This window comes from Zingiber officinale, chromosome 3B (genome assembly GCF_018446385.1).
Source record: "Zingiber officinale cultivar Zhangliang chromosome 3B, Zo_v1.1, whole genome shotgun sequence".
In the NCBI taxonomy this organism is placed as follows: Eukaryota; Viridiplantae; Streptophyta; class Magnoliopsida; order Zingiberales; family Zingiberaceae; genus Zingiber; species Zingiber officinale.
In genome coordinates, this window is record NC_055991.1 from 15410080 (window position 1) to 15482168 (window position 72089).

A 72089-nucleotide genomic window follows, 5' to 3' on the forward strand; every position below is an offset into this window, starting at 1 on the left:
GCAGGTTATGGATACCTGCTTTTGGTGTTCTGGATTTTTGGATGTCTATTTCGGTTTGTACGGATTTCCGTTATGGTTATGTTTCGGACTTCCGTTTCGGATTTATATGGATTTCCGGCGATTTTCTCGTTCGGAATTTTGAGGTCAGAAGTTGGGGACTGGACAGCGATGGAATATCTCCAGACGGCAAATAGGTATGATGTTTATTTTATGATAGTTAGGACATCTATTAGCACTTTATCTTTATTACCTGTCTGGTTGTTGTAGCCATATTACATGTGATGGGTTAGCCACTGATCTTGGTTGACCCTAATAGAGATCAAGGATTATACTCTCTGGTGATTTTTCATATCATACCATCAGTAGTTTTAGCTTCTGTTACTACTACTAGGAGATGGAGGCACATATCAGCATCTGCTATTATTAGCTGGGTAATGGATGATACCTATATATATTCCTGTGGACTTAGCCAGTAGAGTTTTTATACTCGTATCTTTTGGATATTAGGGTATTCAATACGATGAAAATTGGTCATTGGAGAGTTATCATGTTTGATCATTGTTGAGAATGATTTGAGGTTGAGGGATATTGGGAGATCAGATATTGTGATGTGTTGATTTCTAATGATTTATGAGAGTAAATGTTATGTGGTTGTTTGATGATCTATTAGTGGATAACTATGTTGATGATCTATTATTTGGGTTGTTGTTGAGGGTAGCATAGTGAGTGTCATGTATGATATTCACAGGTTTGATGTTTATAGTTGGTGATCAGATTATAAATTGGGTGCTAGAGAGTTTACGGTTGAATGTGCCTATGAGATTTTAATAAATCTGGTTGGTTATGGATAGTTAACAGGATGATATAAAAAAAAAATTGATATATGCTTCCTCTGATATGGGACTATGTGGATAAATAATGATTGATGTTTTGGAATGCTAACTTGCCCTCATGGGGAGTAGAGATTTATTCATCTGATATAGTGTGGGCTGATGTTTTTGAGGATGAAGATGAGAGTGTCTTGATGTTCTTAAATTCTGATTTTTTTTCTTTTGGGTCGTACACATTTATACATATGATATTATGTGGTTGGATATACCTTAGTTGCTTGTGGAGGATTAAGGTATTCTTGATTAGTTAGTAGATGAATGATTTAGTTTTGTTGGTTGATCAGTAAAGGATTGCCATACTCTATTTTTATAGGTTCGAACCTTTAGGTTATTTGTGCTTAGTTATGTATCTAGAGCACCTTTGAGTACATGTTTTGTACTGACGTGGGAAGGACTGATTTAGTCAGAAATCATTTTCAGCTTGGATAGTTTATAAAGGATCGATGTATCCTATTCCATGAAGACTTTGACCGTGGACTGTATATACCTGGTGGGATAACTTAGAGGGTGCGTTGGGTTATGTGACCCCGCTGGTGTAAGGAAGTGTAGAGCTAATTGCTTAACACTTATGGGATACAATCGCTACTAGTGTAAACTGGGAGAGTACATTTGGATTTATGATGATAAAATTTTCCCCATTAGATATAGTCTTGGTAGTGTATGACATTGACTGGCAATGTTATACCACGGTGTGTATATTTTTCTTGTCCGATACCAGTTCCTTTGAACCTAGAGCAGGGTTGTTACTGGATGATTAGGCTGCTTTATTTTGGGTTGCTTTTGATTAATGTATTCATGCTTGATACATATGCATGAATTTTGTTTAGATATACCGTAACCCATGAGTGTTGGTAGCATAAGGTTGGTCTCTTTGATTGAGCTGGTATGCTGATTTTGCATGTCTATGTTGGATGTATATTATGATTGTTATGTGTTGTAGGAGTCCTGTGGTAGACTGTCCATTTGCAAGTAGTATATGTATCCATGTTCTGATATGGTTTGAAGGTTCCATGTGGATTATAGATATGTAGTTCGGTGTATGTATCTGGATGTATTATTGAAGATATCTTGTTGATTAAAATCGAGATGTAGTATAAGTACATCGGAGGTGTTTTGATGGAGGCATTTTGTCGATTTAATCTGAGTTGGGATATGTACATATGTGTTTGGTGTGGTATCTGAGGTAACTTTTTGATTATGTTTGATTTGTGAGTGCACCTGGGTTTAGGATGCTTTATTGGAAGTATATGTTGGTTATACTCTTGGCATAGGTGAAGATATGTCATGTGAGTGTTTTTTTTAGATGTATTGTTGATTTTACCTACATTGATTTTGCACACGTGTTCGGTATGTATTGTTGGAGGTATCATACTGAATATACCTGAGTTGTGAGTATGCTTGGTGTATAATAATTGGAGGATTTTGTTGATCATACATATGTTGTGTGAGCATGTGTGCTAGGTGTATACATTGGTAGCAGTATGATGATTCTACTTACACTGAATGCAGAATGTGGAGTGACTGCATTATGTCATTTGTTGAATTAACCCATCAACTAATTTTCCTATCAGTGGATGACCCACTAGGATGCTGATAGAGTTGATGATGGATTTGATTAGTTACTAGGTTGTTATATCCTAGGCTAACCACAGCGAATTGTGGTAGAGAGATCTTGTACAGTCTCTAGCTGGATAGTTAGGTGCCTTGGGGTACTTAGGTATTGTTTTGTGGTGGAGCGTTGCTCCCACATGTTTCGGATTGCTTGTAGCGGAGCATTGCTCCCATATCTATTGCAGATACATGTTATGGATTATTTGTAGTGGAGTGTTACTCCTACATATTGAGGATTTCTTGTGGTAGAGCGTTGCTCCCCCATATGTGGTATTTTCTGTGATGGAGCGTTGCTCTCACACTGGAGGATCTATGCTTAGGTGATTTTTATCGTTGGTGATCATATTTCATACTTATTGTCAGAGATCTTATGGATGGGAATATCTGTGATACGGACATTATGTGTCTTGGTTTTTGCCATATAGGCTTACAGTGCCTTAGATGTTTTCAGAGACTGGATGATTTTGGTATTCCCAGGATGTTTGGATCGGTTTCCATTGTCTTTGTTGACGATGTTGTGATTTATTTTGGATCCACGGTGAGTCACGCACATCATCTTTGCATAGTTCTAGAGATGTTTCAATGGAAATGTCTAGATGTGAAGATCAGTAGTGCGTATTTTGATTGTCTTCTGTGAGATGTTTGAGACACACGGTCACTAGTAGGAGTGTACCGTGGTTCCACAGGAGATAGAGGTTGTTACCGTTGGGAGCAGCCGAAATCAGTGTAGGAGATCCGCAGTCTTTTGTGACTCGCAGGATATTACAGACCTTTCGTCGAGGGTTGCTTTCGCATAGCTATACTACTTTCACGCGTAACCATGAAAGGCGTGAAGTTTACTTGGACTGAGGATTGCAAGACCAGCTTCTAGGAGCTAAAGCGGAGACTAGTGTCGGCTTTGATTTTTGGTTTTTACCTTCGGAAGAGGACGAATTTGTCCTCTACACCGACGCGTCTCTGCTGGGTATGGGTGCTGTTCTGGTGCAGCATGTTAGAGTATTCTTATATGCTTCTCGATAGTTGAGGGAGCCTGAGAAGAAAATACTCAGTTCATGATCTGGAGTTGGCCGCTATTATTTTTGCCCTGAAGATTTGGCGGCAGTATCTGTATGATATTACATTGAGATTCTCACTGACCATCGGAGTCTCAAATATCTGTTCACTCAGAAGGAACGTAATCTTCGACCGAGGAGATAGATGGAGTCCTGAAGGATTATGATTGTACCATTAGCTATCACCTGGGAAAAGCTAATGTGGTTACCGATGCACTTAGCTAGAGGTTCAGAGGGACTTTAGCTTGCCACCGAGTTGTGGTCACAAATTTGATTCAGGATTTCTCTGTGTTAGACCTTGAGGAGCAGGGACAGACCGAGCAGGGTAGTCTCATTACCATAATTGCTCAGTCGTCGATCAGGATGAGAATCCGAGAAGCCTAGTTGTTGGGACCTCATAGAGCTTAGCGAGGCAGAGTGGTCCTTACTATCGGACAGAGGATGACAGAGGCATAAGACTGCTGGAAGTGTTATACTGACCGGAGTCGGAGACTCTTAGAGTTCTCCATTTACGACCATGTATTTTTGCGAGTTTCACTCATGAAAGGGGTGAAGAGATTGGCCTCAAAGGTAAGCTAACTCCGCGATATATTGGACTTTTCCAAATCTCGGAAAGGATTAGAGCGATAGCTTACCGGTTGGCACTATCGCCGTTTTTGGCAGGCGTTCACGATGTATTCCACGTATCTATGTTGAGGAGATACGTACCTGACCCGATACATGTGCTGACAGATATCTCAGTTCCCGTTTAGCCTGACGTCACTTGTGAGGTGATTCCGGTATGGATTATAGATCGGAAAGAACGTCAATTGCGGAACAAGACTATCCGGCTGGTTAAAATCGGATGGCAGCATCATTCGGATGAGGAGGTTACTTGGGAGCTCGAGGATACGATCCGAGCTCAATATCCCCATCTTTTCACTTGAGGTATGTGATTTATTTGCCGTTCAGCATATATACTCTATATCTGTTGTTAGTACTTGCTGATGGTAGATAACGAAATTTGGGGACCAAATTTTTATTAGTGGGGGAGAATGTAAAATACCGGAAAATAGGCGAATATTAATAAGGGAATTTTTCGAAATTTTTGGAAATTTTCCGGGAATTTTTCAGAGCTCGTATGGACGAGTTAACGGGGACAAAATGGGGTCCGAAAAAGCCTGTTTTGGCTACCCTATTTAAAAGAGGAAAAGTTGAATTTCTTAATTCCTTTTTCTTTATTTATTTTGTTTCTTCGGTTTTTATTTGTGTCGTCGTTCACCTCTTCTCCCCCGACACCAAGCCTTGCGCCCGACGCCTCCGAGCCCTAACCGCCGGAGCACTAACCGCCGGAGCACTAACCGCCGGAGCACTAACCGCCGGCCGCGACGGTTTCTTCCTCGCCGCCACCCACTTCCTCTTCTTCTCTTCTCTCCCAAGTGCCGGCAACATTTCCGCCCAGCCGTGCCCTAGAACGAGCGCCGGAGCCGATCCTTAGCCGCGTCGCTGCCACTCCTTCCCGATGCCTTCCTCTCCTCTGCCCGACGCCGACGACGCCAGGGAGTAGAGAGTCGACGATTGAGTGTCTTCTCTTCCCCATGTGCTCGCATACCGCCGACCGGCCCATGCCCTAGCTTCACTGCCCGACGCTTACTTCGATCGCCGATGCCCTAGCCGAGCCCTGCTGAAGCTGTGCCCTTGCTTTGCCGCCGGCCACAGGTTCGTTTCATCACAGGTCTTAGACTCTGTGCCCTAACTGTGATTGGAATTAGATTGTGGTTCTGTTCTCAGATTTTGTTGTGGAGGAATTGATAAGTGTTTTGGATTTGGTTTATATGGCAGAATAGGGTTTTTAATCTGCTGCGGCTAAATTGGTTTTCTGATCAGTTGAGCGTCAACAGGAGCTTGGGATTTAGGTATGAAAAGTTGGGCTTCAATTTGATTCATCTTGAAATCTTGAGATGTTTATGCAGTGTATTAGCATAACATGTGTTGTTTGGGCAGTAACTTTGTGATCCCCAGCAGCGGTTCTGATCTTGTTTCGGCAGCCAACATCTTTGATTTTTGGATCAACAATGATACATACGAATTGAGGTATTATGTAGGGCTTTGATTACATGATCATGTGTAGATTTGAATTAGGGTAATGGATCCTTGTTGTAGGTTGGGTTGGTTTAAAATTAATCTAATGGAACGATTAGGGTTAAGACAATTAACCCTAGTTAATTGTTAGATTTAATTTAGGTAGGCAAATGATTATGTGGATTAGGGTTTTCCCTAATTTAGTCTCGTGGATTTTCTTTAGCTATTTAAATTCTTATGAATTTTAGCTAAATAAAAATATATATTGATTGGTACAGGACTTTGATTCGAGACGGTGTCTCGACGAGGGATCTATTCCAGATTAGACTTTTCTTATCGGAGGCGGGTACTTTTGACTTCTGTCATTTGATATACATAGTAGTGAATTTAACAAGTTGCATTAATTATGTCCTTTATTTCTTTCGGTTAGTCACTACCCATTATCTGATATATGATTGATTGATTGCTTGATTTGCATCCCATGTATACTTTATTTGTTTATACATGCTTATAGGGGGTAGTGATATACCATGCTTCACCATGTTCAGGACCTAGGTTTTTATACCTTCTGTGTACCTTTGATTCGATATGGTTCGTTGACCTAGGGTGCACTTTTCTATATATATGGATTAGGTCAGGATGTTTATATGGTTATTGCCATGCATCATTTGCATGATTGCATGCTGTGCGATAGTCCGCTCCATTATTGTTGAGCACATCGCCAGTTACATGGATCTGCACACACCACCACTCATGGGTTAGTCGTCGATTCAGGCAGAGTGTGTTGCAGCAGGGACTCTGTTAGGCACCGTTGGTCCGCTCATGGGTAGTGTGACACAACGAGTTATCCGGCAGGGATTCCTCCCCGTCATCGTGTACCGGGAGTTGAGAGCATTGCGCTCCCCCATCTATGATTTGGGGTAGGAGGATAGGTGTACTCCGACAGCATCCCGTCCACTCGGTCACTCATCAGGAGTAGTGACGACAGAGTGCACGGTTGTCACAGCCCTACCCACTCGGTCTCACTATTCTGTGAGATGATCGACTGGCGTCAGGGGTGACCAAGACGCATCATTGGCATCATATGCATGATGCATTTATTGCTTGTGTTTGCTGCATTTATATGCTGCATATTGTTTGGATACCTATGTTTGACATGCATACAGGATTTCCTTATCTCTCGGACTGTTTGACCTTATACTCAGGACCTGGTTAGTACAGTATTCTCCTGTTTACTTCAGATGCATTTTTATCTTTCTTATCAGGAGACTGTACGCATGATTAGTGCTAGGTGTTGTTTCCCTATTTTGTATATCAATTGTACCTGCTGAGTGTTGGACTCACCCCGCCTCCATTGTTGTTATTTTCAGGTTGATGCTGTCAGGAGGGAGTTCCAGTCGCTAGTCCCCACTGCACGTAGTGCTACTCCTCTGCTGGTTTTTGAGTAGTTGTTTTATTTTAGTTTTTCGTTATCAGACTTTGTTTTAGTTTTGTTTTGGACTTACATATGGATATTGTATGGAATCTTTCCGTTGGATGGACTTTTAGTATGATTTGGATTTACTCTACTACATGCCTGCCTGGACGGCAGAAGAGGTAAGAAAAAATCGGATTTTGGGCTTTACGAGTGTAGTTGAGTAGGGTTGATTTCGAGTCAGAGTATTACTATGTTGTTTATTTTATTTACTGCGTGGTTTTGACAGCCAGAGGCTGAATACATATATATAGAAACTGCGTGGTGATTGATTTTATTTACTGCTATTATTCCAGCCGCCTGTGGCTGAGGTATATGAGATGTAGAAAGGTTTCAGATTGTCCACCATACAGGGGAGATGCTGCCGAAATTTTCTCGGACAGGGAACCTATATAAAATTTTCTCCTCTGGGGGCGTGACAACCTTTGTACAAAATTTTTGTACAGTGGAACCTATAGGTTTTCCGAGTAGCAACCAACAATTGGTATCAGAGCTAGGGTTTTGCCTCTGTGTATTTGGTATTTAGTTTAATTATGCACATGTCATACATAATTTAGGCAGGATAATAGTAGGATGTGCTAACTTTGTGGATGCAGGATCCAACTATTATGGCTTTTAGTTAATTATGTGTGTGATTGGACCCTTGGACATGTCAAGGGCAATTTATATGTGAGTGCATGATTGTATTAAAATACAGCAGGAGCTATATTTAGTTTTATTAGGATTTTATTTTTGATCTAGATACATGTACATTCCTTTTATGGAATATAGGATCAAAAATGTAAAATTCTATTTATGTCGCGGATCGAATCTTGCAAAGCGTGGAACCTTCTAAGGACCAGAGGCGCAGCGGAACTCGGAGCAAGATGGATGCGACAGTTAGACCCGGTGGCGGTGGCCAAATATGGCAGCAGCTTCGGATGACAACACACGGAGGACAATTAAAGATAAAAGCCATAATAGTTGAAAATTAGATTTTCTATTTATTGCTTTTATATTGTCTTATGTGTGCATGTTAGTTTACAAGTTTAGTAGGCTAGCATAGTTAAAATTCCTCATTTATAAATAACTAAGTGGGAGAGGGATTTTAAGTAAATCCCATGGTCTCCATTACTGGTTTGTAAGTGATGCAAACAAGCTTGCGCGTTGGCTCTGAGTGCCTTCCTCCATAACGGATGAGCTTGTTTGCGGATCACTAGAACAGACTTCCAATTTTGGATGATTATAGGAAGTTAATTAAGAGCGTGTGATCTTCCCCAACGGAAGGGGCATAATCTTATTAATGGACTTAGTGTCAAGTAATGGTGTACACTTAGACACATCTAATAGTATCCTCCCCAACGGAGTCACTGCTATTATTTGTGTGACCAAATAATACCAACTATTAATTTTATTTGTCAAAAAGTTAGGTTGACAAGATAATAAAATTAATGGGTTAAAACCTTCCTTTTACAAATGTTGAATTTGTATACGTCCACACTAACGTGGCATACAAAATTCACGGTGTTTTAAGGTGTTGGTTAATTTTAAATAGTATTGTTTGAGGAATCAATATTATTCTAAATTTAGAGTTCTGACCAAAAGTTATTTGTGATTCTTAGGATGTCTTTCAACCCACTGTCCATCATACTTCAACAAAATAGACTTACTGGACCTAACTACATAGATTGGAAAAGAAACCTGGACATTGTTCTTACTGCTGGAAGCTATAAATTTGTACTGACTGAGCATTGCCCTGATGCACCTACTGGTGAATCTACCCAAGAGGAGATTGAATGTCATAGGAAATGGGTAAAAGCAGATGAGATGGCACGGTGTTACATTTTGGCTTCAATGTCAAATGTATTGCAACATCAGCATCAAGATTTACCAACAGCCTATGATATCATGAACAATCTCAAGGAACTCTTTGGTCATCAGGATAGGGCTTCTAGGCAAGAAGCCATGAGAAAGATAATGACAGCCACCATGCAAGAGGGTACTCCTGTAAGGGATCATATCCTAAAGATGATGGCTTATCTGAACGAAATACAGATCCTTGGAGGAGAAATTGATGGGGAAACCCAGATCGATATGATCCTCCAAACCCTACCTAGAAGTTTTGAGCAATTCCGCCTGAACTATAATATGAATAAAAGGATTTATTCATTAGGGGAACTACTGACAGAACTTCAAGCAGCAGAAGGGTTATTTCGTCACAATGCTCAAATTCACTATGCTGAAAATGGTTCTACTTCTAAACCGAAAGGAAAGAAGAAGAAGAAACAAACTGGTTCAGCAAAGAAAGTGAATAAATCTCAGAGTACGGGATTTAAATGAAGAAGCCAAGGGCAAGTGCTTCATCTGCAAGAGACAGGACATTGGAAGGCGGACTGTCCTCGTAAGAACCAAAACAAAGGTATATCTCATACTCTAGTTGTTGAAACATGTTTAGCGGTGTTATCTACCAAGACTGGTGTGTAGATACGGGAGCCACTGATCATGTCTGCAATTCCTTGCGGGGGTTCCAGGAAAGACGACTATTTGAAGGGGAGATTACCGTCTACATGGGCAATGCTACTAAGGTGGCAGCTGTTGCAGTGGGAGACGTCTACTTGTCTTTTAGTAGAAATAGAAATTTGGTTTTAAGAAATTGTCTTTATGTACCCAGTTTTAGAAAGAATTTAATTTCAGTTTCTAAACTGTTTTTAGATGGATATTCAGTTTCTTTCAGTAACGATGTAATTATTAAAATAAATAAAGTGATTATCTGTTCTGGTGCATTAGTTGGCAATTTGTATATTTTAAATCCAATTTCTTCCACAAAGCAAAACATGAAAATTTATAACTCATCTTTTAATTCTAATAAGAGAAAAGAACCTTCAGAAATGAACCAAGCATATCTTTGGCATCTAAGACTTGGTCATATTAATTTAAGTAGGATTCAGAGGCTTATAGCCGATGGACTTTTGAGTTCATTAGAGTTGGAAAATTTTCCAACTTGTGAATCTTGCTTAGAAGGTAAAATGACCAAGAGGCCGTTCAAGGCCAAGGGGTATAGAGCCAAAGAAGTGTTAGAGTTCGTTCACTCTGATTTGTGTGGTCCTATGTCTGTCCAGGCAAGAGGAGGTTTTGAATATTTTGTCTCTTTCATAGACGATTATTCAAGATATGGATACATTTACCTAATGCGCCGCAAGTCCGAATGCTTTGACAAGTTCAAAGAATACAAGGCTGATGTGGAGAAACGATTAGGTAAAAGTATCAAGACACTACGATCTGATCGTGGTGGCGAATACCTCTTAGGAGAGTTTAGGAATTACTTATCAGAGGCTGGGATTCAATCTGCACCTGGAACACCCCAACAGAATGGTGTAGCAGAACGAAGGAATAGGACTCTTATGGAGATGGTTAGATCGATGATGAGTTATTCAGAATTACCAAATTCATTTTGGGGATATGCTCTGGAAACAGCAGTATACGTTCTGAACTTAGTACATTCTAAATCAGTTTCTTCTACTCCCATAGAATTGTGGAATGGGCGAAAACCCAGTCTAAGACATATTCGGATTTGGGGTAGTCCAGCCAGATGCTGATAAGTTAGAATCTCGTACAGAAGTTCGCGTGTTTGTAGGATATCCCAAAGGAACGAAAGGTGGTTTATTTTATAGTCCTAAAGACCAGAAGGTCATTGTTAGCACCAATGCCCAGTTTTTAGAAGAAGACTATATAATGGATCACAAGCCCAGTAGCAAAGTTGTTTTAGAAGAACTTAGAGAGGACACGTCTACTTCAGTACCAACAGTACAAGATGAAGTACCACAAGAGACTGCAACACGTGTCACACATGATACACAACCACAGACAGTGCCTCGTCGTAGTGGGAGGGTTGTGAGGTAGCCTGAGAGATTCATGTTTTTGGGAGAGTCTTCGGACTTGATCCCGGGTAAACATGATCCCTGATCATATGATTAAGCACTCCAAGATACGGATGCAACATCTTGGCAAAAGGCGATGAATTCAAATAGAGTCTATGTACTCTAATAAGGTCAGGAGCTTGTAGAACCACCGATGGTGTAAAATCTGTTGGATGCAAGTGGATCTACAAAAGGAAAAGAGGGATGACGGAAGGTAGAAACCTTCAAAGCTAGGCTTGTTGCAAAAGGGTACACTCAAAAAGAGGGAATCGATTATGAGGAGACCTTTTCACCGGTAGCCATGCTTAAGTCTATCCGGATACTCTTATCCATTGCTGCTCATATGGATTATGAGATTTGGCAAATGGATGTCAAGACAGCTTTCCTTAATGGAAGTCTTGAAGAGAACATCCATATGAAGCAACCAGAAGGGTTCATTGAAAAAGGCAAAGAGCATCTAGTGTGCAAGCTCAATCGTTCCTTTTATGGACTGAAGCAAGCTTCAAGGTCTTGGAACATCCGATTTAATGAAGTAATCCAGTCATATGGATTTATTCAAAGTCTGGATGAGTCTTGTGTATATAAGAAGTGTAACGGAAACGTGGTGGTATTTCTTGTACTATACGTAGATGATATTTTGTTAATTGGCAACAATGTCAAGGAATTATCAGACGTAAGGGTATGGTTGTCCAAACAATTTGATATGAAGGACTTAGGAGAATGTGCACACATTCTTGGGATCAAAGTTATAAGGGATCGTAAGAAAAGAATGTTGTGTCTATCCCAAGCTTCATATATAGATACAATCCTTGCTCGTTTTAGCATGCAGGATTCCAAGAAAGGTTTCTTACCTTTTAGACATGGAGTAGCTTTATCTAAAGAGATGTCTCCAAAGACATCAAAAGAGATAGAGGACATGAAAGCAGTTCCTTATGCTTCTGTAGGAAGCCTAATGTATGCAATGCTATGTACGAGACACGATATCTGCTTTGGGGGCATGGTCAGAGAATATCGAGTAACCTCGACAAGGACATTGGTGCGGTAAAGCATATATTAAAGTACCGAGAAGGACTAGAGATTATATGCTAGTTTACCAAGTAGATGATCCGCTCGTGGGTTATACAGGATTCGATTTCCAATCGATAGGGATAATGAAGTCTACATCAGGCTATGTGTTTACTTTAGGAGGTGGAGCCATTTCATGGAGGAGTGTTAAGCAATGCGTTGGACTCAACCATGGAAGTCGAGTATGTAGCAGCCTCGAGGCAAAGAAGCAGTATAGCTCGGGAACTTTCTAATGGATTTAGATGTGATTCTGGTTTGCCCAAAATCATCACAATTTATTGTGATAATAGTGGTGCGATTGCAAACTCAAGGAACCACGAGCTCATAAGGCAAGTAAACATATAGAGCGCAAGTACCACCGATAAGAGATATCGTGAAGCGAGGAGAAGTTGTCATCGCCAAGATTGCATCAGATAACTGGCGATCCTTTCACTAAGGCCCTTCGAAAGCTTCGATCGGCATGTGGAGGAATGGAATCAGATGTATGGTAGAAGATATGGCGACAGTCATTAGTATAAGTGGGAGATTGTTGAGGTGTATACTAAAGCCTAAGCTTTGTAAACATTCATTATGAATAAAGAATCACATTTGGTCTAATTATCTACATTTGTTTGTAGTTGTTCATTTAATTTATATTGTAGATAACATAGTATGTGGTGTCACATACAGAAGATGATGTTATCAGTACCTTATAAATTATAAACAGTAGCTCACGACCAGAATGGAAAGGAACAAACCATTAGAAGGTCGTAGTGTAATTAGGTATTAGTTTATCTTGACTATATAATTACACTAGTACACTCAGAGTGTATTGAGTAGGACCATTTGAGGTCGTTTCTTTTATACTGACTTTATAAAGGAACAAAGACCTCGGTTATTATGGAAGTGTGTGCTCTTAATCATAATATAATAACAAGCACATATATTTGATATTTATTTCTTTAATTTATCAATGGGTGAGATTTAGTTCGATGAATCAATAAGCTCGATAAATTGGGAAATGATATCACTTATAGTGTGTATTGTTGATTATAGAAGGAAACTGTGTCCTAGAGATACTAGGTTGATAATGTCCCCAAGAGGAGCTCATAAGGATTGTCATGTTAAACCCTGCAGGTGGACTTAGTCCGACATGACGATAAGGTTGAGTGGTACTACTCTTGGACTTAGACATTAATTAAATGAGTTGTCAGTAACTCACTTAATTAGTGGACATTCGATATCTTAAACAGGGAGACTAACACACTCATAATAAGAAGGAGCCCAAAAATGTAATTTGGGATTGGTGCGGTAGTTCAATGATAGTTCTCTAGTGGAATGAATTATCATTGATAAAATTAAGTTGTGTGTTCGGGGCGAACACGGGATGCTTAATTTTATCGGGAGACCAAAACCAATTCCTCCTCTCGGTCCCTATCGTAGCCTCTTATTTATAGAGTTCTATACCCACCTATACCCACCTTCTATACCCACCCAATAGGGGCCGGCCAAGCTAGCTTGGGATCAAGCTAGGGCCGGCCTAGGTATGAGATTGGGTGGTCGGCCCTAGCTTGAACCCAAGCTAGTAGGGCCGGCCAAAATAAATTAAAAAAGAAATTTAATTTTAATTTTTATTATTATGTGGAAGATATATTTTAAAGAGAATTAAAATTAAAATATCTCTCTTGTAAAAGATCTACAAAAGATTAAAGAAAGAGATTAGATCTCTTTCCTTATTTGTAGATTGGAGAGATGTTTTATTTTTTCTTTAAAAATTATTCACATGTTGATAAAATTAAAATTATAGAAATTTCCTTTTATCAACCATGAAGAGATTTTAAAGAGAAATTTTATTTTTTAAAATTTCCGGAAACAAATTAGGAAGTTTTAATTGTTGATTAAAACTTGTCCTCTTTTGTTTTCCAATGATGTGGCCGGCCACTTGAAATTAATTGGGGAAATTTTATTTTATTTCTCTCAATTAAATCATGTAAAGGAAATTAAGGAAAATTTATTGTAATTAAATTTCCTAATTTGCCTAGGCCAAGGAATATAAAAGAAGGGGTGAGGGTGCCTTCACAAAAAATAACATCTATTATTCCTCTCCCTCTTTTGTTCCTTGGTGTGGCCGGCCAACCTCTCCCTCTCTTTCTCTTGTGGTGGCCGAACCCTACCCTTCTATTGGAGCTCTTGTGGTGGCCGGATACTACTCGGAGAAGAAGAAGAAGAAGGAGAGAAAGCTAGCATCTCTTGGAGCTTGGTTAGTATTTTGTTTTTCTTCCTTGGTGAAGCTTCCTCTATGTTGGCCGAACCTAGCTAGGAGGAGAAGAAGGTGATTGGTGGTTTCTCGTCTCGGAAGATCGTTGCTTACACAACGTCCGAGGTTAGAAGAGGAATACGATAGAAGATCAAGAGGTTTTTCTACAAGGTATAACTAGTAATTTCTATTTCCGCATCATGCTAGTTATTTATGGAAATAATACCAAATACAAGAGGCTTACGTTCTAGAATTTCGAATATATTTTTCGAAGTTGTGTTCTTTTGTTTCTTTCTTTTCCTTGTGATTTGATTGTTCCTTTTGGTTAACCTAAAGTTATTTTAGGAAATTAAATATTAGCTTTCTATTAAAGGTTTTGTCTAGTCGGTGGTGGTTGCTCCCATATCCAAGAAGGCCATGTGCCTCGCCACGTCAGTACTGGGAACCTTTTATGGAAATTAATATTTAATGGAATTAATAACTTAAGGTGACTTGGGTCGAACGTGTTAAGTTCCGCAGGAGATCCAAGTCAAAACCTAAAAGAACAAATAGATTAAGTTTTGGATCAAACGTGTTAAGTTCCGCAGGCGATCCAAAATTTAATTTAAAAGAACACATGGTAGCTAGGAAAAGGTTCAGACCTTTGTACAAAATTTTTGTACAGTGGAACCTATAGGTTTTCCGAGTAGCAACCAACACCCCCCCCTATAGCGTCAAGTTCGATCCTACAATTTGGTATTAGGGTAGATTGAGCTGATAGTACACTGTAAAAGCCTAGTTAGGTGCATGCCTAAGTTAGATAAGGAGTATCCTACCTCGTCCATCTAGTCAAGTGGAACTATAAGAAACTAACTAACCTCACTCTAGACCAGTTAGACCAAAGCATTGTATTTAAGTTGATTTAGCTCTAGTTTCTTTAAAAGTATTTATCTTAGGAAGTGATCATTATTCCGTTATTCAAGAAGACCCCTGTGTCTAGCCATGACTTGGAAACCAATTTTGAAAATTGTTGCTCAATTAACCCAAAGAAAAATATGAATCTAATATAGGATAAACTTTATGCTTTGAGAAAAGAAACAAACAAACAAATTGATTAATAATTTGAACCTAACCTGAACCCAAATCCAAACTCTAATTACAACCATCCTATCTTAAACCTTAATACAACTTGAATAAATTTTACTTTTGAGATATGTCTTTGCAGAAAGGATTCAGTACAGCCCACCCTCTTCTTTTCAATGACGATAATTTCACTTAATAGAAGGGGAGAATGGAGTACTATTTCTTAAACAACATAGAAAAGTATTTGAGCATCAAGATATGTTTTGATCTGCCTAAAAATTTAGATGGCATCCCAGTTCCTTCTAAAAATTGGGCAAGTGACCATAAGAAAATGGCTCAAGCCAATGCTATGTTGATCATTCAAAATGCATGTATAAAATGAATTAAAAAATAAGCAGTAAACCCTTACAGCGATCTCCCGCAGATCCGCAATCGGCAATGGCGAAACTTGTTATCGGAAGAGCGATCACAGGTTCGGAAAGCTCTCTGCAATTCCACGAACCAAATCTCACCGCCTCAGATATTCTCCTTCCTCTCTCTGTGTTGCACACTCGCAATTTTCGCACCCCTGATGATCCTTAGAGGCATTATTTATAAAGGGAAATGGCCTGGGGGTATGATGGTTTTTTCCGTCAAGAGTAGTGGGGAACGTGGGTATGTTCCCACGTCCCCACTTTCTCCATTTCCTACATCTCCCACTCGTCCAAGGTAAGTCACTAAGACTAATTCATTCAGGTAAGTCGCAAAGACTTAATAAGTCACAAAGACTTAATAAGTCACATAGACTATTTGAGAGTTTGGTCACATAGACCATATTAGAACATCCAATCCATACTTAGAGAAAATGGTTCATGCGACAGCAAACACACTGAGCGATAGTTGCTAAGAAGATTGTTACACCTTTACTAAGTCGCTCTTTGAGCAATCAATGCTAATAAAGTTGTTACACTTTACTTAGCTGCTCAAATAAATTAGAGACATACTCTTCATAACACATAGCCTCTTTCTTGGTGGCACATAGCCTTTATCCAGGATCCATCCAATCTTCAAGTGGCACACAACCATTATCTTGGAGATATCCATGTCTTGCTATTTACCCAGATTAAATAATTTTCATTTACATCAATATGAACATCTCTAATCCCTTATAATGATCATTATGCCAAGAGCATGTTCCATATCTAATATTCACATTTATTTCTATACATAACAGAAATGGGTCGACCAGTGAATAACATCAAAAGATGTAAATATATTTAATCTTCTTGTTTAGCTTGAATCTATTCATTTTAATCAGTCGCTTTCCTAGTTATGCTCCATAGACTGAATCATACATAGCCATAGGATACACGCTAAAGTAGCAGACACTGATTAAAATTTCAAATAAACAGCCAAATAGTCACTAAGGTAAAAACTGAGATTAACATACAATCTCAAAGGTCTCACATAGTAGAGAAATAGGGATTCATTATTTTACTACCTATATTGTCGCAATAGCACATGTGATATGAATCACATGCTACGATGTTGTTCTCTTTACTAAAAAGAGTGCATGTTGTCTTCAAATTTAACATCGTACAGATTTTGATCTAGACATACCTAATGTCTAATCCTGAATTCAACATATGAATTCTAATCTGACTTTCAACAGGTTCAGTAAATGGTGGATTCATTTACTTCGATCATTATTAACACATAAATGATCTCATCTTGACACAATTATCAAGGCGACCTCAACTTATGGATCTGTCTCTAATTTCAGCTACATAAGCTATTCCATAAGTAATGGTCTTACCCCTATTTGTACTTAACAAACAGAGATGATCGTCCATGTGAGTGGACCAATCTCCACCTGCCAACATGCTCGCCGAGATCTTATATGAATGTAACAAATACAACATATACACTGAATAAATTATGGCAAATGACACAATCATAACACAAAGTATGATTGTTATTTCAATATTGTTATATTCTACGAAGTCCCAAAGACTTTACATGTTCTTTAAATGACTCTTTAGTCATTGTCTTAGTAAAAGGATCTGCAAGCATAGCACGTGTAGGGACATACTCAAGAATTACTTTTCTTTTAGCCACAATATCCCTCACAAAATTATATTTAATTTCTAGATGCTTGGTTTTGCTATGATATTTGGGATCCTTGGAAAAAGCTATTGCAGCTTGTCTATCACAGTAGACAGTTACTGGACTTCCACTATCCTCAGCAATTTTCAGATGCTTCAGGAACCTTCTCAACCAGACTGCTTCTTGCACAGCCGCTGAACATGTCACATATTCAGCTTCCATAATCGACAAAGCTACACAAACTTGTTTCTTGCTGTTCCAGGAGATGGCGCCACCATTTAGCAAGAATGCATAGTCTGATGTAGATTTTCTATCATCTAGGTCCCCAGCCCAATCTGCATCTGAATAACCTTTCAGACTCATATATGATCCTTGAAAACAGAGACAATAATTTGTTGTCGCCTTCAGATATCTGAATATCCTTTTTATCGCCTTCCAGTGTCTCGGTCCTGGGTTTGACTGGAAGCGACCGACCAGGCCCATAACATAGCTGATATCGGGACGTGTACACAACATAGTGTACATCAAACTACCAATAGCACTGACATATGATTTTTTATTCATCTCAGCTATTTTCTCTGAAGTTTTAGGACACATACTCTTGCTCAAAATAGTACCTTTCACAATAGGTGTATGTTCTATGTTGTAATTTAACATGCTGAAATGATGTAACATCTTATTTATATAAGACTCTTGTGACAGACCCAAAAGTCTTTTAGGACGATCTCTTATGATCTTTACTCCTAAGATGTATTCAGCTTCTCCCATATCTATTGTATCAAATTGTAGTCACTTCTTGACTTCAGTCACATATCCTATGTCATTTCCAGCTATCAGCATATCATCAATATATAATGATAAAATGACATACTTTCCTTTTTCCCTTTTCAGGAAAACACAATGATCCTCATTGATCATCTCGAAACCATAAGATAAAACGACTTCGTTAAATCTTATGTTCCATTGTCTTGATGTTTGCTTTAGCCCATATATAGACTTTCTAAGTCTACATACTTTCTACTCTTGGCCTTTAGCAATGAAACCTTCTGGTTGAACCATATAAATTTTTTTGTTAAGATCACCGTTAAGAAAAGTAGTTTTTACATCCATTTGATAGAATTCCAAGTCATAATGTGCCACAAATGCCAAAATAACTCGTATTGACACAAATTTCACTACGGGAGAAAATCTCTCTTCAAAGTCAATACCCTCCATTTGGGTATATCCTTTTGTAACTAAACGAGCTTTGTATCTATTAATCGATCTATCAGCTTTCCTCTTTATTTTGAGAATCCACTTATTCCCAATAGCTCTTCGGCCCGGAGGAAGATCGACTAAGTCCCAAACATGATTCTAAATCATAGACTCCATCTCTTCAACCATTGCAGCTTTCCATTTTTCTCTAACTCTACATCCCAATGCTTCCTCAATGGATTGAGGTTGTCGTCGTCAATTAGAAGTGCAACCAATGCCTCATTCTCAATATCAAACCTCTTCTTAGGTTTAACCTTACGAACGCTTCTTCGTAAGTTGGGCTGTTGAGAAGTCAACTCATGACTCGGCATATCACTCCCACTTGGTTGACTTGACTCAGGTGTCCCTTTTGACACCTCTCTTGTTGATAATATCTCATCCCCCTCAAATAGAGGAATATTTTTATCAACATCACCTCTGATTGGGAACTCTATTTCGAGAAAAGTCGCATCTCTTGAATCTATTTCGGAGATGGTTCCATCTAGTTGCTCACCTATGAAAACATAACCTTTGGAGGTCTCATGATATCTTATAAAGATACATTTCTTACCTCTAGGCCCTAGTTTTCCATACATGTGAGAACTATCATGAACATAACCAGCTGACCCCCAGGGTCTTAGATTATTCAAATCTGGTTTTCCGCCTGTCCAACGTTCATATGGGGTAGATGGAATTGACTTTGAAGGTACTTTGTTAAGTATATAGTGTAGGATTAAAAATAATTTAGAAATCTCCACAATAGCATGATATTGTCCACTTTGGGCCTAGACCCTCATGGCTTTGCTCTTGGGCTCTCCCCAAAAGGCCTCATTGCCAATGGAGATATCTTTTTTTTTTTATAAACCCATTATCTTTCCCATGTGTTTTCAATATGGGACTATGTTTGTAACCTTGCAACCCCAACAATCCCCCCTCAAACAAAGGACCATCCCACGTCCGATCCTCGACCCACTAGGTCTTCCTGCCCCTCGGTCCACCCGACCCACTAGGACTTCATTGCCTAGTCGCAACTAGGACTTCCTGTCTGGTGTCTTGTCCTCTTGATCCGAACATAGGAGCTCTCACTTTCTTTATTCGAGGTCAATATTATACCCACATGGCTCAATCAGCCCATAACTCTTGTGCACAGTCGGCGGTTAAACCTTCTGGCAGTCCGGACTCTGATACCAATTGTAGAATCGAAAAGAATTTAGATATCTCCACAATAACATGATATTATCCACTTTGGGCCTAGACCCTCATGGCTTTGCTCTTGGGCTCTCCCCAAAAGGCCTCATTGCCAATGGAGATATCTTTTTCTTTTATAAACCCATAATCTTTCCCATGGGTTTTCAATATGGGATTATGCTTGCAACCTTGCAACCCCAACATATAGGCTACAGTTAATAATGCATCTCCCCAATAGGAGATTGGCAAATTAGCTTGCGCCATCATAGACCTGACCATTTCAAGAAGAGTCCTATTTCTTATTTCAGCTACCCCATTTTGCTGTGGAGTTCCAAGGATTGTCAGCTGTCTAATAATCTCTCTATCATTACATATTGTCTTAAACATATCAGACAAATACTCCCCTCTACGGTGAGTGCGTAAAGTCTTAACTTTACGTTCAGTTTGATTCTCAACTTCGTTCATATAACGAATGAAGCAATCTAATGCTTCAGATTTATGAGAAATCAAATACACATGACTGAACCTAGAGAAATCATCAATAAATGTAATGAAATAGGAAGTTCCATGTCTAGCCTTCACATTCATTGGACCACAAATATTCGAATGAAATGTTGATTCAGATCTAATAGCCTTACCAAATGGTTTCCTAGTTGCTTTTCCAGCAAGACAATGCTCACTTATAGACAATTGAATCTTAGCCCGAGTGCCCAATAGACCCTCTCTAGTCAACTGATTCATAAGTTCTTGTCCTATGTGTCCTAATCTAGCATGCCAAACCTCATTAGTTATATCTGCATCACTAGATAGAGCAATGTTTGAAAAATAACCATCAATAGAATAATTGACATCTGATTCTACATCAAGAACCATAAAACCATTTGTTAAAAAATCATGTCCGATTAACACTGAGTCAATCTTAAGTTCAACAGACCGACTGTAAAAATTAATACAATACCCTAAATCAAGAAGACATGTAACGGAAACAAGATTCCGTCGAATTTCACGAGTATACAGGACATCATGTAGAAACAAAACTCTACCACCATGGAGGTTGAGTTTGCAAGTGCCAACTCCTTTGACTTCAACTCTTGCATTGTTTCCCACATAGATCCACTTGTTACCAGCTAGTACTCGATGGTACTCAACAAATGTAACTTGTTCTCGAGCTACATAGTTGGTTGCTCTCGAATCTATAATCCACAAAGGATAAGAATCAGCTAACAACACTGACTTAGCAACAAAATGCTCTTGAAAAGAAGACACACTCAGATTTACCTTTTTCGGCTCAGTACACTCCCGAGCGAAGTGACCCTTCTTGCCGCAGTTAAAACAAGTCAACTTGTTTTTAGGTTTCTTTCCAGTCTTCTTTACTTTTTTCTTGATTGGGCCCTGCCCCACAGTATCAGCTTCCTACTTCTTTCCCTTCCCTTTCTCGAACCATTTCTTTTTCTTGGATCCAGATGATCCAACAGAACCTATAGACACATAGGCTTGTCCAGAAATCCTTGCGAATTCAACTCTCTCCGCCTCCAATTCTACATGGCGTGAGACGTCAATGAAAGTTTTGATACTCTCACTGTGAGTTAGGGTCTACTTCATGGTCTCCCAAGAATCTAGAAGTGAACGAATAACTGCTTGAACCTGTTGTTCATCAGTCAACTCATGACCAGCAGTTTTAAGCTCCCGAATCATGTTCGACATCTCCTTGAGGTGTTGAACCATTGATACATTCAGACGTTTTTTTGTAGCTGTCAAACTTGATTGTCAATTGTCGAAGCTTGCTTAGACTTACTCCACCGTATTTTTCTTTAAGGGATGCCCAGATTGCATGAGGCATAAGATATGACTCACACCCAAAAGCTAGGTCGTCTACCATTGAACTAATCAATATGCCTTTTGCAGTGGAGTCCTTTTTCTTCCATGCCTTATAGGCATCAAGATCTCGTCTGTGTTGTGCAGTAGGACCATCTACAGGTTCTTCTATAACCTGATTTACAGTCTCTAGAACTTCTTGTTCCTCAAGTACATACTGTATCCTGAGGTATCAGATCTTATAGTTATCCCCATTAAGTTTTCACCTTTGTTGAGTTCAGCTATTATATTTTTGGTTGTCATAATCTATCATAAATAAACACATTATTTAGTATTCAGTGTAAATTATATGCATGCAATTTATGATTGACTCAATATTACTTTGAGTTGGTTTACAAAATCAAGTGACAACTATGTTTTCACTCATCATTCGTATGACCAATCAAATTAATATTAATCAATTCTATTACATACATCCCAACAAATGAACTGATCATTTTTAATATCATGAATTCTTTAATTAAATGAACTAATCAATTAATATATCATGATTTCTTTAATTAAATGAACTAATCATTTAATACATCATGAACTAATCATGCATCATGTCAAGTAAACAACATAAATAAATGAATATATCATTAACATAAAATTACGCTGCATAATGTTAACATATAACTAATTGACATGAATGAAAATGGACTAAATATTGTTCATACATAACGACAATAACAATAACAGAACTCTAGTAAACTAGATAGGCTACTACCACCCCCACTAGGACAGACACTAGTGCAGTGGCCAATATTATCTCTTTCAGCCTGGACTCATTTGAGGTAATCTCAGGCAGGACAACTTCAGGATTCTCTATTGGATCCTCCACACACTCTTCTAGATCCTATTATGATTCTTCAGGATCTTCTGAATCCTCCTCAGATTCATCTGGATCTTCAGGATCTTCTGAATCCTCCTTAGATTCATCTGGATCCTCCTCTGGATCTTCAGGACCCCAATAAAAATGAAGTAATTGTCTACACATCTCTGAATACAAGATGTTCCCATCATAATCATCCCATAGTTGGAATGCTATCTGTCTGAGATTTTCCGATAGTGAATAGACCAAAGCCCATCTTCTGTGTGTGTCTTGGACTGGAAACTCTTCTCGCTCGAGTTTCCAGAACAACAGATCGAGCCGACCAATAAGCCATCTGAGTCCTAGGACCGGGTCGAAATCAAGCTCCTTAATCTCCTCCCAAAGCTCATGTTGTCGTAAATCACGACTAGCCATCTGAAAAAATTGAAATTAAATAAGTCAGTACAAAACCGACTAACCAGTACAAAACCGACTTATTTCAATTTATACAGGCATAGTATCAACATAATAAATCAAGAAAAATAAATCTTCTCGATTTTCAGGAGTTAAGTCGACAATTAGAACTGATCTAATTGGTCAGACTCATTGGATCAGTTGATTAGGAATCCAGATCCTAAGCTCGGTCCATTGTCCTTAATTAGAACTAATCTAATTGGACAGGGATTTTTGTACCTATGTTCTGTTACTATTTAATCTAAGTCCATTTCTAACAATTTTAAACTCATTGATCAAACTCAGGTCTGTTTGATCAAACCAATATTTATTGGTTTAAGTCTGATCGATTAGAACAAATCTAATCATTTGATCAAATCTAACCCAATAGAATAAATCTGGTCATTTGATCATATTTGGTCCAAGTCCAATTAATCAACCCAAATTGATTCGGGTTTAGATCAAATTGATTTGACTAAACCAACTAATGATTTAATCTAAATTAGGTCTAATTGGATCAATCAGGTTAAACCCACATAATTAATTAAAAATGGACCAATAATCCTAATTTTAATTAATTCCAACATGTATATATATATATATATATATATATATATATTTAAACACATAAGCTTTAAAAAAACTGCATGAACAAAAAAAACATTCAAAAAAAAATTTATTTTTTTATTTAATTGTATGCGGCAATTTATTTATTTATTTTTTAATTAAATCCTTATCTCCGTGAACATATCACAGCACTGCCAGGTTTTGTTTTCGTTTTTGTTTTGAAAAAAAATCAAAAATAGAAACATCATCTTTATCTCTTTCCCATTTTCTTTTCTGCACGATCCCATGCACGCACGTCGCGCACACCATGCACGCCGTGTACACTGTGTATGCCACCTTTCCTGCGACAAACACGGGTTGCAACGAGAGGTGGCCATGAGCACTTCGCCGGCCACGATCGGAGACTAACTCCGTAAGTGTTCCCTCGAGGTTTTACAGCGTCGACCATTAGGGATTGTGGCAGATCGCGATACAATCACGATCTCTTACTCTGCTATGGCAAAACTAGATGGAGAAAAACTCCATTCAGGGCAGCGATAATAATCGCTGATCACGACTCAGTCATGATTTCGCCCAGCAAAAACGAACAGAACCAAGCCATAGTTTTGATTCAACGAAGAGGTAAGGGTTTAGGGATTTATCATGAATTTAGAACTAACTATGTGCTCTGATACCATTGTTGATTATTCTAAATGCATGTATAAAATGAATTAAAAAATAAACGGTAAACCCTTACAGCGATCTCTCGCAGATCCGTAATCGACAATGGCGAAACTCGTTGTCGGAAGAGCGATCACAGGTTCGGAAAGCTCTCCGCAATTCCACGAACCAAATCCCACCACCTCAGATATTCTCCTTCCTCTCTCTGCGTTGCACACTCGCAATTTTCGCACCCCTAATGATCCTTGGACGCATTATTTATAAAGGGAAATGACCTAGGGGTATGATGGTTTTTTCCATCAAGAGTAGTGGGGAACGTGGGCATGTTCCCATGTCCCCACTTTCTCCATTTCCTACATGCTAGAGCTACAACTACATTATAGTGTGGGCTAACATAGGAATAGCTGACCAAATTGATTCTACAGAAGAAATTCATTATGTATCAACCATTGATGTCCACAAGGTGGTTCTTAGAAATATCTTATGTGTATACTTGATCAAGTCATGATTATCTACCTGTTCACCGACTGTATGGATGTCATTTAATAATTCTTTAACCGACTGTGTAGTTGACTTAACGTTTCACCTTCTTTTATTTGGATATTTTGAAGTTGACTTAATAATAGGTCCTTTTTAGCAGTTCTTGAGTTAGGTGAACCTTCATATAGTTCAATTAGTTTCTCCCAGAGTTGTTTAGCACTGTTGAACTGGCTGAATTTGGTCAAAATGAGAGAATGCATCCACATGGCACTAATAATAAACACGTCAAAATATTTCCTAATGGACAAAGCATGCATGGGTGCTTCTATTCGAATCCAAAACATCAACAAGAGCTTAACATGATATGATGCAAGCTAGAAAAAAAAATTATTATATAAAGAGGAACATGAAAAAACTAACTAACAACCCAAAGTTTGTACAAATTCCCTAGACTTGAACTTAATGTCTTCAAAAGTTGAAAAATGTATTATGGATGAAAATTTAGAGAGGTTACCAAATGATGCATGTCAAACGCCTAAGTCATTAACCCCTCCTTCTAGTGGGTGCATTCTTCCCAATCTTTGAATCTTATGTAATAGACAAAAAAAACTAAGTAGAGGGTTTGGGTTATGAAAAAGAAAACAAAGTAACTCAAAAGAAACTAAAAACTTAAATGCAAACAAGATTGAACTTGGGTTGCCTCCCAAGAAGCGCTTCTTTAAGGTCATTAGCTCAACCTCTTATTTAGGCTCAAATAAATCTCGATCTTGCTAGAGTGAGATATTTCCAGACTTTTCTTCCAATGTCCCATTTTATTATGAAGACGGTTGTCATCATGTGATCAACATGGTGAAGCACCGCTCTCTCCATCTTTGTCTCCTTGTGAGTTCATTCCAGCAGTCGAAGATGGTTCAGTGGAAGCTTTTAAATCCTAGCCTTGTGAAAACTTGCACACCCACAAGAAAGACATACCTCCCACAAGAATATTATATAAGATAGAACTAGAACCATATCAAATTTTATGAAGCATGTATCAAAAATTGAGTCACATCTAATAAAATCAATTATAGGTATCTCTATGAAGTTTTCTAAAAGATCATAGGAAATACTGGCCTTACATTGTGAGAAGTACCTGAAAGTACTAAACAAGTGGATGAGACTTCTTCTAGATCAAATGATGGTTCTAGCTCAGGTGATGGTGCAACTAAAAGTGGTGATTCTTGGGGCTTTGTCATCTCTGCATGAGTCCTTATACTTATATCCACGATTTGATCATTTTCTGCAATTTCCCTAATATCGAGTGGTTGTGGGAACATAGTAAGTGATTCATGAGAAACTGCCTCCACAACATAGTTCCTTGCACTTCCTCCCAAAACATTAACTTTATCATATACAACGTTGGATAATACACTAAGATCAATATAATTGTAGGAGAATAAGCAATTCCATAAGAAACTTCAAACTGATCATCCTCATAAAAAAATATATTCATCATTAAATAGTTTAATAAAATTGTAAGTGGCTAATTCATCATCATCTTGAATTAAACCAACGAATTTGCATGCAACCATATTATCATCACAGAATTTGCTCAATTTATCCTCACTCATAATTGCCGCTTGCCTTTGTGGGAAAGGAATTGGTGGTACAAAAGTATCCTACTATGATATTAGAATAGATTTCTGATTTCTATCCTCAATCCCCTTTTGACTAGATGGCGGAGGTTCAAATTTCTTGCATAGTTTTGATTGCATAAACTGCTGAGAGAATGGTACCAGTGGCCTATAGATCTCTACTGGAGAGATGGGGTTTAGATTTTCTAATTCTCTTCTGTAATTCTTCTTGATTCTATTCCGAGCATTCTCCAATAGTTCTTTAAAATTTTTGCCACTTCTCAGCTCCAAAGCATTATGATATGTTGGTTGCTACTCGGAAAACCTAGAGATTCCACTGTACAAAAATTTTGTACAAAGGTCTGAACCTTTTCCTAGCTACCATGTGTTCTTTTAAATTAAATTTTGGATCGCCTGCGGAACTTAACACGTTTGATCCAAAACTTAATCTATTTGTTCTTTTAGGTTTTGACTTGGATCTCCTACGGAACTTAACACGTTTGATCCAAATCACCTAAGTTATTAATTCCATTAAATATTAATTTCCAAAATTGGTTCCCAATACTGACGTGGCGAGGCACATGGCCTTCTTGGATATGGGAGCAACCACCACCGACTAGACAAAACCTTTTAAGGAAAGCTAATATTTAATTTCCTAAAATAACTTTAGGTCAACCGAAAAGAACAATCAAATCACAAGGAAAAGAAAAAAAAAAGAACACTATATCGAAAACAAATTCGAAACACTAGAATCGTATGCCTCTTGTATTTAGTATTATTTCCAAAAATAACTAGTATGATGCGGAAAGAAAAATTACTAGTTATACCTTTTAGAAAGACCTCTTGATCTTCTACCGTATTCCTCTTCTAACCTCGGACGTTATGTGGGCAACGATCTTCCAAGATGAGAACCACCTAGGCACCTTCTTCCTTCTTCCTTCAAGTTTCGGCCAAGCACAAGAACTTCCAAAGGATGAAGAATTTTCCACCAACCAAGCTCCAAGGGATGCATGCTTTCTCTCCTTCTTCTCCTTCCTTGATCCGGCCACATCCTCCAAGCTCCAAGAGATGATAGATTTCAGCCACAACAAGAGGAGAGAAGAGAAAGGGAAGGGCCGGCCACCACACCAAGGAAAAGAGGGAGAAAAATAGAATAGAGTCCTTAGCCTTGAAGCCTCCTCTACCCCCTCTTTTATAATCTTTGGTCTTGGCAAATAAGGAAAATTTAATAAAAAACTTCCTTAATTCTTTTGCCATTGAAAAGGAAAATTTATTTAATTAAAAACAATTTTTCTTTTCAATTTGTAATGGCCGGCCACCACATAAATTCTCCAAGCAAATAAAATTTTAAACAAAAATTAAAACTTCCTTATTTGCTTCCGAAAATTTATAAAAAATTTGTCCAATAATTTTTCCCTTCATGATTGGTTTATAAAAAGGAAATTTAATAAATTAAAATCTTTCTTTTAAACATGTGGATAAAAAGAAAGTTATCTCTATAAATTAAAATCTCTTTTAATCTACAAATAAGGAAAGATATCAAATCTTTTCTTAATCTTTTGTAGAAACTTATAAAAGAGAATATTTAATTTTAAACTCTCTTTTAAATCATGAACATGGTTAAAAAGGAAAGTTTTCTTAAAATTTAAAATCCTCCTTTAATCAACAAATAAGGAAAGATTTCAAATTTTAAACTCTCTTTTAAACATGTAGATGATTTACAAATAAGGAAAGTTTTTACCAAAAATTAAAACCATCCTTTTAAACTACAAATAAGGAAAGAGATTAATCTCTTCTCTTAATCTTTTGTAGAAAGCTATAAAAGGAAATTTTTAATTTTTAAACTCTCTTTTAAAATCATGATATCCACATAAGAAATAATTTTAATAAAAATTCTCTTTAATATTCTAGTGGCCGGCCACCTAAGCTTGGGACCCAAGCTTTGGCCGGCCACCTACATGACTCATCCATTTGGTCTTGGCCGGCCCTAGCTTGGGTTCCAAGCTAGCTTGGCCGGCCCCATTGGATGGGTAAGAAGGTGGGTATGCGGTGGGTATAAATCTCTATATACTAGAGGCTACGATAGGGACCGAGAGGAGGAATTGGTTTTGGTCTCCCGATAAAATTAAGCATCCCGTGCTCGCCCCGAACACACAACTTAATTTTATCAATAATAATTCATTCCACTAGAGAACTATTATTGAACTACCACACCAATCCCAAATTACATTTTGGGCTCCTTCTTATCATGAGTGTGTTAGTCTCCCTGTGTTTAAGATAACAAATGTCCACTAATTAAGTAAGTTACTGACAACTCACTTAATTAATATCTAGCTCCAAGAATAGTACCACTCAACTTCATCGTCATGTCGGACTAAGTCCACCTGCAGGGTTTAACATGACAATCCTTATGAGCTCCTCTTGAGGACATTCTCAACCTAGATTACTAGGACACAGTTTCCTTCTATAATCAACAACACACACTATAAGTGATATCATTTCCCAACTTATCGGGCTTATTGATTTATCGAACTAAATCTCACCCATTGATAAATTAAAGAAATAAATATCAAATATATGTGCTTGTTATTATATTAGGATTAAGAGCACACACTTCCATAATAACTGAGGTCTTTGTTCCTTTATAAAGTCAGTATAAAAGAAACGACCTCTAATGGTCCTACTCAATACACTCTAAGTGTACTAGTGTAATTATATAGTTGATAAACTAATACCTAATTACACTATGACCTTCTAATGGTCTGTTCCTTTCCATCTTGGTTGTGAGCCACTATTTATAATTTATAAGGTACTGATAACATGATCTTCTGTGTGTGACACCACACACCATGTTATCTACAATATAAATTAATTGAACAACTACATTTATCATAAATGTAGACATTTGACCAATGTGATTCTTATTTCTAGATAAATGTTTATACCAAAAAGCTAGGCTTTTAGTATACATCCTAACATGATATTCACTAGACTTTTCATTCTGCGACTCATGATTTTCTAAGATCTTGGTGGTTGCATTGCATCTTATTCAATAGGCACACTTGCATTCATGGCTTGTACTTCTAGAATTCTCAAGGAAGATGTCATTAAGATTTCACTTGATCATTCTTGGAGGTTTGTTGTCACTAAATTAATTAATGTATATGCTTCATCTAAATTTTTATTCATTAAATAACCTCCTGCAGCTGAATCCAAAAATCTCTTACTCGAGAAAGAAATCCCAATGTAGAATATGTGTATTGTCAACCATCTTTCCAACCTATGATGAGGACACTATCTTAATAAACCTTTGTATCTATCTTATGCTTCAAATAGTTATTCTCTATCTGCCTGAGTAAAATTTGCAATACAATTCCTCATGTACATTGTTCTGCTTGAAGGGAAAAAATGATTTAGAAATCACTGTTCCAATTGTTTCCAACTTGTTATGCTTTGTCGAGGGAGAGAATAAAACCAAGCCCTTGCTTTATCCTTGATATTAAAAGGGAATGTCATCAACCAAATGACATTTGCTGAAACTCCTTCACGGTTCACCATGTTTCAATATTCAAGAAATACCTCAAGGTGCAAGTATGGGTTCTCTGAAATTTCTCCTCTAAATTTGTGACCTTATATCATGAACATTAATTCTAGGTCTAGTTGGAAGTTATCTGCTTCAATCTGAGGTTCCACAATGGGAGATTTGAATCTTGCAAAAATAGTTGCAAAAAACTCTCCTAAAGGTCTAATTGATATGTTAGTGCTCATTATATCTTATAAAAATAAAATTACTAGAAAAACTGAAGTACTGAATTTAAATTGCATGAAAGAAAAATACAGAAATAAAATCAAACAAGTAAATGAAAAATCTATTAACAAGTCTAGATTAACTCATATGATAATCAACTAATGTTAATCGAAACAATCCTCGACAATGGCTCCAAAAACATGATGTGTGGTTAAATCTACAAGTGTACAGATATGTTGTCAAGTAATAAAATATGGATCCATAGGAACTATTGATTAAACACTAGTTGATTTCACACGTTGAATTATCTAGATATCCGAAGGTTGTTTCACGAGCGCTTGGAAACTAGAAATTGAGAGAAGAGAGGGAGAAGGGAAGAGAGAGAGTGTGAGTAGAAAGTAGAGAGAGAAAGAGTGTGAGCACAAGCGGACGGTAGGAGAAGGTAAAATTGAATTTAGGGTTGACTTAGGATTCCGATTTTATTATGATGTTAAGTAATGTCCCTATGCATTTTTCATCTACCTAACTCCATTCTTATATTATTGTAGAGTATCTACTAAAGTCTAGCACAATCCCGCGAAGATCGCTCAGGAGAGTTTACTCAAACTCTAACACCATTAAGTAGAGAAGTAACTTTAGAAAGTCCGATTAAAGGGTTGCCCTAGGACCCATAGTCATACAACTGTTAGAGTTATCTAATGTATTTATTAACGGTAGATTAATGACATTAAGTAGGAGAGGTAATCTAGAAAATTTGATTAAAGTGTCATCCTTTGTCACTAAGGGCTCCTTGGTCATACAATCTCTAGATTAATCAAATCACTTCCTAAGATTAATACGGGAAAAAATCACAAACTCTAATTGGCTTCCCTTATAAGGAATTGCCCTCCATTACAAGGGGATGTCATAGAAAGTAAGGGATACCCTCTATCATAGGACTCCTAGTCATACAATTCAAAGCGCCTTCTCTGCATAGTGACCAAAACTCTACATCTACATATATTGTACCTCACACACATTTCGTTAAATATATACAAGCACAACATGATAGAACAAGTTATAAAACATATTATTGCATCGGAAAATGTCCAACTACATAGTTCATTCATCAAACATGCATCACAATTACTTCCTACATCCTAGATCTAGCGGGATACTCCATAACAAAGGAATTACAATCCCAAAATACAAATGAAAGCATCCATACAATTCAAATCAAATAATAGAGATAAGAAATGCTTAGAGAGAAGATTTTCAATGTCTTCATTGTCGTTCCTTAGCACTGGAGATGGACAGACGTCGAAGTCGATGAAGGTGATATCCCTAGGGTTTCCCCAAGAGAGGAAAACCCTCTCCAAGAAGGAGGACCCAGTCCTTTGATCCAAGCCCCCTCCTCTTCCCAATCTAATGGGGTGAATCCCTTTTATAGGGGATGAGGTAGGTCATGCGACACGACCCGTGTCACTAGGCACGGGAGTTCGTGTTGTGTGCGGGAGCTCTAGATCTAGTGGAGCACAGCTCGTGTCGTGGTGCCTGTGGCACGACAGCCGAATGTGCCACGGCCTATGCCTCTGGGCACGGGCGGGTCGTGGCAAGGAGGCAGAGCCAACCATGGGTCGTGCCACTAGGCACGACCGCCCGTGGTGAGGCAACAGAAGCTGCCACTAGGCACTACTGCTATGGATCATGCCACTGGGCACGACCACCCGTGGTGAGGCAACAGAAGCTACCACTAGGCACTACTATGGATCATGCCACTGGGCACGACCGCGCATGGTGAGGAAACAAAAGCTACCACGGGTCGTGCCACTGGCATGGCCGCTCGTGGCAAAGCAAGGCTTCTTTAGCATTGTCTTTCAGCTCCCCGTTTGGCTCCAATCTTCATTAAAGCTGTCAGACGGGTCAACCCGTGGCGGGGCCGGGCGGCCCATGGCGAGTTGACCATTTGGCAGGGTTGGGCGGGGTGAGCCAACCCGTCTTCTTGGCGGATTGGAAAATCTCCAACCTATCCCAATCCAAGGCGGGTTATGGGTTAGGCGGGCCAACCCACTGGCCCATCAAAAATTTTTTAAAATAATTATATCTTTAACATTTTACTTTGAAAAGATTTTACTAATCAAATGTATCCTAAAATAGATATTAATATAAATGAGTACTTATGTTTGATGAAAATTATTATTTTTATTTTAAAATTATAGTAAAAAAATAATAAATTGATATAAAACTTGGCTTATATGTGTTTCTCAACCCGCGGACCAACCCAAGCTAGTCGCGGGTCGATCCGAGCGGGTCATGGGCCAGGCAAGTTGACCCACAACAGACTTAGGTTGATAAAATTCTAACTCAATCTACTTAAATTGCTTGGAAGGGTGGGTTAACCCGACAAGCTCAACCCAAATTGATAACATTAATCTTCACTCCTATCATCCAAAATATATGAGAGCAGTATCCAGGAGTAATAAAACATAAAAATGAAGCATAGAATCAAGTTATCTCAAATCATACATGCAAAAGTGGGTCAAATGCAGTGTGAAAACACGATGAAAACCTTATATACTTTACAGCTATCAGTGGCCAAGTTGTCGAGTGGCCCAAGTGGGTCGAGCTATCCAGTGGTTGTCGAGTGGTCAGAGTGGGTCGAGCTATTGAGTGGTTGTCGAGTGGCCAGAGTGGGTTGAGTTGTAGAGTGGCCCCAACATGTGTAGTTCTCGAGTCACCTGAGTGGGCCAAGCTGCAGTGGTCTAAGAGGGTCTAACTCCTGAGTGGACTTAGCTGTTGAGTGGCCTAAACAAGTCTAACTCTTGAGTGACCTGAGAAGATCTAACTTCCTAATAGGAAGACTCCCAAGTAGCCCGAGTAAGCCTAGCTCCCTAATAGGAGGTCAAGTGAAGTTGTGTCGAACTGCTAAGCTGGAAGGCTAGGCTAAGAGGTGTCAAGTGGCTAGGCAAGATCACTAAGCAGGCTGGGCTTCTTGGCTGGAAGCAAGGTTGTCAAACTGGAGGCAAGACTGTCAAGTAGGAGAAGAACTAAGCACTACCGAGGCTTTTGTTAGACACGGTTTTCTTAAAACAAAGTCATCCTCTCCGATGGTGCTTCGAGGTCACTTTGGACATCTATTTCTTGGGATACAACAACATGACCACGTACACAATTAAGCACGGTTGTTGGTAGCATAAGGTCTATCTAGTCCACAGTAAATGACTAGCGATAAAAATAAGTCAACTTCCTTAATAGTAGTCACTTGCTCAAAGTGAACTTCGGGTTGGTTGGTGACTATGACATGGTTGGAGCATGGCTGTGATATGGATGGAATTTGAGTGGATTGAGGTGGTAGCTAAATGGAGGACTTAGATGTGGATGAGCTCAGATGTTGAGGATGGAGAGCCCCACCATATGCTGGGTACATAGATCCAGGGATGGAGGACTTAGGCGCTTAAGGACAAGGGCTCTAGATGATTAGCGAGTGGGATGGATGTGATACCAGAGACAACGTTGCCTGACTCTGGCTTTAAGGATGGTATTAATGATCATGCGTTGGTTAGTGATTGATATTTTGTGAGGAGTTGGATGGATGCTGGACTGGGGCGGACCATGGAGGAGGACTTTGGTAGAGATGCGAGCTCAGGCACTGATTATGGGGTGTTGACATTGGATGCCATGTATGTTGGTGCAATATCTCTTGGGTCAAGGTTGACCGATTTGACTAAGCTTGAGCTGACTCAAGCTTGAGTCTTGATGTCTGGATTTTGATGTTTGATAATACATGGAGACTGACAGTACATGGAGATTGCAGGTGCAATCGTTCATTTAGGGAGATTGTTGATACAATTTTCCTCTGGTAAAGGTTGACCAATTAGATGTGAAGAAGAGTCAGGTAGGTCAAAACTGACCGGATACTTGACTGGGAAGTCCTGGTGAGTGAAGCCAGACAGTATGAAAGTCCTGGTGAGTGAAGTCAGGCAGATGGGAAATCCTAGTGAGTGAAGCTAGGTGAAAGTCCTGGTGAGTGAAGCCAGGCAGATGGGAAATCCTAGTGAGTGAAGTTAGGTGAAAGTCCTGGTGAGTGAAGCTAGGCAGATGGGAAATCCTAGTGAGTGAAGGTAGGTGAAAGTCCTGATAAGTGAAGCCAGACAGTTGAGAAATCCTGATGAGTGAAGCCAGGTTAAAGACCTAGTGAGTGAAGCTAGGCAGAAGGAAAATTCTAGTAAGTGAAGTCAGGTGAAAGACCTAGTGAGTGAAGATAGGCAGTATGAAAATCCTAGTGAGTGAAGCTAGGTGAAGGTCCTGGTGAGTGAAACCAGACACGTGAAAATCTAGGTGGGTCAAGGTTGACCGGACACCTGGTATGAAGAAGTCCAAGTAGGTCAAAGGATTGACCGAATACTTGGCACGAGGAGAAAAGTCCAAGTGGGTCAAAGGGATTGACCGGACACTTGGTGAAGAAGTCCTAGCAGGTCAAGAGTGACCGGATGCTAGGCATGATATCCCAACAGGTCATGATTGACCAGATGTTGGATTTTAAGGGCTTGAGACTTGATTAGGGCAAATCAAGTTAGATTAATCGATCAACCGATCGATTGAATCATGCCCAATCGATCGGTTGGTCGATTGGGTGAGTCCCACGACAATTCTTCCTCCCAATCGATCAATGAATCAATTGGGAGGGAATTGTCGTCACATAGAACTTCTCCCAATCGATTAGCCGATCGATTGGAAGCCTCCAATCGATCGGGTGATGGATGATCGATTGGTAGGTTGGAAATTGCAGGAGAGCCTTGAATCGATCGGGCAATCGATTCAGATGATTTCCAGAGAGCACAGAGGCACTCTGGATCAATCAACCGATCAATCCAAAGCCTCCCCAATCGATTGAGAGCAATTCAATCGATTGGGATCCGACCGTTGGCGCTGAATAAAGTCGTTGCGAGCGTCTTCTTCAGCATCTCTTCGCCCGATTCTTCTCAGATTTTCTCAGCAACATCTCTAGAGCTCACCGCCAGTTCTTGAAGCTTCTTGGAGCAAGGTGTTCTTGCACTTCCAAGGTCAAGAGGCGTTCCAAACAAGAAGGAGAAGCTAGCTAGAGTTCATTGTATAAAATCCTGTAAGATTTACTTGTATTTGCTTCTTCTTTTCTTCTTGTTGTTGTGTGAAGGAGTGTTTTTACTAGTGGAGTGTGTGTCGCGTGTGGATCCTTGGATTAGTCACCTCTTCTTGAAGTGGATACCAAGTAAATCCTTGTGTTAGCGTTGTATTTTTGTTTCTTGTTCTTTCCGCTCCATATCATCACCAAGAAGCAAGCTACGACGAGCGCGACGAGCTATTCCCCCCCCCCCCCCCCCCTCCAAGCACATTTCGACTCATAACAATGTACTGTGGACCATCACTATGGCTAGGTTCATGCATTTTGACATTGGGCATGGCAAACAACTTAGATATGGATGATGGAATGCAGACATCAGACATGGTAGAGAGCTCAGTCACTGGATGGTTACATGGATTAATACCTCTATGGTGTTGTGCATGGATTGTTTGGAGGCTCTAGGTTTGGATATTAGCAGTGCCAGGGTGTTCGTGGCTTGCGGTTGGATGATGTTGAAATGATAGCCTGCTGAATTAGGATGATATTTATGATCATATGTTGGATAGTGAGTAGTGTTTTGTGAGGATGGTACCCATGAGGGTACACACGTATGTATGTGATTTCACACCTTAGACAGTCACTCAAATATGATACTTCATTAGATACGAATAGTGGATCATATGTTCTGTTATACCATTTTCTTGATGATATATATTTATCTTTCATCAAAAAAAAAAGCATTGGTTGTTCGTGACAAACCGAAATTGCATCCAAATGCTTGACAAAAGGATGCTGAGCTAAATGCATAGTAGAGGAGAGGAGGTTTTGGGGGACAAAAGTGGATAGAATGTTACTGCTTTTCTACTTTCTTGCTTGCTACCACCCGTCCGAATCGTAACGCCGGCTATCAACCATGAATGGTTGGTCGCTTTGTTCGGCCAATTACAGATTCACCATTGATGTCTAATCATTTTAGATTGGCACATTAATGCATCTATTACATAATTGAGCGGGTAGGAAAAAAATTCATTCGGGTAGCAAAACGTAGGTTGATTTGCTTGGCAAATTTAGCCTCAATTGGTCTGACAATTGATGCATAGGCCACGCTCTCACACGAGTCACCTAGGGTCAATGTAATCCGAGTCTTGAATTTGCACCCCTTGTAGATACGAGGAGAGCCTCTCCACATACATGTTTACAACTTCAATTGTTGTAATTCAATATAAATCAATTTCGTAGACACAAAACTCCCTCATATTAGAGTCTCTTCCATTCTTTTCCATTCACATTTTTCCAACATATTATTTTTGGTTTCCTAAGATGCTTTCCTATCAAACTTTGGTACAATACATTTTCCTTATCAATAAATAAATTAGATGTACATTGTTGATAGTTTTCATCCATTTTGTTTGTTCATAGCATTCCAGGATGCAAATATACTACAAGCATTATCGCATTTCTATAGCACAATCGTTTTGACCAATAATGTCAATTGAATCAAAAGGATTTTTTTTTTTTGAATAAGTAAATTACATTAAGAAGCAAATAAGAATGTACAATCTGTGTTGATGCGTTTGAATCTTTATGAATATCCCATTAAGACTCGACAACCCTTCATTAAAATTACAACGATTCCTAGCTTGCTAAATGAGCTATATGATACATAGCCAATGTCTTTTTGTAACACATCTCGAGCCTCTGATTTCTCTTTTGAACTTGTAGCATCCGTCTCGCCTTAGAGGATGCCTTCCGAGACTAGGCATACTAAGAGTTGAGCAAAGATGTCACCTGCTCCACTATAGTTGATCGATCAAAGATGGTATCTCGAACCTGCATCAACTAATTAACAAGCGGTAAATTTGATACCTTCACCTGTCAAATCCATATGTCAGATCTACTCGGATATGTATGATGGGTTCACCACACCCATATATGTCCTATTATATGTTCCACATCCCATATCCACCCTTTTGCTTCACAAGACACAGAAGATTTGATAGGAGGATGTTTGGATAACCACACAAAAGCTTTGCAAATGGAGTAGAATTTGTTTATCATACCGCTAGGCACTGGTAGGATAGAAAGTCAAAAGCGCCAAATGCCCTACAAGACCGACCTGACTACCAACATCAAAGGTCAACTTGGAGCATGATACCAGTCCCCAATAGCCCCTCAAATGTAATACGACGATCACTGTTTCTGAGGTAGGCATACTTTGATTATTGTTGCAAGAAGTGTCTCTCTGCCTTTGCTAAGAGTTTAGCACAGGCCTATAACATGCAATAGTCAGCTAAAGGGGGTATTGATAGATAACTTGGCACAAAGACAAAGCAAAAAAATGTTAAAGTAATTATTAATTTAAATAAGTCCCTAGCAAACTTTTAAGCGATGTTGGGAGACTCCTTGGAACCTCGAAGCAAGTTTGGAACAGTTGTGATTTTATCACGTTGAATGTGACCATGCGGAAGTATGATAGATAGCTCGGGATGACCAGCATCAATGACAATGGCATTGTAGAGCAACTTGTGACTTCAACATAGTTGTGAGAGATGTTCTGTCAAAATAAATTTGGTCCCGCAACTTGTGATTTGCATCTTCCTTGTAGTAACCCAACCGCTCCTGCATTATAAATTTCAAGGAAAAACATTAGTAACGTTTCACTAGTAAGGCGCAAGGCCATGTATAAAAGACCCTTGACTAAAGGCTATGTTGACTAAAGATATTTTTACCATTCAAATGATGATCTCACTTGGATGTTTTTTTTTGTAGTGATCTAAGCTTGATGTCTATCACGCACCTACAATGTTGTTCCTCTGATTATTTTTCAGCTGCTCCAAACTTGTTGAGCTGCTTAACAATGTAAAGCAGATGCAGAAAACTCAACGGAACCATTATACAAAAACCCAGTGATGTTCCTCTAGGTATGCTTCTTGAGCTTCATCATGCTTCTGTGAAAAGCTATCATGATATGGTTACTCATATTGCTTCTGGATGACAACGCAAGGAAATGAAGAAAGAAATGGGATGTTTCATTGAACGAATCACCCAGATGCAAACTCATTTGAAGCAGACTTGGCAACTTGTTGACACTTGCTTCAGCTCATTTTAAATTTTCCTCATCTTTTCGAGATGCCCCAGGGTTGCCGATAGGAACCTTTTGTTGATGAGCTCAATTTTGAATGTCTTGAAGATATGCCACTGCCCAAAACTCTTGTTTTACATGCATTTCTAACTGACTTTGTTGGTGAACTTTTAGCAGGGAGCCTCAACTGAGTTACTCTTTTCCCATGGGAAGCTGCAACCTTAGACTTGCCTTCATCCTTCAAGGGAGATTGGCAAAAGAATTTATCAAGATCCAGGTTGTCATACAAGTTGCGATCAAATGGCCAAAAAAGAGGTTCATCCCAATCACAATCTAGTGAACAAGAATGAGAAGACAGGATTTTCTGATGATGAATGGAACTCAAAGAATGGCTTGAAATATCAAAGACAAAGGCACCAGAATAATTTTCTCTTCCATGTATCAGTTTACAATCCCTTGACACTGAATCCACATATGAGCTTGGAGATTCAACTGAACTGTTACTTACTGATGGAACCTCGGCCTGTCTACCATGATAAAATTTAAGACTTTCTGAATGGACAAGTGAAGAATCTCTTCCTTCATTCTCAAATTCTCCTGGTTTCATTAGTGCCTTCTCAACTTTCCCTCCAAAATTGAATTTCCTGCAATGACATAAGGACCCACTTCTAGACACATGCTGAAACCCATCTGTCACACTGCTCTCAGCTGAAGAAGCTGGGCTTCTGCACCATGAAGATGTGGACGATAACTGTTCTTGCGGAAGTAGATCAAAATGATCAAACTCCCAAATGTCCGAAGATAAACTATAATTATCTGAAGATAACCACATACAATCACTATCCTCACCTAATCTGTCAATAAGACTTAGCTGATCCAAAGCATCAATAGTGGTTTCTTCTGGTTCTGGGAAAATAGCAACAGCTTTCTTTTGGAGAACTCTATTTGAGACTGTCTTTATGTTCTTTTTTGATTTGCTACGATTGCTATCCTTTGACACTGCTTTCAAAACTTCTGTTGCTCGTTGGGAGCTTTTATTCATGCTAGCGATACCTAACTTATGATCTTTCTTGATGAGATAAATGGATTCCCGTGGAGTAAGATCTTTATTATCCTTTTGCTGGACCTGTTTTTTACCAGTTTTTTTTACACTGAAATTATTTCTTGAAGAATTAAGAGAACTACTATCCTTCAGCTGTGTCTTAATTCTTGAAGTAACCTCCAATGCTTTTTCAGATAATCGGTTTCTATTTGTAAATCCCATTTTTCTGCACTCTACTCTAAGATTGCTGCAAAACCAATAGGTCTTCTGAGTAACACAAGGCAAGTCTTGGCAGAAAAATAAGGGGAAAAAACCAAAGGTAGCAAGACTGAAAATGCATCCTATGAATGGAAGTGCATGAGTGAAAAAAAGAGAGTACAAGAGTACAGAAAGCATTATGAGAATAAATTAAACAGCTCTAAAATATCAGGGTTAAGCTACTAAATTTTTTACATGTCAGATTTGTTGACATTGCACAGACAAACAGTTTGGAAAACCTTGGGTTGAACAACAAGACATACATCTTCCAGTTGATTTAACCAGGAGAAACTCAGCTTGTTAAAGATATACCATCATATAACCACATTCAAGAGGATTAAGTAGCAATATACTTTGAAATTCAAAGTAGAATTAAGGATATATAGACCTGCTCTTAACTGATATTAAGTAAATTTGAATTGAAGACAAAAGTGGAAAGTGAATGTATATTTTGGTTAGTAATCCATCATCTAGAATTTATTTTTGTCTCGCTCGATCCCTTACACCTTCCACTCTAATCAATGCAAATCATCAAGTCCATCCCATTTCAACCTTCTCACTTTATCATCCATTATAGATACACTAAATTGCTCCAATAGTCCTTTTTTTTATTTAATATTTTTTTGTGGCGTCACTCACACTCATCTGCAGCAATTCCTTAGACATCATACTTTTATATGTGAACTTGCATAATGGAGTGTATCGAAGTTAAAGATTGTAAGCAACATGAAGGGCATAACCTTTTCTTGCAACAAAAAATACATATATTGTAAAGGACAGGATTGGGTAAATAAAAAAACCAGGATGAATGAACATCATTACTGATTCAGTTATAGTGATCAACCAAACTGCTGGAACACAAGGGGATTAATATGGATTAGAATAAATTCCCCAATAGAATGAGCCTACCTTATAGGATATTGTTAACAGGATTAACATCACATATGGTAATGCAAGTTTAGGCCCCACAAAGAATGTTAGATGTATCTTAGAAGAAGGTCAATGCTATCAATTTTCTAAAAACTTAAAAGCTATTGCCAAGACCCAAGATTCAAAACCCAAGCCATTTTCTTCCAGCATAGCAACTAGGGAAAATTAGATCTCTCTTTAATTTCTTTAATTATTCAGTTTCAGATCACACAATCCCACTAGACATGGAAGGAAACTTCGATCATTGTCAGTAATAAACCCATACTAAAGTATATTTTAAAAAATCAAGTAGTTTCCTTCAGATAGCAAAAATAAGAAAGAAAAAAATGGGAACATGCTAATGGTGAGATTAGATGCTAACAACATATCAGTTCTCTGCTATATGGAGAAAAAGCATAGATTTACAAGATTACCTCAATAATAACACTAGAACATGGAGGAAAAAACAGGAAACTAATTCTTAAAAAAAAAAGTAAATTTCTTTAATGAGTATATTTTTTTTTTATATCTCGTAGAAGTTAGCATGGAAGAAAAAAGAAGCGGATATGGCATACAGATCAACCATTTGTTTAGAAGCATTTTACAGGATTCTCGGGGAAATTATCCTAATTCATGTGAAAAACTTCTGTTTTCTTTTAGAAGATAGAATTGGCAAAGGAAACAAGCAAAACGCTACTATCCTTCTACTTTCAAACACAATGATAGGGTAGAAAGCAAAACAATTGAACTCTAACAAGGATAAATGAATGTTACCAGAAGAGGAGAAAGATTCCTCGCAAAGAGACCTGGAGCGAGAGAGCGAGAGAGAGGGTTCAAGGGTTTATTTGTTATTTGTTTTGGCTGAATCGGAGAAGTTCGCAGCCGGAGATCTTCCCGCTTCCGAAACAAACCCCGTTACAACGCTTATGACTCGGAACTATCCTTGAGCTCGAATCTTGATGCATGCATTCAATGGTTAGACGGTTCAAAGAGCTTATGATGGCATTATCGTCATTTCATTATATTGGTGATCGTCATTAGTTCGTTAATATAATAACAACAAATATAGAAGCAGTTTATTTCTAAAACAGAATTACGGACGTCGGTTACGTTGTACTCACTTCCCGACTATAAGATAGTCAGTAAGACCATCTCCAATCCATCACTAAAATATTAAATTTGGTATAAAATTAACATTAAAATATTCTAATCTATGCATCAAATTTTTAGTATGATAAAAAATACAACAGTATTTTTATACTATTCATATCATACTAAATAGGAGAGAGTTTTTTATTTTTTTAATTTTATTATATAATTAATAAAATCAAATGTAATTAATTTATAATTATTATTTTCTTTGTTTTTACTTATAGGACATTTAAATATAATTAAATGTAATTATTATTTATTATACATTTAAATTAAGAATATTTAGTAACATATTTATATTTTATTAAGTATATGTAAAGATTTAATTTATTAAAATTATTATTTTTAATTTATTTAATATATTTAATTATAATTACATTTATAAATTATATCACTAATTTCATTAAAAAATATAATAAAATATTAAAAAAAATTATATGCAAAAATACATTATCCAAATATAATTTAAATGTAAACTACATTACCCAAATATATTTGTAAAGATTTAATTTATTAAAATAATTATTTTTAATTTATTTAATATATTTTAATTCTAATTACATTTATAAATTATAACACTAATTTCATAAAAAATATATATATAATAAAATATTTAAAAAAATTATATGCATAAATATAAAATACATTACCTAAGCATTAAATTTAAATATAATAATTATCATATAAAAATATTAATAAATTTAAATGTAGGTTGAATATTAAATTATGAATAAGAAAAATAGAGTATTTTAAAGAATATTCTTTTTTGGTGTGAGATAGTGTTGATGCAGGGCCGGCTCTAGAGGGAGGCAGCCTAGGTTGCCTAGGGCCTCCCTATTCTAGGGGCCTCTATATTTTAAGATTTTATATTTATATTTGAGGATTTTATTAAATTTGATATGGATCATTTTTTTTTTGACAGATCAAAAAATATTTTATTTTTAATCGTAAAAAAAACCTTAAACAAGTCTTTTTTTATTATTAATATATCTTTTTATTAATTTTAATCATTTGAAATTGTCATTTAATTTATATATGTCATTTTTTAATTTAATAAATTTATGTAGCATATTGAATATTGATGATAATCATGTGCATTTAATTATCGATTCATATGTAATATTTTTATATTTAATTAAAAAATATTATATAGGACTGTATCTAAAAATTAGCAAATAATGTTTAGGGTTGAAATTGTACTATTTTGGTATAAAAATTATATCAAATATAGTATTATAGATCGGAGATGGTCTTAGAGATTGGGGAGGAGTTTAGTAAGAAATTAAATTTTGATTCAATTACGTTGGACAAATTCAACGAAGTAAAAAAATGGAAGATGCAATAACTTGGAAGACTCTGTTTTTCATTAGAGACCCCCTCTCATTTTCAAATGACACTTCTACCCTCTTCTTTTATTTTTTTAAAAAATTTATTTTGTTTTATTTTTTTAATTAATTTTGTTTAAAAATAGCTCTCATACTTGTATATTTTTAATTTTATTTAGTTTTATTTTTAAATTAATTCAATTTATTTTTTTTACTTTTATTTAATTTTATTTTTAATCAATTTTGTTTATTATTTTTTATCAATACTTTATTTTTACAATTTTATATAAATTTTATTTTGTTTTATTTTTTAATTAATTTTGTTTATTATTTTTTATCAATACTTTATTTTTCCAATTTTATATAAATTTTATTTAGTTTTATTTTTTTAATTAATTTTAATTATTATTTTTTCATAATACTTGTATTTTTCAATTTATTATTTTTTTTAAGTTTTGTTTTTCTTATTGATTTTATTTTTTTGTTAATCAGTTTTTTTTTATCAATTTTTTTATCAGTTTTTTTTTTTCATGTTTATAATCTTTTGTTTATTTTTAGTTATAAATTTTAGGAGTTATTATTTGTAAAAAATTTAAAAAGCATAAAAATATGAATCAAAATAAAAATTATATATTTAAAACTAATAAAAATACTAACAATTAATAGTGAACACATTCATAACTTAGGAACAAATATATTTTTTCAAATGAAGAGTACATGTAATAATACAAAAAATACGAAAATATATAAAAATAGAAATTTTAATCAATATTATCTCCAAATTCTGCTCCCGACGCGTTTGGTGATGGTGGTGTACCTATTACTTCGTACCACAAATGAACACGTGTCTTATAACGAGTGACTCATCCTTTAGCTTCATATGATAAATGTTGCCACCACCACATTGGAATGGGTGGTATAGGGTAATGAGGATGTAAGAAAACTTATACGAAGTGATTACCAACATGAGCAATAGCTATTTCTCGACGCTCTTGGTTTAGAACTGGAGGAGTTCTTAATGGCAAGTGAGTAAAACAACTCCCAACATTCTCACCAAATGTATGCAGTACAAGATTGTACCTTGATGCGATGACAATTCCCAAAGGTATAGAGTTCATCCAATATATTTCTGGTGCCCACGACTCAAACAAATTCAATAAGAATAATAGATTGGTTACCAAATTTCGATCTGGATAAAGTTGATCATATAGATCCTTATTTTGTTGAATCTCTTCTATAAGCTCGAATCGTACTTGAAACCAACCTTCTTCACCATACCCAATTAGTGTAGCTATTGTCCTGAATCACAATGACCATTAGGTTGAACATCAACAGTGTGAGAAATATAACGTTGCAGAAGCATAGGTAATTTCTCAATATAAGTATCATGGATGGGTGGAACTGGAGAGTCATCATAGGTCATTTGAGTATTGCGAACCTTCGACCCTCTTCCACATCTTCCTCTCCCTTGGGATGTTGCAGTCGATTGAGAGAACCTAGATCCTGAAGTGGATGCATTTGCAAAAGAAGGTATGCGACGTCCACTTTGCTCATCTCTACTGGTAGCTTGACCTCTATGTTCTGTGTTGTATGAAGGGGCTCGAACTGTACTTTGAGATAGATCTATCATATCAAAAAACTTGTCTATCATATGCTCTCGCATATGTGGATCCATCTCATCTAATATCTCAACAACATGGGATGTCATGTTAGGTTGTGCTCTCTCATCATTAAACTGATGTGCGTGTATCAACAATCTCCTCCAATAAGCGTTGATACTCTAAAGCGAAATTGGAATAGAAAAGTAATGGTAATATGTAAGATCATGCTCGTATGGCAATCTGTATATAATTTTGATAGAATAGTTGTATCTGCCGACTAGCTGTTGAGATGCTTTCTCAATGTATTTTAGCTGATCAGAAATCAACTTTGTTGCCTCTAATGAAATCTGACACCTTATTTGACTGAAAATGTCATTATGTAAATGTTGATGGCGTGGAATGTTGAGAGATCTCTCGAATGACTTTTTAATATCCCTTAACTGAATTCTCAACATCTTATGTATTTTTTTAAAAGATGTCTGTAGGGATGACATGAAATCTCCCAAATATAACTCCAGTCTCGCATATGCAGACTCTGCCTTGTAATAAAAAAAATGCATTGTGTTTTAATACTGAAAAGAATTGAAATAGTACAATAATGAACAAAATTTAAATAATAAAGCTATAAAGTGGTTATACCTTTGATTTGAATTGCTCCTGATGTGCATACATGTATCAACTCATGCTGAAACAAACTGCTCTTTATAAGAGTGTAACCATATATCCCAAAGGTAATTTAGAACATCCTCGAATCGTTGATACTCCTCACGGATGACATCCCACTTCTGCTGGTAAGATCATTGTGTTGATGAATTAATGAGTGAGTGTCATGATGCATAAAAATGTTGCCACTCCAGACCAAGCATAGAGGCGCATTTTTTCATTACGCACTAGTTTATGTGCCAAATACAAAGGATGTGATGTGTATTGGGAAAACATGTTTCAATGGCATTAATAAGCGCTAAATCCCGATCTGAAACAAACACCAATGGCAACGATGCCTTTTTTTCAACCATCCACTTCTTTAAGGTACCTAATGCCCATGTTAGTTGCTCTGCCCTCTCATCACTAAGATATGCGAACATAAGTGAGTAAGTTCGCATTGTGGATGTGATACCCACAACCTCCAATAGTGATATCTGATACTCATTGGTTTTGTATGTGGCATCAATGATCAACATAGATAAAAAATTGACAGACAACTCTAGACTTTTTGGATGAATCCAAAGAATATCTATGATTTCGTTGGTGTGTGGGTTTGTACGATAATTATGGAGGTATTCTTTCTTAATTAACTGGTCCAAGACATATTGAATAGAATTTAGGTCGTCCCGTTTAGCGGATTTATTTTTGAAAATGACATTGTAAATGCTTTTGATTCATTCAAAATACTAAGAATGTCACGAGGTGTGGTGTTGTTGGCCATGATGAGTACAAATTCTTTCTCTATTGGTTTTAACTTACTCGGGTACTCATGGCCATCAATATATTTTGCTAATTGATGATTATGAAAACCATGGACAACCCTTAAACCCCACATCACACCATCTGGAGGTATTGTTATACCTCGCAGCTCAAATGGACATTCACATTTTTTAGTCCAAGTATTTAATTTTAATGATTGTCCATCAACTAGATATCGTGGCGCTTTGTACTTTCCACCTCTTTTACACATAAGATGACACTTTGGTAGCTTGTCACCTTTTAAATTAACAGAATTTTTAATAACCACTACAATATCATTCTTCAGACCAACTGTCTTTATCCAATTTATCATATCTTCTCTACTTTTAAATATCTATATAAAAAAATATAACAAAAATGTATAAGTATGATATTATCCAATCTTAATATAATTTCTCTACTTATAAAATAAATAGTGAATATGCATAAAATAATGATAATAACTAACCTGATCTGTGGTAAATTCGACTGTATAATTGCGACTGTTGTTGGAGATACTCTCTCCACTAGGAACATCATTCTCAATTGACCAACTATCTGAAAATAAACCCAAATAGTCATCCATAGTTTCCTTCTATGAATTACGAAAATTAATGGCTAAAAAGATAACTATGTTTCAGGAAGAGAAAATGAGAGACTGAGAGGGAGATAGCAGTGGAGGGAGGTGTGACTGAAGAATGACTAAAAATGAAGTGTAAGAGGATGATTTAAAGGGAGAGGTTTTGACATATGTCAAGAGTTGAATGGTGAATAATTTAAGGGGATGGGAGATTCTGACATGTGTCAAGAGTTGAAGGGTGGGTAATTTAAGAGGAGGGAAGATTCTGACATATGTCAAGGGTTGGAGGGGGTAATTTAAAGGGAGAGAGGTGTTTTGACATGTGTCAAGGATTGAAGGGTGGGTAATTTAAAGAGAGTGAGAAGTTATGACATTGTCAAAGTTAGAAGGGGGTAATTTAAAGGGATGAGAGATTTTGACATGTGTCAAGGGTTGGAAGATGAGTAATTTAAAGGAATGAGAGGTTCTGACATGTGTCAAGGGTTGAAGGGGGTAGTTTAAAGGGAGAGTGGTATTTTGACATGTGTCAAGGATTGGAGGGTGAGTAATTTAAAGGGAGAAGAGGTTCTGACATATATCAAGCGTTGAACAGGAGTAATTTAAAGAGAGAGGGGTATTTTGACAGGTGTCAATGGTTGAAGGATGAGTAATTTAAAGAGAGTAAGAGGTTCTGACATGTGTCATGTGTCAGGGGTTGGAGGGAGGGATAATTTAAAAGGAGAGAAGATTATGACATGTGTCAAGATTTAGATGTGGGTAATTTAAATGTCGAATTAGGAAGGTAATTTAAAGAAAAAGCGAGATTATTACGTATATTAAAAACTATATAAAATAAAAAAAATTGATAAAAAAATAATAAAAAAAATTGATTAAAAAAATAAAGCTAAATAAAAATTAAATAAAATAAACTAAATTGATTAAAAAAATAAAACTAAATAAAAATTAAATAAAATTAAAAAATAATAAAAAAAATTGTTTAAAAAAAATTAAATAAAATTAAAAAATAATAAATAAAATTGATTAAAAAATTAAACTAAATAAAATTTAAAAATATGATGAAAAAATAATAAATAAAATTGATTAAAAAAATAAAACTAAATAAAAATTAAAAAATATATAAGTATTGATAAAAAAAATAATAAATAAAATTAATTAAAAAATAAATAGAAATGAAAAAAAGAGGGAAAAAGTGTCAGAGTAGAAAATGTTTACTTAAAAATTTGGATGATATAATGGATCACTTTTCCAAATATATAATTTGACTGGATAAAAATTTACATATTACCAATTGCATTTTAGCTTCAAAATAATAAATGAGAGGGGATTCTTTTTCTGTGTAGGAAGGGTTCGTTAATGCAGAACTTTTTACTTGGATTGTGATTGGCAGAATTTTTTTTTCTTGTTTATTGATACCGTCGGTAACTTATGTAGCCCACTCCCAAGTCTGAGTAGGTTGCGAGTGTCAAACAACTACTCGAGCCTCACTGGATGCAGTTGTCCGTAGGGGTGTAAATGAGTCAAGTCGATCGTGAGCTATTCGAAGCTCGATTCGATAAAAGTTCGTTTGAGCTCGTTTAATGAGACTTGTTAAGATAAACAAACTAAGCTCAAGTTTCATGATATTCGGCTCGTTAGCTCGTGAATATGTTCGTTAAGCTCATAAATCAACTTTTAAATAAAAATAATAATAGTTTTGATATTGAATTTATAGATTTTACACTCTACTTATGAAAAACATAGACAAATATATTAAATTTATTTATTAGAATAAAATTATAAATTTTAACAAGAATATTATAATTTTTTTAAAATATATAATTTAGTTTTTAATGCATATTTAAATTTATAATTTATATTTATTAAATTAGTTTAGGTTCGATAAAAGTTCGAATAAGCTCGTGAGTCATGAATATATTCATTAAATAAAGCTCGAGCTCGGCTCGATTATAAACGAGCCAAACTCAAATATCAAAGAGTTCAGCTCGGCTCGACTCGATTACACCCCTAGCTGCCCGAACACCCGAACATGAGTGGGAGCAACCCAAGCAAGTGGGTGTCATAGCGGTAGAGGCGAGAGAAGATCAATCACTGATCTTGCTGTTGTCTACAGTAAGTATACGATTATATCGTTGAGTAATAAAATATTAAATCTATAGGGAATATTGATTAAATATTAATTGAGTTTGTAAAGTAAATTATCTAGATGATTAAGATTGTGTATGGTCATGAAAATAAGAGAGAAAGAGAGAGAGTTGAAAGAGCAAGAGAGAAATATTTGAGAGAGAGCCTAGATTAGATAAAGTCATGGGAAGGTAAGTAGTCGAAGAGAGAAGTTTGATTGAGAAATAATTCTAGCATTTTGATTTTACTACGATGCTAGTTGATCTCCTATGTATTGTTCATCTCCTCATCTTCATGTTTACACAATTGTAGGGATTTTAACCAAATTATGGTACAGATCTGTGAAGGTTAAACTAGAGTGTTTACATCACTTTTAATTCTATTAAACAAAGAGATAACATTAGAAAGTTTGATTAAAGGGACTCCCCCAATCATATGAGAGCCCTCGATCATATAGTCTAGATTACATTAAATTGAAGAAAATTCATTAAACCCTAATTAATTAATCTCTTATAGAGAATTAATCTTTTTTTTTAAGATAATGGTTTTAAAAAATCTAATTAAAAGGATACTCTCTATCACTAAAGGTCCATCGGTCATATAATATATCTTTACATGGTGACTAATGCTCTACATCCAATCTCACATTCAACATACACAATTTATCAAAATCGCAAACATCTCATAGAATAGGGAAACAGCCAAATACATAGTTCACACATCAATATTACATCATCATTACTTCCTACATCTTAAAATATATGGAATTTACTCTATGGAAAAGGAAATACACCCTAGAGATAAAGAAGAATAGCAATCTACAATTCAATGCATGAATAGAGAGGTGAGAATACTTATCAATGCGTTGTTGATCTTATCAGATGAAATTATTGCTCTAGCGATGGATGAATTGTCCTTGTAGTGTCTGAAAACCCAATAGATCAATTAAGAGGGTTTATTTGATTAGTCTATATTTAATTAAAAATTTATTTAATTAATTTAGTGAGCCCACAATTATGAGAATTTGGATTAATTAATTATGTTAAGAAAATATATAGGGATTAGTAAATAAAATATTTATAGGACTTAAAATTATAAAACTTAGTATAAAAATTTATATAACTTAGTTGATAAAATTTAGATGTTTTCTTAAATTTGCTAGGTGGTAATTTTAATAGGACTAGGTCCAATGTTTCTTGTAGAAGAAGGAAAAGAGAGACTAAGTCCTAAGCTTCTAACCTTTTTAAAAACCTCTATCTTCAAAAGCTTCATCTCCTTATGTTTTCCGCCGACCCTAAGAAGCTCCCCCTCTCCATTGTTCTCTATCGATTCTAGAGCTCCAAGGGAAGGCAAAGAAGAGGGACTTGGTAGCTAAAGATTGAAGGCATGCTCCCTACTTGTTAATGCTCTAGGAATCTCCCCTATAGTCTAGTTTTGGTTTGTAACTTAATAAATGTTAGAAATTCAGTAACATTAACAACTCATCAAAGTGATAATAGTTTTAGATCCCTAGGACTTAACGAGTTAGGTCATAGATCATGTCCTTAATGACCTATTCACTATGTGATGTGGTTGATAAGTTAGTTCATTTAATATGTGCCAATTAAATTTCAGTTTACATCATTTCAAATGGTAAGAAATTAGTAACCTTATTAACTCATTAGTGGGAGGATAGCTCGGGATCATATGTAGACGTTTATGTTTAGGATCATGTTAAATTTTATGTTTGTGTTTATGCCTAAGATCAAGAATAGGTTATGTTCATGTTATGCTATGTTAGACTAGTTCGTGCTAGGTTTACGGTTATACCATGTTTAAGTTGCTGTGCATACTCATGCTATGTCGATGCACAAGTCTATGCTTAAACTTATGATATGAATTCGTATGCTTATATTTAAGTTTACGATTATGCCATAGTTAAGTTTCTATGCATGCTTATGCTATGTTGATGCACAAGTCTATGCTTCAACTTATGTTATGAATTTGCATGCTTATGCTAAGATTTACATTTATGTCCATGTTTAAGTAGTGATCAAGTTTATGTTAGGTGCATGATTATGCTTATGTCCATGTTTATGTAATCTAAGTGGTTGAGTGTGACCGGTATCCTTAGCCCGGGAGCGCACCAAACCTACTTGGTTGAGTGTGACTTGTGTTCTTAGCCCAGGAATTAACCAAATCTACATGGTTGAGTGTGACCGGTGTCCATAGCCTGAGAGCCCATCAAATCTACGTGGTTGAATGTGACGGGTGTCCTTAGCTCGGGATCACCAAATCTATGTGGTTGAGTGTGACCGATTTCCTTAGCTTAGGAGCTCACCACCATAGGTGGTTCAGTGTGACCGGTGACCTTAGCCCGAGAGATCATCAATCCTACGGGGTTATATTTATGACTGTATATGTTTATGCTCATCCCTATTATGCATGTACATGCTCATGCTCATGCTCATGCTCATGCTCATGGTTATGTTTATTTTCATACTTAGCTTATTTACATGTTTACACTTATATTTATGCAAGTATGCTCATGCCAATGTTTATGTACATCTTCATGATTAAGTCTATTATTATGTGTATGTTTATGTCATGCAAGTATACTTATGCTTATTTGCATGCTCCTAATCAAGTCTACTCTTAAGCTTGGCTTATTTACATGCTTATGTTTATGCTCTTATGCTTTTGTCGATGCTTATGCTTATGTTCATGATATGCCAGTAAACAAGTCTTGAGTTAGCTAGCATGAGTTTCCCTTAGTACACTAGATTATAGATGCTAACTATTGCATAACATGATTGTAAATATGCTGAGTCTTTCGACTCATAGATTTTATCTTTTTAGATAATGAGACGAATGAGGCAGGAGGCAATGACCAATGAGTCAGCTCAGGACAATGACATCATAACTCGAAGACCTTCTAGTTTAGTTTCCACATTGGCTAAATATTTCCTTTCGTAGAATAAGTTCTGGGACTATATATGACCAGTACCAAATGTTACTAGTAGTTATTTGTTTTAAAAACTATTTAAGTAATTTAGTTAAATTAAGAGTATGTTATGATTGTAAATGTAATTATGAATCAGGACGTCCGTATGTTTGGCCACACAAAAAAACAACTAGGGGTGTTTCAGTCTTGATGGAAGAAGATGGTTGTGCTAGGATTTCCCCTAGAGGGGAAACCCCTCTCTCAAGGAAGGGGTGGAGCCCCCTGTTCCAAGATTAGCCAAGCAAATGTTTGCTTGATCCTTTTATACCTATCCCAAACTGTCTAGATCTGTCAAATTTATAAGATTCTACTAAAATATATTTTCACCCTTTAAACCCGGTTTTCTCGTATTGCACTCTAAACCAAACTTATGGATCTTGAAATTATTTGCGTTTTGATAGGACGAATGATCCATGGCTCTAATTTAGCCGAAAGTTATGATGGTTCAAAGTTTTGTTTGTAGTTTAGGCGGAGGCTGACACAGTTGTGCCTAAAAGGCACAACCTTGTTGGGATGTATACTATAAGCCTAGCTTTTGTATGAACATCTGAATTGAAATATTTTGAAATGAGAATCACTTTGGTCAAATGTTTGTATTTTATATTTATATATATGACAATGCAGTTATCCATTTAATTTATATTGTAGATAATATGGTGTGTGGTGCCACACAGAAGATCATGTTATCGGTTCCTTATAAATTATAAATAGTAGCTCACAACCAAGATGGATTGGGACAAACCATTGGAACGGTTGTAGTGTAATTTGGTATTAGTCTGTCTTGACTATAAAATTATACTAGTACACTATGTGTATATTGAGCAGGACCATTTGAGGTTGTTCGATTAGTACTGACTACATAAAAGAACATAATCTCTGTTATTATGGATGTGCGTCCTCTTAATCCCTATATAATAACAAGCAAGTATACTTAGTATTTATTTCTTTAACTTATCAATGGGTGAGATTTATTAGTTAAATCAATAGGCCCGATGAGTTGGGGAATAGTACTGTTTATATGACGTGTTGTTGATTATAGAAAGAATCTGTGTCCTAATTATTTAGGTTGATGATGTCTCCTTGAGGAGCTCATAAGGATTATCATGTAAACCCTGTAGGTGGACTTAGTCCGACATGATAATAAAGTTGAGTGGTACTATTCTTGGAATCAGATGTTAATTAATTAGGTTGTCGGTAACTCAATTAATTAACGGACATACGATATCTTAAATAGAAGAAGATTAACGCACTCATGATAAGAATGAGCTCATATTATAATATGAGATTTATACGGTAATTCAATAATAACCCTTTAGTGGTATGGATTATTATTGATGGATTTGAGTTGCGTGTTCGGGCAGAACACAGGAAGCCCAAGTCCATCAGGAGGCCTAAACCAATTCCTCCTCTAGGTCCCTGTTGTAGCCTCTATATAAAGCCTCACATCCACCTATCCACAACTTGGTTTTGGTTTAGTTTTTTCTTACCTTCCTAGGGTCGACGGTAAGACTATAAAAGGAGTAGGTGGTGGCCTCAAAAACCTAATCTTCCCACAAGCTTCTCCTCCTTTACTAAGGCCGGCTCCCCCCTTCCTCCTTTGCTAGGGCTGGTGCCCCCTTCCTCCTTTGCCTAGGGCCGGCACCCCCTTTCCTCCTTGCTAAGGGTCGGCCCCCCTCCTCCTTGCTAAGGGTCGGCACCCCCTCTTCCTTGGTGGCCGACGGTTTGGAGAAGAGGAAGAAGAGGAGAAGGAAGAAGAAGAAGGACCATCCTAGCTATTCCTTTGTGGTCGGCGGTTTGGAAACAAATAAGAGAAGAAGGGTGGTTTTGTCTTGATAGATCATCGCTCACACGACGTCCAAGAAGAGGAGAGGAATACGGTAGAAGATCAAGAGGTCTTTAGCTACAAAGGAAAGATACAACTAGTTCTTTAATTCCGCTGCGTAATTAGTTTAAGTTTTCTTTGTATCGATTTTGATTACTAACACAAGAGGCCAGTGATCTTGTACTTTGATCAAGGTATGTTTTGATCCATCAAGAACTTGCTTGATTGATTAAACACATGTCTGATCGAACATACGGGTTGCTAGGAAAAGTTCTGTACTTGTATAATTTTTTTTGTACAAGAAAATTTAAACAGAACAGAATTCCCGTGCCTTCAAGTGGTATCAGAGCGAGGTTTTCTGGTTCTGTGTGATTGGTTTTCGGTTAAATTATGCACTGCTCATATATAAGTTTAGGCCGGATAATAGTAGGATGTGCAAGAAAGATTAACTCTGTGGTTGCAGGCGTCCTAAGTGTAAGACCGTTGGGCCGGCTAGGAGGGGGTTGTTGGATATCCTGCTAACACAAAAGGAAAACCAACCCTCCTCGAACTCTTTAAGCTAATAGTTGCATAATTAAGTTAAGCAGATAAATTAAAAGCATAAAGAAAAGCCAGGCACAAAAGATTTACTTGGTTACAACCGATGTGGTTGTTAATCCAAGGAAGATTAAGCTCAATAAAACTCCTTCTGGCGGAGAAGCCTCGTACAGCGTTGAAGTGCAGAAAACAGAAGCTTAGACTAAAAGAGAGTGTGCAAGCACTGAATTTACAATCAGTGAGTTCATTCAAAAGCTTCTGGACCAAGGCTATATTTATAGCCTTGGTCGGGGCGCCTGGAAGGGTTCCGGGCGCCCTGGGGGGATAAAACTTTATCCCCCAACGTCCAGAACGCAAAAGATGCGTTCTGGTCAAACTTCACGTTCCGAGCGCCCCGGGTTGCTCCGGGCGCCCCGGAGCAAAAAGTCAACTCTAGTTGACTTTTGCGTCCGGGACCTCTGCTCCGTTTTAGTCCCGCCTCGGTCCGGGTCTTCCGCTCCGGATCTGCTTACTTGGGTGATCTCTGCCGTCCGGAAAAGGGCTCACCCGAACCCATCTTCCGGTCTTCTCGAGCGTGCTTCCCTCCGGCTTCTCGTCCCTCAGAATTACCGCGTGTCCCTTCTCGTCCACCAGCGTACTCATCCGCAGACTTCGTCCCTCGGTCGCACCCCGTGCCGACCTTCGCGCTAGCTGCGTCTCTTGCTCCCCGAGCAATCTTCCGCTCCGGCTTTCGTACCTCGGAACCATCGCGCGCACTTCCTTCTCGTCCGCCGGTGTACTCTTCCGCAGCGCCTCGTCCCTCGGACGCACCGCGTGCCGTCCTTCTCGCTAGCTGCGTCTTCCGCTCGAGTACCTGTGCTCCTAAGTTCCTGCACACTTAGACACAAGGTTAAATACAACGTAGGACCAAACTTAACTTGTTGTTCACACCAAAACAACCTTGGGGTTCCAACAATCTCCCCCTTTTTGGTGTGATCAACCCAAGTTAAGCTAGGGTCAAAAATAGATATGAAAAATTAAACAATGTTCAATTATCAATTTTCAATAATGTGCAACATGATAGAAAAAATGAATTCTACCTCCCCCTAGACTTATACTTTCCCTCTTCTCCCCCTTTTATCACAATAAAAATGGGGTTTGGGAAAAAAAAACAATCTAAGGGTTAGACACTTAGAAAGATTATAGAAATATATTTCAATGATTTTCCGAGAAAGCATATTTCCAAGTTAAGGAAAAAATATTTCTAAGTCAAAGAATAACTTTTTTAAAAAAAAATTCTAAGTTTTCACCAAAAAAACTTTCTAAGCTCAAAAATTTATGCAAGAAAATTTAGGAAGATTGATAACATTAAAAGAATTTTCTATGCATTTATTTATTTTAATACTTATATCAAAAAAGTTTTAAATTTCCATTTCAATTTATTAGAACTTCTTAAATCACACTTTTTCAAATTTAAAGCCACAAATATTAAACGTGCAAAAAATTGTATCATGTTAATTTCTATAATTTTTTGAATTTCTACTTCACAAAAATATCTCAACAGCATATATTTTAACTTGATAAAATTTTTCGACAATATAAAAAGTTCTTTCGGAAATGTGCAAAATTTGTTCGAAAGAATATTTTTTAATTTGCAGGAATTTGACAAAAATTCTGACTTGCAAAAATCTTTTAACTCATAATCATTTAATAATATTTTAGTTTTTAATTCGCAAAACTCTTTCGAGAAAGTAATTTGTAATTCGAAGAAATATTCGAAGAATGTTTTCGACAATATTTCTAATTTGCATAATGTTTTCGAAACAATGTTTTGCAATTCACAAAAGTCTTTTTCTAACTTGCAACATTCTTTTGTCAAAGTATTTTTGTAATTTAGAAAATTCTTTCAAAATAATTGGTAAACCGAAAAACTCTTTCGATGATTCGATTTTTAATTCGCAAAAATTATCAAGCAACTTTTTAGTTTCAGGCAACTTTTGAATTGATTTAACTAAAGGTTCAGAGGGTGGAGACCATACCTCACTTACCTTTTCGGCAGTTGACTCTCCCCCTATCGAGTTGCTTTCTTCTGAAGATTCTCCCCCTTCATCGATCTCGGGATGTACTTTGGCTGTTGTAGTACTTACCTCGATTTCGGACTCTTCTGTCGGTGGCTCGGTATCTATTGAGGTGTCAGCTTTTGAAGGTTCTTCGTAGAGCTTCAAGAACTTTTCCCAAAGTTCTTTTGCGTCGTTGTATTCGCCGATTCTTTTGAGATCTTCATTTGGTATCACGGTTAGGAGATGAAATTCTGCCCGTCCATTTGCCATCGATTCGTTACGCTGCTTTTTGTTCCAGAGGCGTAGATCAAGTCTTTCTCCGTTCGTGTTCTTCGGTTCTTCATAACCAGATTTCATTATTGAAACAATACCAACATCTGAGTTTAGATATACCTCCATTCTTTGCCTCCAAGAGGCAAACTCCCCCTCAAATGCTGGTGGGTAGTCGCTAGCTCCGGCCATTGTTTTGTTGCTTCAGACGGCGGTTAGTCCTTCTGAGGCGTACTCGGCTCTGATACCACTTGTAAGACCGTTGGGCCGGCTAGGAGGGGGTTGTTGGATATCCTGCTAACACAAAAGGAAAACAAACCCTCCTCGAACTCTTTAAGCTAATAGTTGCATAATTAAGTTAAGCAGATAAATTAAAAGCATAAAGAAAAGCGAGGCACAAAAGATTTACTTGGTTACAACCGATGTGGTTGTTAATCCAAGGAAGATTAAGCTCAATAAAACTCCTTCTGGCGGAGAAGCCTCGTACAGCGTTGAAGTGCAGAAAACAGAAGCTTAGACTAAAAGAGAGTGTGCAAGCACTGGATTTACAATCAGTGAGTTCATTCAAAAGCTTCTGGACCAAGGCTATATTTATAGCCTTGGTCGGGGCGCCTGGAAGGGTTCCGGGCGCCCTGGGGGGATAAAACTTTATCCCCCAACGTCCAGAACGCAAAAGATGCGTTCTGGTCAAACTTCACGTTCCGGGCGCCCCGGGCTGCTCCGGGCGCCCCGGAGCAAAAAGTCAACTCTGGTTGACTTTTGCGTCCGGGACCTCTGCTCCGTTTTAGTCCCGCCTCGGTCCGGGTCTTCCGCTCCGGATCCGCTTACTTGGGTGATCTCTGCCATCCGGAAAAGGGCTCACCCGAACCCATCTTCCGGTCTTCTCGAGCGAGCTTCCCTCCGGCTTCTCGTCCCTCAGAATTACCGCGTGTCCTTTCTCGTCCACCAGCGTACTCATCCGCAGACTTCGTCCCTCGGTCGCACCCCGTGCCGACCTTCGCGCTAGCTGCGTCTCTTGCTCCCCGAGCAATCTTCCGCTCCGGCTTTCGTACATCGGAACCATCGCGCGCACTTCCTTCTCGTCCGCCGGTGTACTCTTCCGCAGCGCCTCGTCCCTCGGACGCACCGCGTGCCGTCCTTCTCGCTAGCTGCGTCTTCCGCTCGAGTACCTGTGCTCCTAAGTTCCTGCACACTTAGACACAAGGTTAAATACAACGTAGGACCTAACTTAACTTGTTGTTCACACCAAAACAACCTTGGGGTTCCAACACTAAGTCCAACTATTATGGCTTTGTGTGTTTGTGTATGATTTGAACCCTCGGGCATGTCGAGGTTGTTTTATGGTGGACATGATTGTAATAATTAAATACGGCTGGTTGCCGTATTATTTTTTACATTTTGTTTGATTTAGATTACATGTAAGTTCCTTTGTGGAATATAGGATCGATAAATATAATTTTTTATTTTTTTTGTTGCGGCTTGTATCCTTGCTATAAGTGGTGCTATTTTGAGGACCAGAGGCGCGGCGAAGAAGGAAGCAAGATAGACGCGACGACTTGATCCATTGGCGGCATATTGGAGGACAACGTTGGATGAGGTCATAATAGTTGGAAATTTTATTTTTATATTTATTGCCTTTATATGCTGTTTGTGTGTGATGTGATGATGGTTTTATGTGCTGTGATGTGTGTGCATGTTAAAATTCCTCGATTTAAATAACTAAGTAGAAGAGGGATTATTTAAATAAATCCCACGGTCTCTATTACTAGTTTATAAGTGATGCATTCAAACTTGCGCATTGGCTTTAAGTGCCTTCCTCCATATCGGATGAGTTTATTTGCGGATCACTAGATCAAATTTCCTCTATTGATGATTATAGGAAATTAATTAGGTATGTGTGATCTTCTCCATCTGAAGGGACACAATCCTAATTAATGGACTAAGTATCAAGTAATGGTATATACTTAGGCGCATTTAATAGTATCCTCTCCATCGGAGTCACTGCTATTATTTGTGTGACCGAAGATGAAGCAATAATATATTTATTTGTCATAAAGTTAGGTTGACAAGATAATAAAATTAATGGGTAAAATCTCCTCTTACAAAGGTTTGAATTAGTATACGTCCACACTATCGTGGCATATGAAATTCACGGTGTTTTGAGGTGTTAGTGAATTTAAATTATATTGTTTGAGGAATCAATATTATTTAAATTCTAAAGTTTTGATCAAATATTTTATTTTGTGATTCTTAGGATTTTAAAATGGCTTTCGATCCTCTTGCTGTTATTTTAAAAGAAAACAAACTTACTGGTCCAAATTATATTGATTAGAAACGGAATTTGGACATTGTCTTAACTGCTGAAGAATACAAGTTCATACTTCTTGAGGTTTTTCCGAGCGTGCCTGATAAGGATTCTAGTGAAGAGGAGATATAGAGACATAGGAAATGAGTCAAGGCAGATGAGATGGTGCGGTTTTACATTTTGACTTCTATGTCAAATGTGCTGCAACATCAGCATCATGCCCTACCCACTGCCTATGACATGATGCTCAATCTTAAGGAACTCTTCGGACAACAGAATTGGGCTACCAGGCAGGAGGCCATGAGAAACTTAATGACGATCACCATGACTGAGGGGACACCCGTGAGGGATCATATCCTCAAGATGATGGCTCATTTGAATGAGATAGAAGTCCTTGGAGCTGAAATCGATGGGAAAACTCAGGTCGATATCATTCTCCAAACGCTGCCCAAAAGTTTTGAGCAGTTCTGCCTGAATTACAACATGAACAAAAGGGTTTATTCGTTGGCAGAACTTCTGACAGAACTCCAAGCGGCAGAAGGTTATTTCGTCAAGGTTCTCAAATTCACATTGCTGAAAACGTTTCTACCTCTAAGCCGAAAAGTAGAAAAAAAGAAGAAGAAACAAGTTGGTTCGGCAAAGAAAGTGATTCGACCTCAAGGGACTGGGCCACAGGCAGGTGTGAAGAAGCCGAAAGGCAAGTGCTTCACATGCAAGCAGTCTGGACATTAGAAGGTGGACTGTCCTCGCAGAAAGGAGAATAATAAAGGTATATCTTATTCATTAATTGTTGAAACATGCTTAGCGGTGTTATCTACTGGTACCTGGTGTGTAGATATGGGAGCCACTGATCATGTCTGTAATTTATTGCAGGGGTTCTAGGAAACCAGACGATTACATGAAGAAGAGATCACCGTCTACATGGGCAATGCTACGAGAGTGGCGGCTATTGCAGTGGGAGATGTTTATTTATCTTTTGATAGGAATAAAACTTTGATTTTGAAAAATTATCTTTACGTACCATGTTTTAGAAAGAACTTTATTTCAGTTTCTAAATTATTTATGGATGGATATTCTATTTCTTTTGATGACAAAGTGGTTGCCAAGAAAAATAGGGTGGTTATCTGTTCTAGTGCGTTGGTTGGTAATTTGTATACTCTTAATCCAATAACTCCCACGATGCAACAAATGGAAATTAATAACACATCTTCTAATTCTAATAAGAGAAAGCAACCTTCGGAAATGAACCAAATATATCTTTGGCATCTAAGGTTGGGTCATATTAACTTGAGTAGGATTCAAAGGTTAATAGCGATGGACCTTTGGATTCATTGGTAGTGGAAAACTTTCCGACCTGCAAAGCTTGCTTGGAAGGAAAAATGACCAAGAGACCTTTTAAGGCAAAGGGGTATAGAAGCAAAGAAGTATTGGAATTGGTTCATTCTGATTTGTGTGGGCCTATGACTATCCAGGCAAGAGGTGGTTTCGAATATTTTATCTCTTTTATAGATGACTATTCGAGATATAGGTATATTTACTTGATGCGCCGCAAGTCTGAGTGCTTTGATAAGTTCAAAGAGTACAAGGCTGATGTGGGGAAACGTCATGGTAAAAGTATCAAGATACTACGCTCTGATCGTGGTGGAGAGTACCTCTTAGGAGAGTTTAGGAGTTACTTATCAGAGGCTAGGATTCAATCCCAATTGTCTGCACCTGGTACACCCCAATAGAATGGTGTGGCGGAATGAAGAAATAAGACTCTTATGGAAATGGTTAGATCAATGATGAGTTATTCAGAATTACCAAATTCATTTTGGGGATATGCTCTGGAAACGGCGGCGTACATTCTGAACTTGGAACCTTCTAAGTCAGTACCCTCTACTCCCACAGAATTGTGGAATGAGCGTAAACCTAGTTTGAAACACATTCGGATTTGGAGTAGTCCAGCACATGTGCTGAAGGGAGACGTTGATAAGTTAGAATCACGTACAGAAGTTCGCTTATTTGTGGGATATCCTAGAGGAACTAAAGGTGGTTTGCTTTATAGTCCTAAAGATCAGAAGGTTATTGTTAGCACCAATGCTCGATTTTTAGAACAGGACTATGTAATGAACCACAAGCCCATGATTAAAATTATTCTTGAGGAAATAAGAGAGGACACTTCTATTTTAGTACCAACGGTACAAGATGAGATACCACAAGTAACTGCAACACGTGTCACAAATGATGCATAACTACAGGTAGTGCCTCGTCATAGTGGGAGGGTTATTAGACAACCTGAATGATTCATGTTTTTGGGAGAGTCTTCGGACTTGATCCCTGGTGAACATGAAGCTGATCCCTAGACATATGATGAAGCACTCTAAGATAAAAATGCAGCATCTTGGCAAAGTGTAATGAACTCTGAAATAGAATCTATGCATTCTAATCAGGTCTAGGAGCTTGTAGAACCATTAAATGGTGTAAAATTCATTGGATGTAAATGGATCTACAAAAGGAAAAGAGGAACAGACGGGAAGGTGAAAACCTTTAAAGCAAGGCTTATTGCGAAGGGGTATACTCAGAAAGAGGGAATCGATTATGAGGAAACTTTTTCGCCGGTAGTCATGCTTAAATCTATCCGGATTCTTTTATCTATTGCTGCTCATATGGATTATGAGGTTTGGCAAATGGATGTCAAGACAGCTTTCCTTAACGAAAGTCTTGAAAAAAACATCTATATGAAGCAACCAGAGGGATTCATTGCGAAGGGCAAAGAGCATCTTGTATGTAAGCTTAATCGATCCATTTATGGACTGAAGCAAGCTTCGAGATCTTGGAACATCCAGTTTGATGAGGTGATCCAGTCTTATGGATTCATTCAGTATCCGGATGAGTCTTGTATATATAAAAAAAGTGACAGAAATGTGGTGGTATTTCTTGTACTATATGTAGATAACATTTTGCTCATTGGCAACAATATCAAAGTGTTGTCAGACGTAATGATATGGATGTCCAAGCATTTTGATATGAAGGACTTGGGAGAATGTAGACATATTCTTGGGATCAAAGTAATAAGGGATCACAAGAAAAGGATGTTGTGCTTATCCCAAGCTTCATACATCGATACTATCCTAGCTTATTTTAGCATGCAAAACTCCAAGAAAGGTTTTCTACCTTTTCGGCATGGAGTACCTTTATCTAAAGAGATGTGTTCTAAGACACCAAAGGAGATAGAGGCAGTTCCTTATGCTTCAGCTGTAGGAAGCCTAATGTATGTGATGCTGTATATAAGATCGAATATCTGTTTTGCCATGAGCATGGTTAGCATATATCAAAGTAACCCAGGACAGGGACATTGGACTGCCGTAAAGTATATATTAAAGTACATAAAAAGGACTAGAGATTATATGCTGATTTACTAGGCAGATGATTTGCTCCCTATGGGTTACACGGATTCGGACTTCCAATCAGATAGGAACAGTAGTAAATCAAACTCAGGGTATGTGTTTACTTTGGGAGGTGGAGCCATAACATGGAGGAGTGTTAAGCAGAAATACGTTTCAGATTCCACCATGGAAGCTGAGTATGTGGCAACCTCTGAGGCAGCTAAAAAAGCTGTATGGCTCAGAAATGACTTGATGGACTTAGATGTGATTCCTGGTTTACCCAAAGTTATCACAATTATTGTGACAACAGTGGTGCAGTAGCAAACTCGAAGGAACCATGAGCCCATAAGGTAAGTAAACACATTGGGCGCAAGTACCACCTGATATGAGACATCGTAAAATGAGGAGAGGTTGTTGTCATCAAGATTACATCAGTAGATAACCTGACAGATCCTTTCACTAAGGCCCTTCCGGTGAGAGCTTTTGATAGGTATGTTGAAGGGATGAGAATCAGATGTATGACAGCATTTATGGTAGCATAGTCTTTTAGTATAAGTGAGAGATTGTTGGGATGTGTACTATAAGCCTAGTTTTTGTGTGAACATCTGTTTTGAAATATTTTGAAATGAGAATCACTTTGGTCAAATGTTTGCATTTTATATTTATATATATGTCAATGTAGTTGTCCATTTAATTTATATTGTAGATAACATGGTGTGTGGTGCCACACAGAAGATCATGTTATCGGTTCCTTATAAATTATAAATAGTAGCTCACAACCAAGATGGATTGAGACAAACCATTGGAACGATTGTAGTGTAATTTGGTATTAATCTGTCTTGACTATAAAATTATACTAGTACACTATGTGTGTATTGAGTAGGACCATTTGAGGTTGCTCGATTAGTACTGACTACATAAAAGAACAGAACCTTTGTTATTATGGATGTGCGTCCTCTTAATCCCTATATAATAACAAGAAAGTATACTTAGTATTTATTTCTTTAACTTACCAATGGATGAGATTTATTCGTTAAATCAATAGGCCCGATGAGTTGGGAAATAGTACTGTTTATATGGTGTGTTGTTGATTATAGAAGAAATCTGTGTCCTAATTATTTAGGTTGATGATGTCCCCTTGAGGAGCTCATAAAGATTATCATGCAAACTCTGCAGGTGGACTTAGTCCGGCATGATAATAAAGTTGAGTGGTACTACTCTTGAAATCAAATGTTAATTAATTAGGTTGTCAGTAACTCAATTAATTAACGGACATACGATATCTTAAACACAGGGAGATTAACGCATTCATGATAAGAATGAGCTCATATTGTAATATGAGATTGGTACGGTAGTTCAATAATAACCCTTTAGTGGTATGGATTATTATTGATGGACTTGAGTTGGATGTTCGGGCCGAACACAGGAAGCCCAAGCCCATCAGGAGGCCTAAACCAATTTCTCCTCTAGGTCCCTGTTGTAGCCTCTATATAAAGCCTCGCATCCACCCATCCACAACTTGGTTTTGGTTTGGTTTTTTCTTACCTTCCTAGGGCTGACGGCAAGGCTATAAAAGGAGTAGGTGGTGGCCCCTAAAACCTAATCTTCCCACAAGCTTCTCCTCCTTTGCTAGGGGCGGCTCCTCCCTTCCTCCTTTGCTAGGGCTGGCACCCCCCTTCCTCCTTTACCTAGGGACAGCGCCCCCTTTCCTCCTTACTAAGGGCCCCCCTCTCCTTGTTAGGGGACACCTCCTCCTCCTTGGTGGCCGGCGGTTTGGAGAAGAGGAAGAAGAACCATCCTAGCTATTCCTTTATGGCTGGCGGTTTGGAAACAAAGAAGAGAAGAAGGGTGGTTTTGTCTTGGTAGATTGTCGCTCACACGACGTCCAAGAAGAGGAGAGGAATACGATAGAAGATCAAGAGGTCTTTAGCTACAAAGGAAAGGTACAACTAGTTCTTTAATTCCGCTGCGTAATTAGTTTAAGTTTTCTTTGTATCGATTTTGAATACCAACACAAGAGGCTAGTGATCTTGTACTTCGATCAAGGTGTGCTTTGATCCGTCAAGAACTTGCTTGATTGATCAAACACATGTCTGATCAAACATGCGGGTTGTTAGGAAAAGTTCTGTACTTGTACAATTTTTTTTCTACAAGGAAATTTAAACATAACGGAATTCTAGCGCCTTCAAGCCTAGGTAAGATCACTTCAAGAAAACTGCAAATTTGACATGGTCGTGCTTTTTTATCATGTCATGGCCATATTTTTTTAACATGACCTAGCCATTTTAGAAATGGTTAGTGGCATTTTAGCACTTTTTTGGGCATGATTTCATCCAAGGAGCACGACCGTGTCTCGGGACACATTCAGAGCGTGTTCCTTGATTAAAAACTCTCTTTTGAAATTCTTTTTCTTTATGTATGCTTCATGTGTTCAGCTTGGTGATAAGACTTAATAATAAGGCATGGCTAGCTCGTGTTGAGTCTTTTCCATTTCATTCTTCATCTTTCTTGGTTGTAGGAGTACACTCGTATTATGGGACATGACCAGAGTGTGCTCCTTACTCAACTTCACATTCCAAGGGCTTTATGCTCCATTTTAATTTGAAATTCATGTCCTATCAATAAAAATAATTAATGAGCAGTTTTCCAAACTAAAAACTTAAAAGTAACGAAATCACATAAAAATAATATGTGTGAATGTAAATCATGCTCATGAAATGTAACAAGATATATGCTAAACAATACTTAAAAGTAGGTATAATCTACATGCATCACACCTTCAGAGTTAAACCTTTATTTGTCCCAAGTAAAACCTGTAATATAGATTTATGTGTGTAAATGGTGTGTTATAATCCCTAGTGAATCAGTATAATTCTATCGTGTAGTTTCATTGATGAGCATGATACAAAATTATTTGAGTGTGACCTATTAGAAGTTCTTCATATTCAATGCAATAAATGACCTAATTTTTTTCAAATGTCAATCTCTAAGCCTAATCAAGTCGTCATCTAATCATGTTCCTCATGCTTCTGATGATAGACACTTACATGCCACTCGCAAGGTTCATTCCTCTCAAATTGCACAAGATCTCAAAGAAATACTCAATATCAAGAGAAATATAACAGTTATTTCCCAAGTAGCCTAACCCTATTTCAAACGAGTAACTTGTTAGGTTTCACTCAAGATTTATAACTATTTTTTATGCCTTATTCTTTCTATTTTTTTTCCTCTAAGTGTTTGCAAAGTGCAACACTTGAACAAACCATTTTTTCGGAATCTAGATTCTTCCTAATGAGTTGACATGAACCGAGGTTATCCAGTAATTAAAATGTAGTTGAAATGTCACCAAGGAAGCAAGAATACTAGTTTGGTTATATGTATCATGACTATTTTCAAAAGTATCTACTATTAAAGTCAAGTATGTGTGAAAAGATCCTAAAACTAGGCCAACACTCAAACTCTTCTAGTAAAAATATTGCTCACTTCATTCTACTATGGATAGGAAAGCATACCAAATCACAACAACATAAATGTCTAGAACAAGCGTACTAGTATCTTCCTATAAGAAATAAACAAATAATGAAATGATATATGATGCAACTAGAAGAAATTTATTGCGTAAAAAGAAATATGAAAAAACTAACCAACAACCTAATATATATGCATCCCTCCAGACTTAAATCTTTTATTGTCCCAACAAAAACTAAAAAATATAATGCGGAAGAGGTTTAAAGTGAAAGAAGTTATCAAGTGATGTGCACCAAACGTCTAAGTTATTCCTTTGTCAAAGTCACCCCTCTATATGGTAATCGTATTCCTCCTTATCTTTGAATACTGCAAAAAGAAGATTAGACAAAAAAAACCAAGTAGAGGGATTGGTTTTAGGGAAAAGGGAGAAGAGAGATCAAGGGAGGCATGACCGTGCCAAAATGTCATGGTCTGCCCGTGTTGGGCACGGGTGCTTGCTTTGAAAGAGACACAACCATGTGAAAATGTCACGGCCTTCCTGTGATATCCTCAGGAGATAACTAGAGAAAACACACCGTCGTGCCTAAAAGGCACGACCTCATCGTGGTAAACTTGACTAGTTGCAACTCAAGAGGCACATCCGTGCTTTTTAGACACGACCTATCTTCAATTTTCTCCCAAATCCTTCCATGCCTATATCGGTTGCCATGGCTAGCCCATGGATGTTATTGGGCTTGAAATTAAACCAAACAAAAATTTGAAGCTATGCAGCTAAAGAAAAATTTGAACAAAAATAAGAAAAAGCTTGAGTTGCCTCCCCAAAAGTACTTATTTTTTATCATTAGCTCGACCCCTTATTATATTCAATTGGGAGCACATGATTTTAGATGGCCGCACTTCCATCTTTTATTTGTTGGATTGTGATCGTTCGATAGAGGGGGGGTGAATATCAATTACAAAAAACTCATCGAGAGTAAGCGCAGCGGAAAAGTAAAATAATGCTAACACAGAACCTTTTTACTTGATTCGGAGCCTGTGTCGACTCTTACTCCAAGGCTCGTACTCATTGAGTACTTTCGTTGGACAATCACTATCAATTCAAATAATAATTACAAAAGATTTAAGTACAAGAATTGATAGAAGCAAAATACCGACAATAGAGCAATAATAAAGAAATTGAAGCTTTGTCGGAGTGATGTCGCAACATCGTAGGAGCGCAGGAGAGCAGATTGTCAATTCAGAGTTGTTGTCTTGAGCTCTGCTTTTGACCCTCCTTATATAGGAGGCTCGGGGCACCCCGGATCCCTTCTGGGCGCCCTGGTGTGACAAGGTGGTCCCAACCAGCGAGCTCCACGTGTCGACGTCGTGTCCTGGATAATATTTGCCTCCGGGCGCCCGGACCACCTTTCTCTAGAAAGAGTCCTTCTCCTACAAGATAAAGTTAGTCTAAGGCAAATATAACAAATTTCCTGCAAGACAAAGTGTTAGCACGGTTTATAAGTTCAACATTAAGAGTATGACTTAGATTCTGTCTTTCCGAGACCGAAATCTAGTCACGATCTCGACTTAGATCTGAAATGGATCTAAGCCGGATCGATGCCTAATGTTCCCTTTCCGGGAACGCGTCCTCACAGTCACTCCCTTCCAGTGACTTACATTTACTCACCTGCCAGAAGTCCGGTCAGCCCTTCGACCCGTCTGGACTTCTCGCTAACTATCCGGTCAGCCCGTCAACCTAGCTGGACTTCGTGCCAAGCGTCCGGTCAGCCCGTTGATCTGCTTGGACTTCGTGCCAAATGTCTGGTCAGCCCGTCGACCTATTTGGACTTCGTGCCAAGCATCCGGTCAGCCCGTCGACCCGCTTGGACTTCGTGCCAGACATCTGGTCAGCATGTCGATCTGTCTGGACTTCGCCTACACACTCGATCAGAGTGTTAGATAATGACAAACCTAACTTAACCTAATTTGTCATTCATCAAAACCTGAGTTAGATCGTTAGTGCTAACCGCATCAACAATCTCCCCCTTTTTGATGGAATGACAACCTGGTTAAGTTAGTAAAAAAATATGCAAGTAAAAAAACCAACATGGTTTTTAAGGTTTAAGTTAGTTTTTAAATTTGACATTTTGCTTCTCTAACTTAACCACCTATCCCTTCCCCTTTGGCATTCATCAAACAAGGACATAAGTCAAGCAATAAAAAATACAGAATACAGACAAAGTAAAAATTGTGAGAAATGATGTCAAGTTAACTTGGGGGAGTTTTAAATGTCATCACATAGTATTTTAACTTTTGTAACATAACTAAGTTTTGAAAAATAACTAATTTAGCAACATAACTTAGTATATTTTGAGTAATTTTTAAAGATAGTTTTTGCAAAATTAGATGAATTTGCAAACTCAAAGAGAAAGTTTTTAAAAGCTAATATTCAAGTATAAGTTTAGGGAAGTTAAGTTTAGATAGTCTAATTTTTAAACATAAGTGTTTAAGATTCAAATTTCAAGAAATTAAATTTTCAAACATGAGTTTTTAAAACCAAAGTTTCAACACAAAAAAAACTTTTCAAAACTGATTAGCACTGAGTTTTCAATTTTCAAAAACTTGGTTTATAAGATCCAATTTAGACCCTTAGTTTTGTAAAAGCTAGTTTTTAACAATAAAAAATATTCAAACATAAGTTTTTAAAAAATTTCAACACTAAGTTTAAAAAATCTACTTTTCAAAACTGATTAAGATTTTTCAACATTAAGTTTGTAAAAGCTTCAATTTTTAAAACCTTGGTTTATAAAATTCAATCCCAAAACTGAAAAAAATTTGAGAAAAGACAATATTCTTAAAGTGGAGGTGCTATTTGTGAAAGTAAGTTGATTTAATCCTCCCCCTAAATCTGACATTCAAAATAGTTGTCTAACCAATTAGGTATTTACTGACTATCAGAAGATAGCAGCTTACACTTGGTTAGTCAAGTTAAGTGCATTGTAATCAGTTAGTGTTTGACTAAACTGAATAACTTAACTTGATCAATGTCTGTTTTGTATTTAACGCCTAGACTTATGTCGATGCACTGATATAAGCATCTTAAGTCCAGGCAATCTGCCTATGCATCTCACCCCTTTCTATGTTCGTCAATCACAAGCAAGGTAAAACTAGGGTGTTGGTGAGATGCTCAAATGCTAGTTCAGGGGGAACATGATTTCTAAGGGATTGACCTAGTCTAAGGCTAAAGATTTTTTAAAATTCTACACATAGGAAGGTTTTGAAAAAATAAAACAATTTTAACCTGGGATTTAAAACAATAATTTTTTAAAATAATTTTGAAAATCCTAGTCTATTAAACACATCCCTAATTTTCTACGTAGATTGTTATATACACTTTCAGGGAGTGGTTTTGTAAATATGTCTGCTAAATTTGACTTGGACTCAATGTATTTGAGTTTAATGTCACCTTTAGTAACGTGATCCCTGATAAAGTGATGCATAATTTCAATGTGTTTAGTTCGGGAATGATGCACTGGATTTTTTGTTAGGTTAATTGAACTAATATTATCAATTAAAACTTTTACATTTGTAAGGTTTAAGTTAAAATCTTTTAGGATGTGCATCATCCATAATAATTATGCAACACACTCTCCTATAGCTATATATTCTGACTCGGTTGTGGATAGAGCAACACAGTGTTGCTTTCTACTAAACCAGCTGACAAGTGATGGACCCAGTAGTTGACACCCACCACTTGTGCTTTTGCGGTCTAATTTGCACTCGGCATAATCAGAGTCAGAATATCCTAACAATTCAAAGTTATTGGTTCTGGGATACCAAATTCCTACATTTGTTGTTCCTTTAAGGTATCTAAAGATTCTTGTGACTTGAGTTAAATGAGATTCTTTAGCACAGGTTTGATATCTAGCACATATACTAACTGCAAATAAAATATCTGGTCGACTTGCAGTTAAGTATAGTAGGCTACCTATGACACTCCTATAGTATTTTAAATCAACTGGTTTTCCATTGGGGTTATCATCTAAGATTGTGTTTGTAACGACCCGCCTTCTACTGACTAGGATGTGAGGCCGATCGTTACATTAATCTGTGCTAACTATTCCAAGACCATCATCAAATCTAGGTGCGGAAGCTGTACTAATTAAAATTTTACTAAACTGTCAACATTTCTTGGTTCTACATGTACTAAGGGGTGTAACTAAAGTGTACTTAACATATACTACATCCCCTATGGTCATGGAACTGAAATAAACGTTTTCCAGCTGTTATCAGACCTCCCAATCGATCCACAGATCGATTGGAATGGTTGAATCGATCCAGTAATCGACTCAGCCGGCTACTGTATGCGGGGCTTGGGTTGGATCGATCCAGTGATCGATCCAGCACGCTACTGTGCTCGGGACAATATTCTGGATCGATCGGCTGATCGATCCAGGCTAACCAATCGATCCAGTGATCGATCCCAGAGCCTTCTGTTCGCGACAGAATTTGTTGGATCGATCGGCTGATCGATCCAGACGCCTACTGTTCGCGGTACGAACTTCCCGATCGATCGGCTGATCGATTGAGAAGCCTCCAATCGATCGGCCGATCGATTGGGGTTTCTGATTTCGCACCAACACTCTGATTTCAGCACTGTTTCGTGCCAGGATTACATATATGAGTTCTAAAACAATTGGAAAACATTCTAATCTCACACAACTAAGGTTCTAAGCATGATAGGGTGCATGATTTACTAATCCATAGCATTTAACATACCAAGGTGCAAATAATGAAATGCTAAAAGGTTTTAATGTTTAACACAAAGTTTGTTGAATTCCCTAAGATCTTTTATTTCAAGTTCCTGCCCACACACATCTTCGTAGCATTGCCCTCCAGCCTCCGCTAGTCCATCTTCCCTTTACCTTTATCTGCAGTATAAGGAAAATAGTATCTGTAAGCTTGAGAGCTTAGTAAGAAACCATCTACCTCACTAAAACATGCATTCGATGTAATATGCTTTTGAAAGAATGCTATTAAAATCATATGCTGAACTTGAGAAACATGGCATACTGAAATCATTACACATGAATACTAAAACATGGCATACAAGTTCATAAGATATGGAAATCAAAATTGATCATAAGACTATCACATGCCTTCATAAGAAAACTAAACAGAGCATGGACTGAACTAAGCTGATGCTAAACTATTGCTAGAATTATACTACTTTCACATAGCTATTTTGTGAGGTTCTGAAAACTATTTACATAGTAAGTAAAAATACATAATCATGCTGCTGTTTGGGCCCGGCAACTATACTTTACTGTGCGCGCATCCCTTACTAGACCCGGGTTTGCAAGTCCCGAATTTAGTAGGATTACTAGGTTAGCTGAACCTAGGGACGACTATGGGAGCTCAACCCAATGGATATCTAATCCAGTACAGTGCCACTGAGAATGTAAAATACTGAACATAGGCTAATAAATTCTCGTCTTGCTTTCACTAGGTTGTCTAAACCTAGAACTAGGTTATCTAAACCTAGAGGCGACTGTGGGAGCCCACCCATTGGACATCTAGTCCTATAAAAGCTGGAGCAAAACTCAATAAGCTATGAAATGCTTCTATTGCATTTATCTAAGCCACTAAAATGCCTAAGTTGCATTTTTCTGTGCTAAACAATTTAAATCGAACACTTGGTATGCGCTAATTCGCATCCTTTGTGTCGGTAGTCTACATATTACTAAACTAATACATGAAATTCACACGAGAGCTACTTATACTGCAGGTGAGGGGTTTCTTACCTCCTGCTCGAAGTTTCTTACGATTCTAATTGCTAGATTTCCGGTGGGGAAGATCCCTTCGATGATCTCCTTGCGTCTATGCGTTCCTCTCGCAGAGAGGAGCGTCCTCGTGCCTTTGACGTTGTCGGAAACTACTCCTATGGCCCTAGGGATGGAACCCTAGGTCTTCCTTGTGGTTGGCGCCGAAGGAAGAAGAAAAGGGAGAGGTGCGGCGTGAGGTTAGGGTGAGGAGGAGAAGTTGCCGATTAAAAATTCTATCTCCCCACTTATTAATTCCTATTTATATTAAGGAATTAATTCGCCCAACTCCAACATAAATATAATTGATTCCCTTTCCTTTCAGCATGGCCCTACTGGGTTCACTTAGTTACTAGAGTCCGCTATAAGTCGTAGGACCCAATAGGTCTCGGGTTCAATTCCCGCGTAGGCTATTTTCGTTTTCTATTTATTTTTGCTACTTCCGTTACTCTAAAAATTCTGTAAAAATATCCTAAAATTCTAGAAAAATATTAGGATATTTCTAATAATTATTTTGAGAATTTTCGGGCGTTACAATCCCCCATACCTTATAAAAAGTTCGTCCTCGAACTTAGAATAACTCTGGGTACTTCTGTCTCCTCCCAGGTTACCTCTTCTGCTGTGTGACTTTGCCAAATTACTTTCACTAATGGTACTTCCTTGTTCCGCAATTTCTTAACTGCTCGGTCTATTATCCGAATAGGCCGACTGTCATAGCTGAGGTCTTCGCGGACTTGTACCGACTGGGGCTCAATCACCTGGGTGGCATCTGGGATATACTTCTTCAGCATCGAGACATGAAATACATTATGGATGGCTGACATCTCCTGTGGTAGCTCTAGCTCATATGCTACCTTGCCA

The 72089-nt window shown here is 37.5% G+C and overlaps 1 protein-coding gene and 1 non-coding gene across 2 annotated transcripts; one reads left to right on the plus strand and one right to left on the minus strand.

Moving 5' to 3' along the window:
* Positions 1 to 29571: 29571 nt before the first annotated feature.
* LOC121968834 lies at positions 29572 to 29678 on the plus strand. Its single transcript, XR_006108366.1, has one exon. It is a non-coding gene; the product is annotated as a small nucleolar RNA R71 (small nucleolar RNA).
* Positions 29679 to 38238: 8560 nt separating this feature from the next.
* LOC121968096 lies at positions 38239 to 41315 on the minus strand. The gene is made up of 2 exons (XM_042518600.1): positions 41188 to 41315; positions 38239 to 39493 (listed from the first exon to the last, which is right to left on the minus strand). Exon 2 carries the CDS (start codon positions 39466 to 39468, stop codon positions 38239 to 38241), a length of 1230 nt encoding a protein of 409 aa, XP_042374534.1. The 5' UTR covers positions 39469 to 39493; positions 41188 to 41315.
* Between the last annotated feature and the right edge of the window lie 30774 nt (positions 41316 to 72089).

Coding starts and splice junctions, on each gene's coding strand:
- LOC121968096 (XM_042518600.1), bottom strand. CDS start 39,468: ATGGGATTTACAAATAGAAACCGATTATCTGAAAAAGCATTGGAGGTT.